A 72089-nucleotide genomic window follows, 5' to 3' on the forward strand; every position below is an offset into this window, starting at 1 on the left:
GGCAATACATGCAGCCATACAAAGTCCATGAGCCTTGCCTCAGAGTCGAACCCAAAACCTCCCATAGTCCAAGCAAAGAGCCTACCACTACATCAACACTGAGGAGTGGTAAACTGACTCTACATTAATTCACATAATCCTTGTGACTGCGCAAACAACATTGCCAAACAAAAGCAAGAGACAGTAGATGGCCTATCAATCCAATGGACACACATAGGTAACACAGTGCATTGGACTAGGCAATTACATGCAGCCATACAAAGTCCATGGGCCTTGCCTCAGAGTCTAACCCACAACCTCGCGTAGCCCAAGCAAAGAGCCTACCACTACACCAACACAGAGAAGTGAGAAACTGACACTACATTAATTCATATAATGCTAGTGACTGCGCACACAAAATGGACAAACACAGTACCTGGCCTATCAATCCAATGGAAACTCATAGGCAACTCAGTCCATTGGACAAGGCAATTACATGCAGCCATACAAAGTCCATGATCGTTACCTCAAAGTCGAACCCACAACCTCTCGCAGCCCAAGCAAAGAGCCTACCACTACACCAACACAGAGAAGAGGGAAACTGCCTCTACATTAATTCACATAATCCTAGTGACTGCGCACACAACATGGCCAACAAAAGCTAAAGACATTACCTGGCAATCTATCCAATGGAAACTCATAGGCAACACAGTCCATTGGACTAGGCAATTACTTGCAGCCATACAATGTCCTTGGGCCTTACCTCATTGTCAAACCCACAACCGCTCGTAGCACAAGCAAAGAGTCTACCACTACACCAACTCAGAGAAGTGGTAAACTGATTCTACATTAATTCACATAATCCTAGTGACTGCGCAAACAACATGGCCAAACAAAAGCAAAAGACAGTACCTGGCCTATCAATCCAATGGAAACTCATAGGCAACACAGTCCATGGGACTAGGCAAATATATGCAGCCATACAAAGTCCATGGGCCTTGCCTCAGAGTCGAACCCACAACCGCTCGTAGCCCAAGCAAAGAGCCTACCACTACACCAACACAGAGGAGTGGAAAACTGACTCTACAATAATTCACATAATCCTAGTGACTGCGCACACAACATGGCCAAACAAAAGGAAATACAGTACCTGGCCTATCAATACATTGGAATCTCAAAGGCAACACAGTCCACTGGACTAGGCAATTACATGCAGCCATACAATGTCCATGGGCCTTGCCTCATAGTCAAACCCACAACCTCTCGTAGCCCAAGCAAAGAGCCTACCACTACAGCAACTCAGAGAAGTGAGGAACTGATTCTACATTAATTCACATAATCCTAGTGATTGCGCACACAACATGGCCAAACAAAAGCAAAATACAGTACCTGGCCTATCAAGCCAATGGACACTCATAGGCAACACAGTCCATTGGACTAGTCAATTACATGCAGCCATGCAAAGTCCATGGGCTTGTCTCAGAGTTGATGCCACAACCTCTCGTAGCCCAAGCAAAGTGCCTACCACTACACCAACACAGAGAGTTGGGAAACTGACTCTACATTAATTCACATAATCCTAGTGACTGCGCACACAACATAGCCAAACAAAAGCAAAAGACGGTACCTGGCCTATCAATCCAATGGAAACTCAGGCAACACAGTCCATTGGACTAGGCAAATACATGCAGCCATACAAAGTCCATGTGCCTTGCCTCAGAGTCGAACCCACAACCTCTCGCAGCCCAAGCAAAGAGCCTACCACTACACCAACACAGAAAAGTGGTAAACTAATTCTACATTAATTCACATAATCCTAATGACTGCGCACACAAACTAGACAAGCACGGTACCTGGCCTATCAATCCAATGGAAACTCATAGGCAACACAGTCCATTGGACAAGGCAATTACACGCAGCCATACAAAGTCCATCGGCCTTGCCTCAGAGTCACACCCACAACCTCCCGCAGACCAAGCAAAGAGCCTACCACTACACCAACACAGAGAAGTGGGAAACTGACTCTACAATAATTCACATAATCCTAGTGACTGCGCACACAAAATGGCCAAACAAAAGGAAAAACAGTACCTGGCCTATCAATCCATTGTAATCTCATAGGCAACACAGTCCATTGGACTTGGCAATTACATGCAGCCATACAATGTCCATGGGCCTTGCCTCAGAGTCGAACCCACAACCTCCCGCAGACCAAGCAAAGAGCCTACCACTGCACCAACATAAAGAAGTGGTAAATTGATTCTACATTAATTCACATAATCCTAATGACTGCGCACACAAAATAGACAAACACGGTACCTGGCCTATCAATCCAATGGAAACTCATAGGCAACACAGTCCATTGGACAAGGCAATTGCACGCAGGCATACAAAGTCCATCGGCTTTGCCTCAGAGTAAAACCCACAACCTCCCGCAGACCAAGCAAAGAGCCTACCACTACACCAACACAGAGAAGTGGGAAACTGATTCTACATTAATTCACATAATCCTAGTGACTGCGCACACAACATGGCCAAACAAAAGCAAAAGACAGTAACTGGCCTATCAATCCAATGGAAACGCACAGGTAACACAGTCCATTGGACTAGGCAATTACATGCAGCCATACAAAGTCCATGGGCCTTGCCTCAGAATCAAACTGTCAACCTCTCGTAGCCCAAGCAAAGAGCCTACCACTACACCAACACAGAAAAATGGGAAACTGACTCTACAATAATTCATGTAATCCTAGTGACTGCGCACACAACATGGCCAAACAAAAGCAAAAGACAGTACCTGGCCTATGAATCCATTGGAAACTCATAGGTAACACAGTCCATTGGACTAGGCAATTACATGCAGCCATACAAAGTCCATGGGCCTTGCCTCAGAGTCGAACCCACAACCTCTCGTAGCCCAAGCAAAGAGCCTACCACTACACTAAAACAGAGAAGGGAGAAACTATTTTACATTAATTCACATAATCCTAGTGACTGCGCACACAACATGGCCAAACAAATGCAAAAAACAGTACCTGGCCTATGAATCCATTGGAAACTCATGGGTAACTCAGTCCATTGGACTAGGCAATAACATGCAGCCATACAACGTCCAAGGGCCTTGCCTCAGAGTCAAACCCACAACCTTTCTTAGCCCAAGCAAAGAGCATACCACTACACCACCACAGAGAAGTAGAAAGCTGACTCTACATTAATTCACATAATCCTAGCGACTGCGCACACAACATGGCCAAACAAGAGCAAAAGATAGTACCTGGCCTATCAATCCAATAGAAACTCATAGGCAACACAGTGCACTGTATAAGCAATTAGATGCAGCCATACAAAGTCCATGGGCCTTGCTTCAGAGTCAAACCCACAACCTCGCCCAGCCAAAGCAAAGAGCCTACCACTACACCAACAGAGAGAAGAGGTAAACTACCTCTACATTAATTCACATAATCCTACTGACTGCGCACACAACATGGCCAAACAAAAGCAAAATACAGTACCTGGCCGATCAATCCAATGGAAACTCATAGGCATCACAGTCCATTGGACTAAGCAATTACACGCAGCCATACAACGTCCAAGGGCCTTGCCTCAGAGTCAAACCCACAACCTCTCTTAGCCCAAGCAAAGAGCCTACCACTACACCAACACAAAGAAGTAGGAACCCATCTCTACAATAATTCCCATAATCCTAGTGACTGCGCAAACAACAGCAAAAGACAGTACCTGGCCAATCAATCCAATGGAAATTCATAGACAACACAGTCCATTGGACTAGGCATTCACATGCAGCCATACAAAGTCCATGGACCTTGCTTCAGAGTCAAATCCACAACCTCTCTCAGCCCAAGCAAAGAGCCTACCACTACACCAACAAAGAGAAGTGGGAAACTGATTCTACATTAATTCACATAATCCTACCGACTGCACACACAACATGGCCAAAAAAAAGCGAAGACAGTACCTGGTCTATCAATCCAATGGAAACTCATAGGCAACACAGTCCATTGGACTAGGCAATTACATGCAGCCATACAAAATCCATGGGCCTTGCCTCAGAGTCCAACCCACAACCTCAAGCAGCCTAAGCAAAGAGCCTACCACTACACCAACACAGAAGATTGGGAAATTGACTCTACATTAATTCAAATAATCCTAGTGACTGCGCACACAACATGGCCAAAAAAAAGCAAAAGACAGTACCTCACCTATCAATCCAATAGATAAACATAGGTAACACAGTTCATTGGACTAGGCAATTACATGCAGCCATACAAAGTCGAACCCACAACCTCTCGCAGCCCAAGCAAAGAGCCTACCACTACACCAACACAGAGAAGTGGTAAACTGACTCTACATTAATTCACATAATCCTGGTGACTGCGCACACAACATGGCCAAACAAAAGCAAAAGACTGTACCTGGTCTATCAATCCAATGAAAACTCATAAGCAACACAGTCCATTGGACTAAGCAATTACATGCAGCCATACAAAGTCCATGGGCCTTGCCTCAGAGGCAAACCCACAACCTCTCGCAGCCCAAGCAAAGAGCCTACCACTACACCAACACAGAGAAGTAGGAAACTGATTCTTCAAAAATTCACATCATCCTAGTGACTGCGCACACAACATGGCCAAACAAAAGCAAAAGACTGTACCTGGTCTATCAATACAATGGCAACTCATAAGCAACACAGTCCTTTGGACTAAGCAATTACATGCAGCCATACAAAGTTCATGGGCCTTGCCTCAGAGTCAAACCCACAACCTCTCTCAACCCAAGTAAAGAGCCTACCACTACACCAACACAGAGAAGTAGGAAACTGATTCTACATTAATTCACATAATCCTAGTGACTGCGCACACAACATGGCAACACAAAAGCAAAAGATAGTACCTGGCCTATTATTCCAATGGAAAATCATAAGAAACACAGTCCATTTGACAAGGCAATTACAAGCAGCCATACAAAGTCCATGGGCCTTGCCTCATTGTCAATCCCACAACCTCTCATAGCTTAAGCAAAGAGCCTACCACTACACCAACACAGAGAAGTGGGAAATTGACTCTACATTAATTCACATAATCCTAGTGACTGCGCACACAACATGGCCAAAGAAAAGCAAAAGACAGTACAGTACCTGGCCTATCAATCCAATGGATCTCATAGGCAACTCAGTCCATTGGACTAAGCAATTACATGCAGTCATACAAAGTCCATGGGCCTTGCCTCAGAGTTGAACCCAAAACCTCCCATAGCCCAAGCAAAGAGCCTACCACTACACCAACACAGAGAAGTGGGAAACTAATTTTACTATAATTCACATAATCCTAGTGACTGCGCACACAACTTGGCCAAACAAAAGCAAAAGACAGTACCTGGCCTATTAATCCAATGGAAACTCATAGGTAACTCAGTCCATTGGACTAGTCAATTACATGCAGCCATACAAAGTCCATGGGCCTTGCCTCAGAGTCAAACCCACAACCTCTCGCACAACAAGCAAAGAGCCTACCACTACACCAATACAGAGAAGTGGGAAACTGATTTAACATTAATTCACATAATCCTAGTGACTGCGCACACAACATGGCCAAACAAAAGCAAAAGACAGTACAGTACCTGGCCTATCAATCCATTGGAAACTCATAGGTAACACAATCTATTAGACTAGGCAATCACATGCAGCCGTACAAAGTCCATGGGTCTTGCCTCAGAGTCGAACCCACAACCTCACGTTGCCCAAGCAAAGAGCCTACCACTACACCAACACAGAGAAGTTGGGAAACGAATCTACATTAATTCACATAATTCTAGTGACTGCGCACACAACATGGCCAAACAAAAGCAAAAGGCAGTACCTGGCCTATCAATCCAATGGAAACTCATAGGTAACACAGTCCATTGAACTAGGTAATTACATGCAGCCATTCAAAGTCCTTGGGCCTTGCCTCAGAGTCAAACCCACAATCTCTCGCAAATAAGCAAAGAGCCTACCACTACACTAACACAAAGAAGTTGGAAGGAGCGGGGCATGGACTAATGATCGACAACACAGGACGTATCTTTTAATTGCTGCTGTATCTCCAACCTCAAAAGCGACGTAGAAGAAGATAAAACTCATCCATTTCTGGTAAAAAAAAAAGTATAAAAGCTTCAGGAAGACATGAGGAGCCTTTAGAGACTAAATTTGACAGATTTCACATCAAAATAGTTGTAACCCAGGTCTCCTTAAGCTGTAAGTGGCGCATGGAGGTGCCTCTGTGACAGGACAATTATTCTACTACTAAACACCAGAGAAGATAATTTCTCACAAAATAATTTAATATTCTTTATTTGCTTTTATCAATAATCTAAATTATCCCACAATTAATGGATAATCTCCTCACACTGCTGAATAACATCCCTCTGAGGAGACAGCAAACTGCCTTTATGTAGTGAGGGAGCCATCTAGTTGTCATGGGGACACCTCAGAAAACATAAGTTACAGCTATTCAGGAAATTTACTTCGACTAAATTTGTCCTCAAAGGAGTAAGAAACATCCCCACCTACAATTTAATATCTTTTTGGCTCAATTCTGACTTGGTACAAGAGAATTATTTAAAGCTGAAATTGACAGTGTTGAATTCCTGTCAGTGCTGCCTATGAACCCTGTTTAACCCCTTCACGACCTTGGACGGATCTATCCGTCCAGGATCGTGTCCCGTTAAGCCCCGCCCCCCTGCCGCGGGCAGGCGGCGTGGATCGGCACACATATCAGCTGTTTTCAACAGCTGACATGTGTGCCTGCTAGTCGCGGGTGGAATCGCTTCCACCCGCGGCCATTAACCCCTTAAATCTTGCTGCCAAAGTCTGGCAGCAAGATTTAAATGCGCGCGGCCATGTTTGTTACTTACCGCTGCCCCCACCGGAAGTCACGTGTGTTATCACGTGACTATCGGTGGTTGCCATCGTAGCACAGGTTTATGTGATGACGTCTGCTGCTACGATGTTTCACTTTCGTTTTCCCTCGGCCGAGAGCAGAGGGAAAACCAAAGTGACTGAATCTGCTGATTACAGCTGTATTGATGTGATCAGCAGATAGCGATCAGCGATCGGATTGCTGATTGCTATAGCCCCCTAGGGGGACTAGTAAAATAAAAAAAAAAAGTAAAAAAAAAAGTTTTAAAAAAATAAAAAAAAAACAAAAAACCTAAAAGTTCAAATCACCCCCCTTTCCCCCCATTGAAAATTAAAGGATTAAAAAATAAATAAATATACACATATTTGGTATCGCCGCGTTCAGAAATGCCCGATCTATCAAAATATAAAATATAAAATCAATTAATCTGATTAGTAAACGGCGTAGTGGCAAAAAAATTCCACTCGCCAAAATTACGTTTTTTGGTCGCCGCAAGTTTTACGCAAAATGCAATAACAGGCGATCAAAACGTAGCATTTGCGCAAAAATGGTACCATTATAAACGTCAGCTCGAGATGCAAAAAATAAGCCATCACTGAGCCATAGATCCTTAAAAATAAGAACGCTACGTGTTTCGGAAAATGGCGCAAAACGTGCGCCACTTTTATTGGACAAACTTGTGAATTTTTTTTAACCCCTTAGATACAAGTAAACCTATACATGTTTGGTGTCTACAAACTCGCACCGACCTGAGGCATCACATAGATACATCAGTTTGATCATATAGTGAACACGGTGAATAAAACATCCCAAAAACTATTGTGCGATGACACTTTTTTTGCAGTTTTTCCACACTTGGAATTTTTTTGCTGTTTTCCAGTACAATATATGGTAAAACCTATGGTTTTATTTAAAAGTACAACTCGTCCCGCAAAAAACAAGCCCTCATATGGCAAGATTGACAGAATAATAAAAAAGTTACGGCTCTCGGAAGAAAAGGAGCAAAAAACAAAAAACGCAAAAACGGAAAGTGCCCGGGGGCTGAAGGGGTTAACTCTGATCTATGACAGGATAACTGCCCTGACAGAAAGCATTCTTGACAGCTTTTTGGAGAAATTGTTCTGATTAAAACGAACTACACTTGATAAGAAGAGACCCTAATAAATATATTAAGACCATAATTGATATCTGCGCAAATTCACAGGACAAATCGGCGGCTGAAATCAGTGGTGCAAACAACTGTAGCCAGCCTGACAGACTTATATGCAGTTTACATATCAGAGATCTTCTATAGCCTCAGTTGTGACACGTCTGACCGTAATACTAAAACCTGGTCTGACTTGTTTTGACACTTGGCAGAAAGAGAGCCCTTTACTGAATGATTCTAGGCATACCCTATGAAAAATTAAGCTGGTACAACGTAATTATTATTATTATTGTTATTATTATTGCCTGTGTAAACTGCATAGGTGAATACCAGTGCAACTTTAATATAAACCCTTGCATGTCAGTCACTTCTGAACATCTGACAGCCTAAACTAAGTGTGGTCCAACTAATCTCAATACTCAAGGGAGAGAGGACTCTCCCCTGCATAATTCCACACATCGTTCAAGAAAAATAAAGCTGGCACAAAAAAGTTATTGAGACTAAAACATTGTGGGATTGCTGACAGTGGTAATGGATAGTAAAGCTCTCTAGACATCAAAGAGATATAATAGATTAGGCAAACTAGTTATACACCAAGTTTAAAAACTATAATTAATCCCTTAAGTGACCTACTATATAATATTAATATTCCTGAAACAAAATGTCTCAAAAAGATAACAGAAAAGGAAAAGAGGAAAATACTTCGACTACATCAACAAACACCAAAGAGGCACCAACTAACACAACAAATATTTCACCTGGGAATCCAAGCTCTGGAGCAATTCCCAAAATAATTAAAGACAAATGCCAAGGGAAGAAAAGAGGCTCAAGACAAAAAGAAAAGGATGCGTCAAAAAACAGAGATGCTGACTGGGATGCTTGGGCCATGGATTCAGATTCAGATTCTGGAAATGAACTTTCTTCTTCACTCAACAGTCCAGATAAACAAAGAGCACGCTTGGATGTCGAAAATAACCCACCTGATACCTCACCGATGGACTTAGGAGCTGTAAAAGAAAATGTTATTTTATCACAAGATATACTCTCACTCCAAAAATTCATTTCGGACTCACTTTCTAATTTCAGAATGTCAATTCAGTCGGACTTAGATCAACGGGTCAACGAAATGAGATCAACTTTCAATTCTATGTCCACAAGAATTAAAAACACAGAAACTGAAGTCGATTCATTGAAAAAAAGATACCAAAGTGGTCGCTATAGAGCAATTGAAAATTAAGGAAGAAATCAGAATTTTGAAACAAAAACTAACTGACCAAGAAGACAGGAATCGCAAGAATAATTTTAAGGTTAGAGGCATTTCTGAAAATGTCATAAATAACGAACTTTTGCAATATATCCAGAAACTACTGAAAACAGCCTTGCCTAACATGTCAGAATTGGATTTGACTGTAGATAGGGTTCATGGGCTACCTAGACCAAAATTTATATCACAAGACACTCCGAGGGATACCATTCTCAGGATATATTTCTATAAAACGAAAGAAAAACTATTTGAATACCTAAGAATTCACAAGAGTCTTCCTTCACCCTACAAGAATTTAAAGATTTTTTTCGGATTTATCTAAAGAAACCATTCTACAGAGGAAAAGTCTCAATAGTATCACTCAACTACTTAGACAGAACAACATATCATATAGATGGGGATTTCCTACAAAGATCCTAATCCATCATCAAGGAAAGACTTTGTCTATCATCTCTGCGAAAGAAGGCGAGAAGATGCTGAAGGATCTTGGACTCGTTATAACTTGATTTATTATTTCTTCTCTAGGCTCATCAATTTAGTTGGACAATATTTATGGTCCACCACCTGGATTTGAAGAACACTTCATTATCACTGGATTTGGATATCCACTCATAAAAGAGGTTGGAGTAAGACATTGGCTGTTGAACTTTACTCCCATCAGGAGTGATTCTTGAAATGGGTTTCATTTCATTTCCATATCAAGATCCTCCAAGAAGACTTTGGGACTTATGTTATACAGTTAAGTTTTTCTTGTTTGTATTACTTGTGTTTAGCCTTTTTCTTTCCATACAGGAACAAAATAATAGTCAAGTTATATGTTTATACGAATCTAATCTTTGGTTACCCCACACAACATTCGGAATAATCACCTTTTTCAATACTATTGCTAATGACACTTAATCTCTTGACATATAATGTCAGGGGACTAATAGTGTGCAAAATCAACAACACAATATATACATTTGTTAATGTATACGCACCAAATAGAGGCCAGATACACTTCCTTAATAAGTTGATGACTATTGTCAGAGAAGTTCAGAAGGGGCTTTGATTCTTTTTGGTGATTTTCATATGGTACCAAATGGCATGCTAGATTCAACATCTAAAACAAGATATCTTTTACCTACATTAGATAATTGGCTTGAAGACGAAGAATTGTTTGATATGTTCAGGTGCTTAAATACGAGTTCAAGAGAGTATACGTATTATTCTGACTCCCATAAGACTTTTTCAAGAATAGACTTGGTTCTAACTACATTATTTACAATAAATAAATTTACATCTGTAAGCATAGGTCAAAGAACCTGGTCTGACCATTCACCTGTAAATTTTCAGATAGGTTCTGGAAAATTAGATAATAGTGATAGAATATGGAGGTGCAATTCGTATTTGCTTAGAAACCCAAAACATACTGCAGTAATTGAAGAAGCCCTTAAAAATTATTTCAAGGAAAATGACACAAACGACATCTCAATTAGCTCTCTTTGGAACGCACATAAAGCGGTCATAAGAGGGATAATGATACAAATTAACAGTAAAGATAAAAAGCAAAAATTGAAGAAATTCAAAGAAATTTCAGACAAAATTAGGGAAGTTGAACACATACAAATAATAAACCCATCAGATGCAAATCACTCCCACATTCTGAATCTGAGAATAGAACTAAATTCTTTACTAACCCAAGAGTACAACAAAGTTGTTACGAACCAGCGCCGCCATAGCCGCAAGCAGCCTGCTGCGGTTCCTGTTGCGCCCAGGCGCCGGCTGCCATTCTTGGCCGTGCCTCGGGTGGTCCAGTTGGCTGTTCCTTCAACCACGTCTAAGTGTGGAGGGCGGCTAGTGCGCATGCGTGCGCCGATTTACCCCAGCCAGAGTTTAAGCCCGGTGTTTTGCCTAGTGAGCATGCTCAGCCTGTTTGTGTTATGTCTGAGACTAAGTCCTCAGTTCAGGCTACTGAGCATGCTCAAACTGATAGTCTGCTTTCTAAGCCTGTGGCTCAGGCTACTGAGCATGCTCAGGCACTTAGTGCATCAGAGGCTAGGTCTGGTAAGGACCTCACTGAGCATGTCCGTGAGGTGGCAGGTCCTGATAGGGCAGAGGGTGTCAGGTGTCCTGATGACGTGGCAACTCCGGACTGGCTCACAGAGGCCCGCCCCTATGATCTGGCACCTCAGTATTGGTCGTCAGACGATGACTGGTGAAGTGTTTGGGGCGTGGCTGCCATGAGGTCATCAATGACGTGGCGGTTCCAGATAGGTCGCATGTGACGTCACTGATGACATGGCACTCTGCTATTGGACCTTGGTGGTTCCACCCTGGGTTTGGGGCGGACCCAGGTTATAAAAGGGGCTGAAGACAACATGGAGGTGCGCAGTCTTCACATTTGCTCAGTCAGAGCACACCTCCATGTTAGAGCCTCATTGCGGCATAAGCCTATGTTGGGAAGCGGTAGTTAGGGTTAGGCGAACGGTGCCTGTCACGCCAAGATTCGTGGCTCGGCACATCAGGGTCAGGCGCCGTGCTTCCCTCCTGCCGTTCCAGTCTTGCTATAGCAGTCCAGTGGCGTTAACGGGGCTGCGGCTGCTGTGCTTCCTGTCCGATTGTGCCCCCTACGCACACGGACAACGCACCTGCTGCGCCACCTGTCTGATTGTGCCCCCTATGCACACGGACAACGCACCTGCTGCGCCACCTGTCCGATTGTGCCCCCTACGCACACGGACAACGCACCTGCTGCGCCACCTGTCCGGTTGTGCCCCCTACGCGCACGGACAGCGTACTCCAGGACCCCTGTGGAGTTAACAGGGTGTTCCTTATTTTCCTCGGCTTCCCGGTCAACGCTACTGGTGTACCCATCTGGCCTGACGTGTCCGACACACACGTGGCCAGTCGAGAGGTGGCCAGAAACGCTAATCGGAGGACCGCTCGGCCTGACGTGTCCTACACACGTGGCCGACAGGGCGCTTTCGTGGCGGTCTTCCGGTCAACGCTACCTGGTTACCACCCGGCCTGACGTGTTTCCTGCACACGTGGTTGGTGTAGCGCTAGGTGCACCAAAACGCTAATTGGGTTGTCGTCCGGTCTGACGTGTCCCAACACACGTGACCGGTTCCCAGAGTTCCTGGGTTATCTCAGAGCCATCCAGCTCTATAGTCTCCGCCTAACCCTCAGGTGCCAGCAGCTCCATTGTCATCTGGAGCACGGTGGGCCCCGACTGGCGAATTAGGATATATACCTCCTGGTCCTAATCTGCCGGTCCCCCCGTAACAAAAGTGACATTAATAAACAAAACAAATTTTTACCATTCTAATAATAGACCCACAAAATTAATGATGAAAAGAATTAGGCAACAAAGAGTTAAAAGTAGAATACCAGCAATTAAAAATAAAGACAGTATCCTTTGTAAACATCCTAACGATATTGCAAATTCCTTCGCCAGATACTACCACGATTTATATAACTTGAAAGATAACGATAACCTAATACAACCCACTGAAAAATCAATAAAGGATTTTCTAGATAAAATTGACCTTCCCAAGATTTCAAATAATGATTTAAAATCTTTAAATAAGCGATATACAAAAGAAGAAGTTTTATTAGTCATCAAACAGCTTAAATTAGAGAAATCACCAGGTCCCGACGGGCTAAATAATGAATATTATTAAACATTTGGAGATATATTATCCCCATATCTGACCAGATTAATTAACTACTTATCTACAGAAGGACATATGCCAAAAGAGATGCTTACAGCTAATATTACTATTATCGCAAAAAATAAAGGTGATCCTCTAGACATGTCAAATTATAGGCCGATATCCTTGATTGACACAGATATGAAGTTAATCTCTAAGCTTATTGCAAACCGGCTTCAGAAAATTCTCCCTAATTTGATCCACTTGGATCAGGTGGGGTTTATTAAAGACAGGCAGTCATCTGATGTGACGCGTAAAATTTTGAACCTTGTGGATCTGGTTGAGAAAAATCAGGAGCCTTCTCTGCTCCTTTCATTGGATGCAGAGAAGGCTTTCGATAGGATCCATTGGGGTTACATGATAGCAACCTTGAAAAATTTTGGATTTAATGGTCAGATATTAAAATTAATATTAGAAATTTATTCCCAACCCACTGCAAAAATCTACGTCAATAACTTCCTCTCTAGTAATTTTTCTATAAGCAATGGAACCAGACAGGGCTGCCCACTCTCTCCTTTATTATTTGCCTTAATGATGGAACCCCTAGCTGAAAAAATTAGAGTAAGAAAAAATATAAAAGGTATTTTCACAAATCACAAACAGTATAAAATCACACTATATGCTGACGATGTAATTCTTAGTATAACCGACCCACTAGAGTCACTTAGAAATACAATTAATATTCTGGATGATTTCTCAGCCGTATCATATTATAAAATCAATTATTCTAACTCCCAAATTTTGGGTTATAACATAGACCCTGATTTAAAAGATTGTATTCAGAAGGAATTTGCCTTCAAGTGGGAAACTGAAAAATTGAAATATTTAGGGATATACATTACAAACCCAACCAAAAAAATTGTATCTATGAACATAACCCCATTATTAAAAAACATCCAAAATGAATTGAAAAATTTAAAGATGACTGAAGTTTCATGGATGGGAAAGGTCATATCATATAAATCTATTATTTTGCCGAAAACTCTATACCTATTCCGATGTTTAACAACAACAATTCCTAAGCACTGGATCCAGAAACTACAATTTCAGTTATCACTATTCATCTGGCAAAATAAGAAACCTAGAATTTCCCAAAACATTTTATGTAAACATAAGAGGAATGGAGGCCTAGGTTTACCGAATATTTACGCTTGTTATTTAACTAGTCTCATTAAACAGACCCAAAATAGTCTAATAACCGAATTTAAAAATAGTTGGGTACATATAGAAAAACATTATAATCGAAACATTCCCAAATCAGATATCATTTTGGCCCAACTTTTAAACACACAAAAAACATTAACTAAATTTCAAACAAGTAAAGCAGATATATGGGCATGGAAATCCCTATTAAAAACATTGATGAAAGATAATGTACCTTTGGAGGATATTAAATGTTGCCCAATTGAAACAATACAAATTCTGACTCCCAAAATGAACATAATAAAATGGAAACAATACAACATAAACAATTTTCTCGACCTAATAGAAAATAACAAAATCTTGCCCTTCAAAAACATACAAAGTAAATTCAACATCCCAAATAAAGAGAAAAAAATTTGGTACCGTATAGAAAATTTTCTTACAAATAAAAAACCTAGATTTCAGCTTCCTAAACCCCTAATAAATTTATTGAATAATCCATTAAACCAAATTATTTGGAAAACCAGTAATATATATTCCTTGCTAAATGAAGATTATGAATTTGAGAAAAAGCTAAACCTAAATAATTGGGAGAAAGATTTGAACAAGGAATTCCCTATAAGTACATGGAAACAAGCTCTGGAAACAACTTATGCAACTGCAACCTGTGCTTCTCTTCAGGAGACATATTATAAAGTGTATTCCAGATGGTACTATACCCCACTAAAGTTGTGCAAGTTTTCTGCTGAAAACTCACCACTATGTTGGAGAGGTTGCGGGAAAAATGGATCCTTTATCCACATTTTCTGGGGATGTCCTTTACTTAAGCCCTTATGGAAGAAAGTCAGAGACCTCTTAAAGCAATTGACTACAAAAGATATAAATCTTACTCCAGAATTGGTTATTCCTTCCATAGGGTTAGAAGAATATGAGAAAAAGTATAGATACATTGTCTGTCACATTTTCTTAGTTATTAAGAATTTATTAGGAGCCAACTGGAGAGAAGAAAGAATCCCATCTATTTCAGAAGTTACGGACATGGTTTCAGCTCATAATTTATATGAGTATAATATTGCGTTAAAAGAAAAAAACTATCAAAGATATAAAATAAGATGGTCTCTTTGGTCCCAAAAATACATGCCAAACCTTGTTTTGAAATAGTTCCTTGACATTACCTAAATAATAAAAATGCAATATGTTATTTCCGAATGTGTTTATATACTGTGCTAAATGAATATGAGTTTATAATCTTGCTTGACTTTGAAACTTAACGAATTACCTCAACGTCTTCCTCCTTCCCTTTCTCCTCCCCCTTTATATTCCCTAACTCCTTCCATTCCCACTCCCCTCCAATACCCCTTCCCATCCACTTTTAGCCTACCCTTTCTTCCCTTCCTCTTCCCCTTCTTTGTTATTTCAACAATATTTTTAAGAATGCATTTTAAATACTTCAATTACCCCCTCCCCTGTAATTGTAAACCCCTTAAAATTTAATAAAGTATACAAAGAAGTGGGAAGCTGAGTCTACATTAATTCACATAATCCTAGTGACTGTGCACACAACATGGCCAAACAAAAGCAAAAGACAGTACCTGGCCTATCAATCCAATGGAAACTCATGAGCAACACAGTCCATTGGACTAGGAAATTACATGAAGGCATACAAAGTCCATGGGCCTTGACTCAGAGTCGAACCCACAACGTCTCGCAAAACAAGCAAAGAGCCTACCACTACACCAACACAAAGAAGTGGGAAACTGAGTCTACATTAATTCACATAATCCTAGTGACTGCGCACACAACATGGCCAAACAAAAGCAAAAGACTGTACCTGGCCTATCATTCCAATGGAAACTCATAGGCAACACAGTGCATTGGACTAAGCAATTACATGCAGTCATACAAAGTCCATGGGCTTTGCCTCAGAGTCAAACACACAACCTCTCGCAGCCCAAGCAAAGAGCCTACCACTACACCAACACAGCTAAGTTGGAAATTGACTCTACATTAATTCACATAATCCTAGTGACTGCGCACACAACATGGCCAAACGAAAGCAAAAGACAGTACCTGGCCTATCAATCCAATGGAAACCCATAGGCAACACAGTCCATTAGACTAGGCAATTACATGCAGATATACAAAGTCCATGGGCCTTGCCTCAGAATCAAACTCACAATCTCTTGCAGGCCAAGCAAAGAGCCTACCACTAAACCAACACAGAGAAGAGGGAAACTGATTCTACATTAATTCACATAATCCTAGTGACTGCGCACACAACATGGCCAAACTGAAGCAAAAGACAGTACCTGGCCTATCAATCCAATGTAAACTCATAGGCAACACAGTCCATTAGACTAGGCAATTCCATGCAGCCATAAAAAGTCCATGGGCCTTGTCTCAGAGTTGAACCCACAACCTCTCGTAGCCCAAGCAAAGAGCCTACCACTACACCAACACAGAGAAGTGGGAATCTGACTCTACATTAATTCACATAATCCTAGTGACTGCGCACACAACATGGCCAAACAAAAGCAAAAAACAGTACCTGGCCTATCAATCCAATGGAAACTCATAGGCAACACAGTCCATTCGACTAGGCAATTACATGCAGCCATAGAAAGTCAATGGACTTTGCCTCAGAGTCGAACCCACAACCTCTGGCAGAACAAGCAAAGAGCCTACCACTACACCAACACAGAGAAGTGGGAAACTGACTCTACATTAATTCACATAATCCTAGTGACTGCGCACACAACATGGCAAAATAAAAGCAAAAGACAGTTCCTGGCCTATCAATCCAATGGAAACTCATATGCAACAAAGTCCATTGGACTAGGCAATTACATGCAGACATGCAAAGTCCATGGGCCTTGCCTCAGAGTCGAACCCACAACCTCTCGCAGCCCAAGCAAAGAGCCTATTACCACACCAACACAGAGCAGTGGGAAACTGACTCTACATTATTTCACATAATCCTGGTGACTGCGCACACAACTTGGCCAAACAAAAGCAAAAGACAGTACCTGGCCTATCAATCCAATGGAACCTCATAGGTTCCATAGTCCATTGGACTAGGCAATTACATGCAACCATACAAAGTCCTTGGGCCTTGCCTCAGAGTCGAACCAACAACCTCTCTCAGCCCAAGCAAAGAGCCTACCACTACACCAACACAGAGACGTGGGAAACTGCCTCTACATTAATTCACATAATCCTAGTGACTGCGCACACAGCATGGCCAAACAAAAGCAAAAGACAGTACCCGGCCTATCAATCCAATGGAAACGCATAGGTAACACAATTCATTGAACTAAGCAATTACATGCAGCCATACAAAGTCCATGGGCCTTGCCTTAGAGTCAAACCCACAAGCTCTCACAGCCCAAGCAAAGATCCTGCCACTACACCAACACGGAGAAGTGGGGAACTGACTCTACATTAATTCACATAATCCTAGTGACTGCGCACACAACATGGGCAAACAAAAGCTAAAGATAGTACCTGGCCTATTAATCGAATGGAAACTCATATGTAACAAAGTCCATTGGACTAGGCAACTACACGCAGCCATACAAAGTCCATGGGCCTTGCCTTAGAGTTGAACCCACAAAATCTCGCAGCCCAAGCAAAGAGCCTCCCACCACACCAACACAGAGTAGTGGGAAACTGACTCTACATTAATTCACATAATCCTAGTGACTGCGCACACAACATGGCCAAACAAAAGCAAAAGACAGTACTTGGCCTATCAATCCAATGGAAACTCATAGGCAACACAGTCCATTGGACAAAGAAATTAAATGCAGCCATACAAAGTCCATGGGCCTTCCTCAGAGTCGAACCCACAACCTCTCGCAGTCCAAGCAAAGAGCCTACCACTACACCAACACAGAGAAGTTGGAAACTAACTCTACATTAATTCACACAATCCAAGTGACTGCGCAAACAACATGGCCAAACAATAGCAAAAGACAGTACCTGGCCTTTCAATCCAATGGAAACTCACAGGCAACACAGTAAACTGGACTAGGCAATTACATGCAGCCATACAAAGTCTTTGGGCGTTGCCTCAGAGTCGAACCCACAATCGCTCATAGCCCAACCAAGAGCCTACCACTATACCAACACAAAGAAGTGGGAAGCTGACTCTACATAAATTCACATAATCCTAGTGACTGCGCACACAACATGGCCAAACAAAAGCAAAAGATAGTACCTGGCCTATTAATCGAATGGAAACTCATAGGCAACACAGTCCATTGGACTAGGCAATTACATGCAGCCATACAAAGTCCATGGGCCTTGCCTCAGAGTCGAACCCACAAACTTGCATAGCCCAAGCAAAGAGCCTACCACTACACCATTACAAAGAAGTGGGAAACTGACTCTACATTAATTCAAATAATCCTAGTGACTGCGCACACAACATGGCCAAACAAAAGCAAAATACAGTACCTGGCCTATCAATCCAATGTAAACTCATAGGCAACACAGTCCATTGGACTAGGCAATTACATGCAGCCATACAAAGTCCATGGGCCTTGCCTCAGAGTCGAACCCACAACCTTGCATAGCCCAAGCAAAGAGCCTACCACTACACCATTACAAAGAAGTGAGAAACTGACTCTACAATAATTCCCATAATCCTAGTGACTGCGCAAACAACATGGCCAAACAAAAGCAAAAGACAGTACCTGGCCTATCAATACAATGGAAACTCATAGGTAACACAGTCTATTGGACTAGACAATTGCATGCAGCCATACAAAGCCCATGGGCCTTGCCTCAGAGTCGAATCCACAACCTCATGCAAACCAAGCAAAGAACCTACCACTACACCAACACAGAAAAGTGGGAAACTGATTCTACATTAATTCTCATAATCCTAGTGACTGCGCACACAACATGGCCAATCCAAAGCTAAAGACAGTGTCTGGCCTACCAATCCAATGGAAACTCATAGGTAACACAGTCCAATAGACTAGACAATTGCATGCAGCCATACAAAGTCCATGGGCCTTGCCTCAAAGTCGAACCCACAACTTCAACCTAATCCCTTCACTGGCTTCCCATCATCCAACGACTCCAGTTTAAAACACTAACCATGACATACAAAGCCATGCACAACCTGTCTCCTCCCTACATCTGTGACCTAGTCTCCCGGTACCTACCTGCACGCAACCTCAGATCCTCACAAGATCTCCTTCTCTGCTCCTCCCTTATCTCCTCTTCCCACAATCGCGTACAAGATTTCTCCCGTGCATCCCCCATACTCTGGAACGCTCTACCTCAGCACATCAGACTCTCCCCTACTGTGGAAAGCTTCAAAAGGAACCTCAAGACCCACCTCTTCCAACAAGCCTACAACCTACAATAGCCCTCAGTCCAGTAGACCACTGCGCAACCAGCTCTGATCTCACCTATCGTACCATCACCCATTCCCTGTAGACTGTGAGCCCTCGCGGGCAGGGTCCTCTCTGCTCCTGTATTAGTCTGTTATGTACTGTTAATAATTGTTGTACGTATACCCTTTCACTTGTAAAGCGCCATGGAATAAATGGCGCTATAATAATAAATAATAATAATAATAATAACCTCTCGCAGCCCAAGCAAAGAGCCTACTGTGACGACATGGACTTTCATGGGTTAAAGTTTCTTAAAATTCAGCCAGACAGGATGATAGATTGTTTATAGACGGGGGATAAGTCCCTCATTGTTTTTACAAGACTCTTGTTGACTCATGTAATTGTGTTGGCCACTGAAAGCCAGATGTATTGTTTCTCCAGACTTTTCCAGTAATCATTGTATTTTAGTTGTGTATTGCTAATGTGATTACCTTGGTAGCCATTATCTAGTATGTGCATTCCAGACTACATGTATACCCTCAGTATTTCTGTAGACATCATTGTCCATGCAGCTTGAGATTCATCCAATGGGAGAGGTGATCTTGTCCAACCAATCGATGAGGACGCAGTGTGCCCAGAGGGAGGGCTGTGGCTATAAGAGAGGACTTCTTTAAGCCACCAGATTGATGAAGGTTGTTGATGGATGCTGATGGATCCAGTCTAAGCTCTTAGGAGCTGACTACAAGATCAGGATATCTATGGCTTCAATCTAGGGACTCCGGTTCCGGTTGGAGACCATATCCACAGCCTAGCGATTTCGACTCCGGCTGCCAGGATTGCATCATCATACCAGGACTACCTAAGGAGGACACTCAGGTTGGGACAGTTCAGTCACCTGCTACAGACTTTGCAGACCTCACACAGCTTCCTAAATCTGGCATTATTCCTTTCTCGGTGGGTGCCCGCCAAAAGCGGGGTGCTGCTGGATTGGAGTAAGCGGCCCTGGAAGCTCTGAGGCAAGGACATTCTAATCCCTGGTGAGCCAGCGGAAGGGTGAGACTCTCTTGCCTGTTACATTTGTGTTTTGCTGGTTATGTGCCGTTAATTGTTTGGGAATCCAATAAAGTCTAATTATTGTGGTTCCCTCACCCTGTGTTGTCTGAGTAGTGTTCCGCCCACGGTTAAGGAGGTCGTGCGTTCAGTTGGGATGAGCCCTGAGCCACGCTGTCTTTCTAAAGGCGGCTGGTTCAGTGGACAAGAGCACCCACTGAGCCCCGTGTCTCCACAATTGGTTGCAGCAGTGGGATACTACCCAGCCTGGTTTACCCAGGGAAGCTGCAGCGGACTGGTGTTCGTGGACACTGTCCAGGGCTCAACAACCAGGGAGGTGCATAAGCATACCTATCGGGCCATAAGGGAGGCATTCAGGTTTCGGACGCTGCCATGTCCAACCCCACCAGCTCAGCCATGAGACAAGGACCAGAGAGGAGTTACGACCGCAGCAGTAAATGGATGCTACAGGATCTGTGCCAGAGGCGAAAGATTATCTACTGGAACACTGAGACTCCGTCGGACTTGATCCAGTAATTAGTCCGTTGGGATGCCCAGAATCATGCAGAGGACGATGAGGATCCCGCCGATATTGACCCAGAGGATTTAAACTATGTGCCACATAATGAATCTAGTGACAATCGTGATTCAACTTTGTCCAAAATGGCCCAAGCCACAGCGTTGTTGGATGCATTGGGGCCCAGATCCTCAAGAGAAGAGAGGGCTTGGGTTCTGGGATATGTTTATGGGATTCCAGCTGCCGTACTGCTAGCACCAGCCGCTCGAGAAGGATGGTCCCGCTACCCAGCAGAAGCTGCACCAAAACAAAGGACTAAAACAGGGCCGGTGACTTGCCCAATCTATGGCGCTGGTACACATGTGGGCGCCATGGACATATAGATAAAGATTGTCTCCAAAACCGAGGCCGCATGCTTGGAGCCCATCTGCCAGCTCAGCCGGTCAAGAGCCAGGAACTACGAGACACTGGTTCCTCCATTACCCTGGTAAGCCCAGTTATTGTTTCCCCAGAAGACCCTTTACCAGATTCCCAATTATCTATCTCCCTGGCTGAGGGCCAGCACTCAGACGTCCCTCTGGCATGTGTGCAGTTGGACCTAAGGACCGACCAGGGAAAGGTCGAGGTGGACCTTGTGGATAGCCTCCCCACACCTGGTATTTTTGGGAACTAACCAGGAAGCGATCGATGTGGGACTTGTGAACAGTCTCCCTATACCTGTCATTGTGGAGCCTGACCAGAGCAAGGCTGATGTGGCGTTTATGAACGGCTTCCCCACCCCTGGTATTTTGGGAACTAACCAAGAAGCGATCGATGTGGGACTTGTGAACAGTCTCCCTATACCTGTCCTTGTGGAGACTGACCAGAGCAAGGCTGATGTGGTGCTTATGGACACCGTCCCCACACCAGTTACTTTGGGGTCTGACCAGGAAGAGGTCCATATGGAGTTTATGGACAGCCTCCCCACACCTGTTGTTTCGGGGACTAGCCAGGAGGAAGTTGAAGTGGGGTTCATAGATGGCCCCACCAAGCCTGTTGTTTCGGATACCACTCAGAGGGAAGTGAAAGTGGGGCTTGGGGATTACCTGCTCACACCAGTCATTTTGGAGAATTACCTAGGACAAGGACTATCCAGTCAGTTTGAAGCAGCCATCACCCACTTCCAAGCCAAGCAGGACCCTGATGTGGATCTTTCTAACATCTTTTCCAAGGATAATTCACATTCCCAGTCTCCAGCATCCACTTCTGAGCCAAGAACCGTGAGTAAGCCTAACCAAGATGTGGCTATTGACTGGGGGAAGATTGATAGTAAGAAATATATGCAAGCCCAACCCATCGACCCCACCTTAGTGCTTGTCCACAATATGGCTGCTCAACTTGGGGGAGGTAAACAGGGGAGGTGTATAGATGCAAGCCTCTGTTGCTGACCTCACCATTAAAAAGGACAATGCCGTCAAGAGGAGAAAGATGATCGGAAGCCTATCATGTCTGGCTAATATTAAGAAGGGGGAGGAATGTGACGACATGGACTCTAATGGGTTAAAGTTTCTTAAATTTCAGCCAGACAGGATGATAGATTGTTTATAGACGGGGGATAAGTCCCTCATTGTTTTTACAAGACTCTTGTTGACTCATGTAATTGTGTTGGCCACTGAAAGCCAGACGTATTGTTTCTCCAGACTCTTCCAGTAATCATTGTATTGTAGTTGTGTATTGCTAATGTGATTACCTTAGTAGCCATTATCTAGTATGTGCATTCCAGACTACATGTATACCCTCAGTATTTCTGTAGACATCATGTGGATGAACATTGTCCATGCAGCTTGAGATTCATCCAATGGGAGAGGCGATCTTGTCCAACCAATCGATGAGGACGCAGGGTGCCCAGAGGGAGGGCTGTGGCTATAAGAGAGGACTTCTTTAAGCCACCAGATTGATGAAGGTTGTTGATGGATGCTGATGGATCCAGTCTAAGCTCTTAGGAGCTGACTAGAGGATCAGGATATCTATGGCTTCAATCTAGGGACTCCGCTTCCAGTTGGAGACCATATCCACAGCCTGGGGATTTCGACACCGGCTGCCAGGATTGCATCATCATACCAGGACTACCTAAGAAGGACACTCAGGTTGGGACAGTTCAGTCACCTGCTACAGACTTTGCAGACCTTACATGGCTTCCTAAATCTGGCATTATTCCTTTCTCGGTGGGTGGCCGTCAAAAGCAGGATGCTGCTGGATTGGAGTAAGCGGCCCTGGAAGCTCTGAGGCAAGGACATTCTAATCCCTGGTGAGCCAGCGGAAGGGTGAGACTCTGTTGATTGTTACATTTGTGTTTTGCTGGTTATGTGTTATGTGCCGTTAATTGTTTGGGAATCCAATAAAGTCTAATTATTGTGGTTCCCTCACCCTGTGTTGTCTGAGTAGTGTTCCGCCCACGGTTAAGGAGGTCGTGCGTTTAGTTGGGATGAGCACTGAGCCACGCTGTCTTTCTAAAGGCAGCTGGTTCAGTAGACAAGAGCACCCACTGAGCCCCATGTCTCCACACCTACCACTACACCAAGACAGAGAAGAAGGAAACTGACTCTACATTAATTCACATAATCCTAGTGACTGCGCACACAACATGGCCAAACACAGTACCTGACCTATCAATCCTATGGAAACTCATAGGCAACACAGTCCATTGGACAAGGCAATTATATGCAGCCATACAAAGTCCATGGGCCTTGCCTCAGAGTCGAATCCACAACCTCTCGAAGCCCAAGCAAAGAATCTACCACTACACCTACACAGAGAAGTGGGAAACTGACTCTACATTAATTCACATAATCCTAGTGACTGCGCACACAACATGGCCAAACAAAAGCAAAAGACAGAACATGGCCTATCAATCCAATGGAAACTCATAGGCAACACAGTCCATTGGACTAAGCAATTACATGCAGCCATACAAAGGACATGGGCCTTGCCTCAGATTCAATCCCACAACCACTAGTAGCCAAGCAAAGGGCCTACCACTACACCAACACAGAGCAGTGGGAAACTGATTCTACATTAATTCACATAATCCTAGTGACTGCGCACACAACATGGCCAAACAAAAGCAAAAGATAGTATCAAGCCTATCAATTGAATGGAAACTCATTGGCAGCACATTCCATTGGACTAGAAAAAAACCAAGGAGAAAATTGTAGAAAAAATACCCTGACTATAAATAAATAAATTGCAAGTGCTTGATAAACAGGGTACTTAGTATATACATTTTTGCAAAAAGGTAAGAAGCTGTCTCACCTCGTCACGGTGTACCCATCTGAGACAGTCCCTAACCTACGAAAGTTAAAAACATATTCTGTACCTGACTAGTGTCATGTCAAAACTTCAATATGGATGGTAAAGTGGTTAGCTGGGTCCCAGATTAAATACACAGCAAAAAGTGAGAAGCAGGTAATTGTTCAGCCTCAGTATCAGGAGGGCTGCACCCCCAACTTGCATTAAAGCAAGATAATAGATTCCATTGGACTAGGCATTGGTATGCACCCACAGCCTCTCGCAGCCCAAGCAAAGAGCCTACTACTATACCAACACAAAGAAGTGGGAAAATGATTCTACATTAATTCACATAATCCTAGTGACTGCGCACACAACATGGCCAAACAAAAGCAAAACACAGTACCTGGCCTATGAATCCAATGAAAACTCATAGGCAACAGAGTCCATTGGACTAAGCAATTATATGCAGCCATACAAAGTCCATGGGCCTTGCTTCAGAGTCGCACCCACAACCTCTCGCAGCCCAAGCAAAGAACCTACCACTACACCAACACAAAGAAGTGGGAAACTGTCTCTACATTAATTCACATAATCCTGGTGACTGCGCACACAACATGTCCAAACAAAAGCAAAAGACAGTACCTGGCCTATCAATCCAATGGAAACTCATAAGCAACACAGTCCATAGGACAAAGCAATTATATGCAGCCATACAAAGACCATTGGGCCTTGCTTCAGAGTCGCACCCACAACCTCTCGCAAGCTCAAGCAAAGAACCTACCACTACACCAACACAAAGAAGTGGGAAACTGTCTCAACATTAATTCACATAATCCTAGTGACTGCGCACACAACATGGCCAAACAAAAGCAAAAGACAGTAACTTGCCTATCAATCCAATGGAAACTCATAGGCAACACAGTCTATTGGACTAGGCAATTACATGCAGCCATACAAAGTCCATGGGCCTTGCTTCAGCATCGAACCCACAACCTCTCGCAGTCCAAGCAAAGAGCCTACCACTACACCAACACAAAGAAGTGGGGAACTGTCTCTACATTAATTCACATAATCCTAGTGACTGTGCACACAACATGGCCAAACAAAAGTAAAAGACAGTACCTGGCCTTTCAATCCAAAGGAAACTCATAGGCAACACAGCCCATTGGACTAGGCAATTACATGCAGCCATACAAAGACCATGGGCCTTGCCTCAGAGTCAAACCCACAACCTCTTGCAGCCCAAGCAAAGAGCCTACCACTACACCGACACAGAGAAGTGGGATACTAATTTGACATTAATTCACATAATCCTAGTGACTGCGCACGCAACATGGCCAAACAAAAGCAAAAGACAGTACCTGTTCTATCAATCCAATGGAAACTCATAAGCAACACACTCCATTGGACTAGACAATTGCATGCAGCCATACAAAGTCCATGGGCCTTGCCTCAGAGTCAAACCCTCAACCTCTCGTAGCCCAAGCAAACAGCCTACCACTACACCAACACAGCGAAGTGGAAACCTAACTCTACATTAATTCACATAATCCTAGTGACTGCGCACACAACATGGCGAAACAAAAGCAAAAGACAGTACCTGGCCTATCTATCCAATGGAAACTCATAGGCAACACAGTCCATTGGGCGAGGCAATTACATGCAGTCATGCAAAGTCCATGGGCCTTGCCTCAGAGTCGAAGCCACAATCTTTTGAAACTCAAGCAAAGAACCTACCACTACACCAACACAGAGAAGTGGGATATTGACTCTACTTTAATTCACATAATCCTAGTGACTGCGCACACAACATGGCCAAACAAAAGCAAAAGACAGTACCTGGCCTATCAATCCAATGGACACTCATAGGCAACACAGTCCATTGGACTAGGCAATTACATGCAACCATACAAATTCCATGGGCCTTGCCTCAGAGTCGAACCCACAACCTCTCACAGCCCGAGCAAACAGCCTACCACTACACAAACACAAAGAAGTGGGAAACTGACACTACATTGGTTTCCCACTTCTTTGTGTTGGTGTAGTGGTAGGCTCTTTGATTGGGCTAATAGAGGTTGAGCGTTAACGCTGAGGCAAGGCCCATGGACTTTGTATGGCTGCATGTAATTGCCTAGTCCAATGGACTGCGTTGCCTATGATTTTCCATTGGATTGATAGGCCTGGTACTATCTTTTGCTTTTGTTTGGCCATGTTGTGTGCGCAGTCACTAGGATTATGTGAATTAATGTAGAGGCAGGTTCCCACTTCTCTATGTTGCTATAGTGGTAGGTTCTTTGCTTGGGTTGCGAGAGGTTTTGGTTTCAACTCTGAGGCAAGGCGCATGGACTTTGTATGGCTGCATGTAATTGCCTATTCCAATGGACTGTGTTGCCTATGAGTTTTCATTGGATTGATAAACCAGGTACTATTTTTTAATTTTGTTTGGCCATGTTGTGTGCGCAGTCACTAGGATTATGTGAATTAATGTAGCAGCAGTTTCCCACTTCTCTGTGTTGGTGTAGTGGTAGGCTCTTTGCTTGTTCTGTGAGAGGTTGTGGGTTTGACTCTAAAGCAAGGCCTATGGACTTTGTATGGCTGCATGTAATTGCCTCGTCCAATGGACTGTGCTACATATGAGTTTCCATTGGATTGATAGGCCAGGTACAGTGTTTTGCTTTTGTTTGGCCATGTTGTGTGCGCAGTCACTAGGATTATGTGAATTAATGTAAAGTCAGTTTCCCACTCCTTTGTGTAGGTGTAGTGGTAGGTTCTTTGCTTGGGCTATGACAGGTTGTGGGTTCGACTCTGAGGCAAGGCCCATGGACTTTGTATGGCTGCATGTAATTGCCTAGTCAAATGGACTGTGTTACCCATGAATTTCCATGGGATTGATATGCCAGGTAATGTCTTTTGCTTTTGTTTGGCCATGTTGTGTGCGCAGTCACTAGGATTATGTGAATTAATGTGGAGTCACTTTCCCACTTCTTTGTGTTGGTGTCGTGGTAGGCTCTTTGCTTGGGCTGTGATAGGTTGTGGGTTTGATTCTGAGGCAAGGCCCAATAGTATGTGTATGGCTGCATATAATTGCTTTGTCCAATGACCTGTGTTGCCTATGAGTTTCCATTGGATTGATATGCCAGGTACTGTCTTTTGCTTTTGTTTGGTTATGTTGTGTGCGCAGTCACTAGGATTATGTGAATTAATGTAGAGTCAGTTTCCCACTTCTCTGTGTTGGTGTAGTGTAGGTGTGGAGACACGGGGCTCAGTGGGTGCTCTTGTCCACTGAACCAGCCGCCTTTAGAAAGACAGCCTGGCTCAGGGCTCATCCCAACTGGACGCACAACTTCCTTAACCGTGGGCGGAACACTACTCAGACAACACAGGGTGAGGGAACCACAATAATTAGACTTTATTGGATTCCCAAACAATTAACGGCACATAACACATAACCAGCAAAACACAAATGTAACAGGCAACAGAGTCTCACCCTTCTGCTGGCTCACCAGGGATTAGAATGTCCTTTCCTCAGAGCTTCCAGGGCCGCTTACTCCAATCCAGCAGCACCCCGCTTTTGGCAGGCACCCACCGAGAAAGGAATAATGCCAGATTTAGGAAGCTGTGTGAGGTCTGCAAAGTCTGTAGCAGGTGACTGAACTGTCCCAACCTGAGTGTCCTCCTTAGGTAGTCCTGGTATGATGATGCAATCCTGGCAGCCGGAGTCAAAATCCCTAGGCTGTGGATATGGTCTCCAACCAGAACCGGAGTCCCTAGATTGAAGCCATAGATAGCCTGATCTTCTAGTCAGCTCCTAAGAGCTTAGACTGGATCCATCAACAACCTTCATCAATCTGGTGGCTTAAAGAAGTCCACTCTTATAGCCACAGCCCTCCCTCTGGGCACACTGCGTCCTCATCGATTGGTTGGACAAGATCGCCTCTCCCATTGGATGAATCTCAAGCTGCATGGACAATGTTCATCCACATGATGTCTACAGAAATACTGAGGGTATACATGTAGTCTGGAATGCACATTGTTGTGAATGTTAGTTATGTCTTGGCTGCTGGGAGGCTCCCTCTGGTGGCCAGGAAGGGTTTGGACAGAGACCAGGTGGGTTGTGCAGTGGGTGTTTTTTTTCCTAACTCTCTGCTTATTTAAGTCCTGGTCTGATTGCAGGCTGTTGCCGGATGTCAGTTGTTCTTTGTATCTCCAGCCTGCTTAATCCTGCTCTACATTTCATCCACTCCAGATAAGGTCTTGCTCTTTATTTATTGCCTGGTTCTTTTGCTTATCTGGGTTTGTCATTTGTTGTGGTTGGTTTCAGTTTATTTCCTTCCAGGGATTTTCCCCCTCAGTGGATTGTTGAGGAACTCCCTGCAGTTCTGTGTGGAGTTTAGCTCCTTTGGGTGCATGTGTTTGTGGCTTGTTGAATTTGTTATAATTCTTGTTTTCTGTTCATTGGTATGACAAGGGCACCTGGTATAGGACGGAGTTCAGATCAAGCAATCTGAGGGCCTTTTTGTACTATCAGGAAGGTTGTATTTTGCAGGGTTTTTCTCTGGCTACCATCAGTACCTTTCCTGTCCTTTCCTATTTTAGTCAGTGGGGGCCTCACCTTTTGCTATCCTGTCATCTACCTGTGTATTGTTTTTCCTATATCACCGCAGTCTTTGAATGTGGGGGGCTTGCTATCCTTGTCTATTTTCTGAGGCAGAGAGTTATTCATCTTTCCTACCTTTAGGATAGTTAGTTCTCCGGCTGGGTTCGCGGTGCACAGGATGTTAGTTCACCCCTCGGCTACTTCTAGTTGTGTTGGTTAGTAAGGGGATGGCGGCCAGATTAGTTGCCAAGGCTCTTGTCACCTTTTTGCCAATGATTTGTGGTGATCTTCCATGGTTCCGGATCATAACAGTACATCCGGCCAAACAAATTTAAAGGGTACTCTTAACCCCTTAACGACCTTTGACGTACTGGGTACGTCACGGTGACATGGTGCTAAACGACTCATGACGTACCCATTACGTCATGGCGAAATCGCGGTCCCGGAGCCCTGGGGAGTCCAATTTCTTTGATTAAACGGTAGATTCGGGAAGGAGGGGACCTCTGCCTGACCTCAGGAGGGGTGGTGCGTCCTCCCCAAACCTACAGAGGCTGTGATTGGCTGACAAACGCCGCTCAGCCAATTACAGTCACTGTAATGTTCCAGCCATTGAAAATGGCTGGAACATTTAAATCCAGCCCTGATCAGTGCTGCTGTAGCACTGGCCATTGGCTGGAGCTGGGTGATCGGTGCTTCACCCACCCCCAGCTCTGATTGGAGAGACCGGTCTTGTGACCGATTTCTCCAATCAATGTGGATCTGGGGCCTGTGACCGTCCCTGGAAGCCGAGGAGAGCAGTCTCTGCGGGTGCTCATCGGTAAGTTGCTGCCCCCACCGCCCGCCCCTGTCCCCGATCGCCCTGCCAGCCCCGCCGCTGCTCCCGATCCACCGCTGTCCCCGCCGCCACGCTCGCCAATGTCCCCGCCGCTGCTCCCGATCCACCGCTGTCCCCGCCGCCACGCTCTCCACTGTCCTCGCCGCTGCTCCCGTTCCACCGCTGTCCCCGCCGCTGCTCCCGTTCCACTGCTGTCCCCGCCGCTGCTCCCGTTCCACTGCTGTCCCCACCGCTGCTCCCGATCCACCGCTGTCCCCGCCGCTGCTCCCGATCCACCGCTGTCCCCGCCGCTGCTCCCGATCCACCGCTGTCCCCGCCGCTGCTCCCGATCCACCGCTGTCCCCGCCGCTGCTCCCAATCCACCGCTGTCCCCGCCGCCACGGTCGCTACTGTCCCCGCCGCCATGCTCGCCACTGTCCCCGCCGCCACGCTCGCCACTGTCCCCGCCGCTGCTCCCGATCCACCGCCGCCACGCTCGCCACTGTCCCTGCCGCCACGCTCGCCGCTGTCCCCGCCGCCATGCTCGCCACTGTCCCCGCCGCTGCTCCCGATCCACCGCCGCCACGCTCGCCACTGTCCCCGCCGCCACGCTCGCCACTGTCCCCGCCGCCACGCTCGCCACTGTCCCCGCCGCTGCTCCCGATCCACCGCTGTCCCCGTCGCCACTGTCCCCGTCGCCACGCTCGCCACTGTCCCCGCCGCCGCTCCCGATCCACCGCTGTCCCAGCCGCCACTGTCCCCGCCGCCACGCTCGCCACTGTCCCCGCCGCTGTCCCCGCTGCCATGCTCACCGCTGTCCCCGCCGCCACGCTCGCCACTGTCCCCGCCGCCACGCTCGCCGCTGTCCCCCCCGCCGTCGCACCCACCTTTTTCAGCGGCTGCTGCCCCCGAATCGGCCCACACTGTTCCCGATCGGCGGCCGCCGCCTCCTTCATCGGCTGCCCCTTCTCCATCGCCACTACACCTCCTATCCCTCCATGTGCTGCAAGCCACACTCCCCCCACATGTGGGGGGAGGGTGGCTTGCAGCACGTGTGGGGGGAGGGTGGCTTGCAGCACATGTGGGGTGCTGCAAGCCACCCTCCCCCCACATGTGCTGCAAGCCACCCTCCCCCCTCCATGTTCTGGGAGCCACCCTCCCCCCGGGGCCCCCCCTCCTCCATGTGCCATCTCTCTCTCCCATCAGACTCTGCCCCCCTCCCCGATCTGCTGCCTGCTCTCTCCCATCCTCTTCATCTACTGCCCCCTCTCACCCTCCTCAATCTGTTGCCTCCGTCATCTGCTGCCTCTTCTGTCTGCTGTGATCCTGCTGCCTAGATCCATCCTGTAAGGTAGGTATCCCCATCTCACCTCCCTTCCCCCCCCATCCTGCGCCGCTCCTCCATCCGCTGCGCCATTTCCCATCATCCATCCGCTGCGCCCTTTCCCATCCTCTGCCGCTCCTCCATCCACTGCGCCATTTCCCATCATCCATCCGCTGCGCCCTTTCCCATCTTCTGCCGCTCCTCCATCCGCTGCGCCCTTTCCCATCCTCTGCCGCTCCTTCATTCGCTGCGCCATTTCCCATCATCCATCCGCTGCGCCCTTTCCCATCCTCTGCCGCTCCTCCACCCGCTGCGCCCTTTCCCATCTTCCATCCGCTGCGCCCTTTCTCATCTTCCATCCGCTGCGCCCTTTCTCATCTGCCGCCCCGCCCTCTCGCATCACATTATCCAGCGCAGTTGCTCGCTTCCAGACTGCAGTGGATGATGCGATGCGAGACTCGTGCATTGCTCTCACGTTTGGCACTGGTCTTAGTGGCAGGCGCTCATATTTTTTTTTTTTTTTTATTCTATTTTTTTTTTTTTTACTTATATCTGTATTTTTTATTTTGCCAAACTAATTTTTTTCTATGGGGGGGGTCTAGTTTCCAAAACGGGATCACATGTGGGGGAGCTCCATTGTTTAGGCACCTCAGGGGGTCTCCAAATGCAACATGGCGTCTGCTAATAATTCCAATCAATTTTACTGTGAAATGGCGCTCCTTCTCTTCTGAGCCCCGCCGTACGCCCAAACAATTGATTTCCACCACATATGAGGTACCTGTGTACTCAGGAGAAATTGCACAATACATTTTATGGTGCATTTTTTCCTGATACCCTTGTGAAAAAAAGCTACCTGTTTGAAAAAACAGTTTTGTGGTTAAAAAAAAGAATAAAATATTTTCACGGCTGAACATTACGAACGTTTGTGAAGCCTCCAGGGTTCAAAGTGCTCACTAAACAGCTAGATAAATTCCATGAGGGGTCTAGTTTCCAAAATGGGGTCAATTGTGGGGGAGCTCCATTGTTTAGGCACTTCAGGGGGGTCTCCAAACGCAACATGCCGTCCGCTAATAATTCCAACCAATTTTGCTGTGAAATGGCGCTCCTTGCCTTCCGAGTCCTGCTGTGTGCCCAAACATTTGATTTCCACCACATATGAGGTATCTGCGTACTCAGGAGAAAATGCACAATACATTTTATGGTGCATTTTTTCCTGATACCCTTGTGATAAAAAAGCTACCTGGTTGAAGCAACAGTTTTGTGGTAAAAAAATTTTTTTTCTTTTCACGGCTCAACGTTATAAATTTCTGTGAAGCCCCCAGAGGTTCAAAGTGCACATCAAACATCTAGAAAAAATATTTGAGGGCTCTAGTTTCCAAAATGGGGTCACTTATGGGGGAGCTCCATTGTTTAGGCACCTCAGGGAGTCTTCAAACCCGACATGGCGTCCGCTAATGAGTGCAGCTAATTTTGCACTCAAAAATTCAAATGGCGCTCATTGCCTTCCGAGTCCTGCTGTGTGCCCAAACATTTGATTTCCACCACATATGAGGTATCTGCGTACTCAGGAGAAAATGCACAATACATTTTATGGTGCATTTTTCCTGATACCCTTGTGAAAATACTAATTTTTACGGCTAAAGTAACATTTTGGTGTTAAAAAAGTAAAATTTTCATTTTTTCTTCTACATTGCTTTGGTTGCTGTGAAGCTCCTAAAGGGTAAATAAACTTCTTGGATGTGGTTTTGAGCAGAGTGAGGGGTGCAGATTTTAGAATGGGGTCACTTTTGGGTATTTTCTGTCGCCTAGGTTTCTCAAATCACTCCAAATGTGATGTGGTACTAAAAAAATTTTTTTTTGTAAAATTTGTTGGAAAAATGAGAAATTGCTGATGAACTTTGAACCCTTCTAACTTCCAAACGTAATTTTTTTTTTTAAAAAAAAAATTGCGCTGGTGTAAAGCAGACAAGTGGGAAATGTTATTTAGTAACTATTTTGTGTGACATATCTCTCAGATTTATGGGCATAAAATTTCAAATTTTGAAAATTGCAAAATTTTCGCCAAATTTCCGAAATTTTCACAAATAAACGCAAAACATATCGGCCTAAATTTACCACTGACATGAAGTACAATATGTCACGAAAAAACAATGTCAGAATAGCCAGTATCCGTTGAAGTGTTCCAGAGTTATAACCTGTCAAAGTGACACTGGTCAAAATTGTAAAAAATGGCCGGGTCTTTAAGGTGAAAACAGGCTGGGGGCTGATGGGGTTAAGAAGGAAAAAAAAAAAAAAGCTGCTGAGAAATTTTTTTTTTTTTTAGGGTGTTTTTCCTCTTCTTCTTTGGGTTCTGTGGAAGATTTCTTTTGCCTAGCATGGATGAATTGGGTGAGCGTGTTGCTCATCTTGATGCTAAGGTTCGTCGTATAGAGTCTTATCTTGCACAGACTCCCCTTGCAGAGCCTAAAATTCCCGTTTCTGAATTTTTTTCGGGAGATAGGTCGAGATTTTTGAGCTTCAAAAATAATTGTAAATTACATGGATTTTGTATGGATGGATGTATGTAATAGCCTAGTCCAATGGACTGTGTTACCTATGAGTGTCCATTGGATTGATAGGCCAGCTACTGTCTTTTGCTTTTGTTTGGTGATGTTGTGTGCACAGTCACTAGGATTATGTGAATTATTGTAGAACCAGTTTCCCACTTCTCTGTGTTGGTGTAGTGGTAGGCTCTTTGCTTGGGCTACGAGAGGTTGTGGGTTTGACTCTGAAGCAAGGCCCATGGACTCTATATGGCTGCATGTAATTTCCTAGTCCAATGGACTGTGTTACCTATGAGTTTCCATTGGATTGTTAGGCAAGGTACTGTATTTTTCTTTTGTTTGGCCATGTTGTGTGCGCAGTCACTAGGATTATGTGAATTAATGTACAGTCAGTTTCCTACTTATCTGTGTTGGTGTAGAGTTGGGCTCTTTGCTTGGGCTGCGAGAGGTTGTGGGTTCGACTCTGAGGCAATTCCCATGGACTTTGTATAGCTCCATGTAATTGCCTAGTCCAATGGACTATGTTGTCTATGAGTTTCCATTGGATTGATAGGCCAGGTAATGTTTTTTGCTTTTGTTTGGCCATGTTGTGTGCGCAGTCACTAGGATTATGTGAATTAATGTAGACTCAGCTTCACACTTCTTTGTGTTGGTGTAGTGGTAGGCTCTTTGCTGGTTCTCCCAGAGGTTGTGGGTTTGACTCTGAGGCAAGGCCCATGGACTTTGTATGCTTGCATGTAATTACCTAGTCCAATGGACTATGTTGCCTATGAGTTTCCATTGGATTGATAGGCCAGGTAATGATTTTTGCTTTTGTTTGGCAATGTTGTGTGCGCAGTCACTAGGATTATGTGAATTAATGTAGAGTCAGTTTCCCACTTCTCTGTGTTGGTGTAGTGGTAGGCTCTTTGCTTGGGCTGCGAGAGTTTGTGGGTTTGATTCTGAAGCAAGGCCCATGGACTTTGTATGGCTGCATGTAATTGCTTAGTCCAATGGACTATGTTGCCTATGAGTTTCTATTGGATTGATAGGCCAGATACTGTCTTTTGCTTTTGTTTGGCCATGTTGTGTGCGCAGTCACTAGGATTATGTGAATTAATGTAGAATCCATTTTTACACTTCTTTCTTTTGGTGTTGTGGTAGGCTCTTTGCTTGGGCTACAAGAGGTTGTGGGTTTGATTCTGAGGCAAGGCCAATGGACTTTGTATGGCTGCATGTAATTGCCTAGTCCAATGGACTATGTTGCCTAGGAGTTCCCTTTGGACAGATAGGCCAGGTACTGTCTTTTGCTTTTGTTTGGCCATGTTGTGTGCGCAGTCACTAGGATTATGTGAATTAATGTAAAAACAGTTTCACACTTCTCTGTGTTGGTGTCGTGGTAGGCTCTTTGCTTGGGCTGCGAGAGGTTGTGGGTTCGACTCTGAGGCAAGGCCCATGGACTTTGTATGGCTGCTTGTAATTGCCAAGTCCAATGGACTATGTTGCCTAGGAGTTTCATTTGGATTGATAGGCCAGGTACTGTCTTTTGCTTTTGTTTGGCCATGTTGTGTGCGCAGTCACAGGAGTATGTGAATTAATGTAGAGTCAGTTTCCCACTTCTTTGTGTTGGTGTAGTGGTAGGCTCTTTGCTTGGGCTTCAAGAGGCTGTGGGTTCGACTCTGAGGCAAGGCCCATGGACCTTGTATGGCTGCATGTAATTGCCTAGTCCAATGGACTGTGTTACCTATGAGTTTCTATTAGATTGATAAGCCAGGTACTGTATTTTGTTTTTGTTTGGCCATGTTGTGTGCGCAGTCACTAGGAGTATGTGAATTAATGTAGGGCCAGTTTCCCACTTCTCTGTGTTGGTGTAGTGGTAGGCTCTTTGCTTAGGCTACGAGAGGTTGTGGGTTCGACTCTGAGGTAAAGCCCATGGACTTTGTATGGCTGCTTGTAATTGCCAAGTCCAATGGACTATGTTGCCTAGGAGTTTCCTTTGGATTGATAGGCCAGGTACTGTCTTTTGCTTTTGTTTGGCCATGTTGTGTGCGCAGTCACTAGGATTATGTGAATTAATATAGAATCATTTTCCCACTTCTCTGTGTTAGTGTAGTAGTAGGCTCTTTGCTTGGGCTGCAAGAGGTTGTGGGTTTGTCTTAGAGGCAAGGCCAATGGACTTTGTATGGCTGCATGTAACTTCCTAGTCCAATGGACTATGTTGGCTACAAGTTTCCATTGGATTGATAGGCCAGGTACTGTCTTTTGCTTTCGTTTGGCCATGTTGTGTGCGCAGTCACTAGGAGTATGTGAATTAATGTAGAGTCAGTTTCACCCTTCTCTGTGTTTGTGTAGTAGTAGGCTCTTTGCTTGGGCTACGTAGAAGTTGTCGGTTCAATGCTGAGGCAAGGCCCATGGACTTTGTATGGCTGTATGTAATTGCCTTGTCTAATGGACTGTGTTGCCTTTGAGTTTCCATTGGATTGATAAGTCAGCTACTGTCTTTTGCTTTCGTTTGGCCATGTTGTGTGCGCAGTCACTAGGATTATGTGAATTAATGTAGAGTCAGTTTCACACTTCTCTGTGTTGGTGTAGTGGTAGGCCCTTTGCTTGGGCTACAAAAGGTTGTGGGTTCGACTCTGAGGCAAGGCCCATGGACTTTGTATGGCTGTATGTAATTGCCACTTCTCTGTGTTGGTATAGTGGTAGGCTCTTTGCTTAGGCTACGAGAGGTTGTGAGCTTGATTCTGAGGCATGGCCCATGGACTTTGTTTGGCTGCATGTAATTGCCTAGTCCAATGGACTGTGTTGACTATGAGTTTCCATTGGATTGGTAGGCCAGGTACTGTCTTTTGCTTTTGTTTGGCCATGTTGTGTGCGCAGTCACTAGGATTATGTGAATTAATGTAGAATCAGTTTCCCACTTCTCTGTGTTGGTGTAGTGCTAGGCTCTTTGCTTGGGCTGCGAGAGGTTGTGGCCTCGACTCTGAGGCAAGGCCCATGGACTTTGTATGGCTGCATGTAATTGCCTAGTCCAATGGACTTTGTTACCTATGGATTTCCATTGGATTGATAGGCCAGGTACTGTCTTTTGCTTTTGTTTGGCCATGTTGTGTGCGCAGTCACTAGGATTATGTGAATTAATGTAGACAGTTTCCAACTTCTCTGTGTTGGTGTAGTGGTAGGCTCTTTGCTTGCGCTGCGAGAGGTTGTGGGTTTGATTCTGAGGCAAGGCCTATGGACTTTGTATGGCTGCATGTAATTGCTTAGTCCAATGGACTGTGTTGCCTATGAGTTTCCATTGGATTGATAGGCCAGATACTGTCTTTTGCTTTTGTTTGGCCATGTTGTGTGCGCAGTCACTAGGATAATGTGAATTAATGTAGAATCAATTTCCCTCTTCTTTCTGTTGGTGTAGTGGTAGGCTCTTTGCTTGCTCTGTGAGAGGTTGTGGGTTTCACTCTGAGGCAAGGCTCATGGACTTTATATGGTTGCATGTAATTACCTAGTCCAATGGACTTTGATGCCTATGAGTTTCCATTGGATTGATAGGCCAGGTACTGTCTTTTGCTTTCGCTTGGCCATGTTATGTGCGCAGTCACTAGGATTATGTGAATTAATGTAGAGTCAGTTTTACACTTCTCTGTGTTGGTGTAGTGGTAGGCTCTTTGCTCGTGCTGCGAGAGGTTGTGAGTTCGACTTTGAGGCAAGGCCCATGGACTTTGTATGGCTGCATGTAATTGCCTAGTCTAATGGACTATGTTGCCTATGAGTTTCAATTGGATTGATAGGCCAGGTACTGTCTTTTGCTTTTGTTTGACCATGTTGTGTGCGCAGTCACTAAGATTATGTGACTTAATGTACAGGCAGTTTCCTATTTCTCTGTGTTGATGTAGTGGTAGGCCTTTGCTTGTGCTGCGAGAGTTTGTGGGTTCGACTTTGAGGCAAGGCTAATGGACTTCGTATGGATGCATGTAATTGCGTAGTCCACTGGACTGTGTTGCCTATGAGTTTCCATTGCATTCATAGGCCAGGTACTGTCTTTTGCTTTTGTTTGGCCATGTTGTGTGCGCTGTCACTAGGATTATGTGAATTAATGTAGACTCAGCTTCCCACTTCTTTGTGTTGGTGTAGTGGTAAGCTGGGTTTACACGCTGCAACATCGCAAAGGACATCGCTGTAACGTCACCGGTTTGGTGACGCAATAGCGATCTCCATAAGTCTCTGCTAAGTCTCTGGTGAGCGTTCAACCCGGCAAACCTGGCCAACAACTTACCAGCGATCCGGACCTGCAGAGCGACCTAGCTGGTTGTTGGGGACGTTGATAAGCAGCCTTTTGAAAGGGAAGTTGCTAACAAAGTCGCTGAAAAGGATTCACACACTGAAACTTCATGCTGCACAGCGGGAAACAAAGGACCTAGGAATGGTCCTGAACGACTTGTAGTGATCAGCAACTTCCAGCAACTTCACAGCAGGGGCCAGGTCGCTGATAGGATTCACACACTGCAACATCGCAAACAACATCGCTATTGCGTCACAAAACCGGTGACGTTACAGCGATGTCGTTTGAGATGTTGCAGTGTGTAAACCCAGCTGTAGGCTCTTTGCTTGTTCTGCAAGAGGTTGTGGGTTAGCCTCTGAGATAAGGCCCATGGACTTTGTATGGCTGCTTGTAATTGCCAAGTCTAAAGGACTGTGTTATCTATGAGTTTCCATTGGATTGATAGGCAAAGTACTGTCTTTTGCATTTGTTTGGCCATGTTGTTTATGCAGTCACTAGGATTATGTGAATTAATGTAGAATCAGTTTCCTACTTCTCTTTGTTGGTGTAGTAGTAGGCTATTTGCTTGGGCTGCGAGAGGTTGTGGGTTTGACTCTGAGGCAAGGCCCATGGACTTTTTATGGCTGCATGTAATTGCCTAGTCCAATGGACTGTGTTGCCTATGAGTTTCCATTGGATTGATAGGCCAGGTACTGTCTTTTGCTTTCGTTTGGCCATGTTGTGTGCGCAGTCACTAGGATTATGTGAATTAATGTAGAGCCAATTTCACACTTCTTTGTGTTGGTGTAGTGGTAGGCTCTTTGCTTGGGCTGCGAGAGGTTGTGGGTTTGACTCTGAGGCAAGGCACATGGACTTTGTATGGTTGCAGGTAATTGCCTAGTCTAATGGACCATGTTACCTATGAGTAGAGATGAGCGAACTGGTCCTGATTCGGCTCGAGTTTGGTTCGCCGAATGGAGGTCCCGTTCGAGTTCGGTTCGTTGAATATTCAACTAACTAAACTCAAACTGCATAGGAAACACTGGCAGGCATATAAAAACACCTAGAAAACACCTTTAAAGGTGTCCAAAAGGTGACAAACAATTCACAACACAAACACATGGGAAAGTGACAATGGGACATATACTCATTCGAAAACAAAAGAGCTGGACAAGGAAAAAGAGGAGGACACACAGATATATGAGTATATGCAAGGAAACGTCGATGCCATTACTGTGCAACTTGAGCCCTGCTTATTTTAGGCTTCCAATCTGGATAAATTGCCTGAGCTTGCCGCGTACGCCTTGGGGATCTTGTCGTGTCCTGCAGCCAGCGTTCTCTCGGAACCTGTCTTCAGTGCTGCTGGGGGTCTGCTGGCAGATAAGCACACGTGTCTGTCCACTGACAATGTGGACATGGCTCTCAGAGGACTTTTCTTCCCCTGGGTCAGCCAGGGGAGGCGAAAGGCACGCGTATTTTTGAGAGTGCTTCATGCAAAGCATCTTTTTCATTTTGAAAAGGGGGGTCAAGTGATGCCAGTCAAGTGGGGTGTGTGTGGCCCAATTAGTGGAAACGAGGGAGACTGTGGTTGGAGTCCCCTCGCTTTTGAAAAAAGAAACAAGATGAACAAGTCATGGCTCTCAGAGGACTTTTCTTCCCCTGGGTCATCCAGGGGACGTGAAAGGCACGCGTATTTTTGAGAGTGCTTCATGCAAAGCATCTTTTTCATTTTGAAAAGGGGGATCAAGTGATGCAAGTCAAGTGGTGTGTCTGTGGCCCAATTAGTGGAAACGAGGGAGACTTTGGTTGTAGTCCCCTCGCTTTTGAAAAAAGAACCAAGATGAACAAGTCATGGCTCTCAGAGGACTTTTCTTCCCCTGGGTCATCCAGGGGACGTGAAAGGCACGCGTATTTTTGAGAGTGCTTCATGCAAAGCATCTTTTTCATTTTGAAAAGGGGGGTCAAGTGATGCTAATCAAGTGGGGTGTGTGTGGCCCAATTAGTGGAAACGAGGGAGACTGTGGTTGGAGTCCCCTCGCTTTTGAAAAAAGAACCAAGATGAACAAGTCATGGCTCTCAGAGGACTTTTCTTCCCCTGGGTCATCCAAGGGACGTGAAAGGCACGCGTATTTTTGAGAGTGCTTCATGCAAAGCATCTTTTTCATTTTGAAAAGGGGGATCAAGTGATGCCAGTCAAGTGGGGTGTGTGTGGCCCAATTAGTGGAAACGTTGGAGACTGTGGTTGGAGTCCCCTCGCTTTTGAAAAAAGAACCAAGATGAACAAGTCATGGCTCTCAGAGGACTTTTCTTCCCCTGGGTCATCCAGGGGACGTGAAAGGCACGCGTATTTTTGAGAGTGCTTCATGCAAAGCATCTTTTTCATTTTGAAAAGGGGGATCAAGTGATGCCAGTCAAGTGGGGTGTGTGTGGCCCAATTAGTGGAAACGAGGGAGACTGTGGTTGGAGTCCCCTCGCTTTTGAAAAAAGAACCAAGATGAACAAGTCATGGCTCTCAAAGGACTTTTCTTCCTCTGGGTCATCCAGGGGACGTGAAAGGCACGCGTATTTTTGAGAGTGCTTCATGCAAAGCATCTTTTTCATTTTGAAAAGGGGGATCAAGTGATGCCAGTCAAGTGGGGTGTGTGTGGCCCAATTAGTGGAAACGAGGGAGACTGTGGTTGGAGTCCCCTCGCTTTTGAAAAAAGAACCAAGATGAACAAGTCATGGCTCCCAGAGGACTTGTCTTCCTCTGGGTCATCCAGGGGACGTGAAAGGCACGCGTATTTTTGAGAGTGCTTCATGCAATGCATCTTTTTCATTTTGAAAAGGGGGGTCAAGTGATACCAGTCAAGTGGGGTGTGTGTGGCCCAATTAGTGGAAACGAGGGAGACTGTGGTTGGAGTCCCCTCGCTTTTGAAAAAAGAACCAAGATGAACAAGTCATGGCTCTCAAAGGACTTTTCTTCCTCTGGGTCATCCAGGGGACGTGAAAGGCACGCGTATTTTTGAGAGTGCTTCATGCAAAGCATCTTTTTCATTTTGAAAAGGGGGATCAAGTGATGCCAGTCAAGTGGGGTGTGTGTGGCCCAATTAGTGGAAACGAGGGAGACTGTGGTTGGAGTCCCCTCGCTTTTGAAAAAAGAACCAAGATGAACAAGTCATGGCTCCCAGAGGACTTTTCTTCCTCTGGGTCATCCAGGGGACGTGAAAGGCACGCGTATTTTTGAGAGTGCTTCATGCAATGCATCTTTTTCATTTTGAAAAGGGGGGTCAAGTGATACCAGTCAAGTGGGGTGTGTGTGGCCCAATTAGTGGAAACGAGGGAGACTGTGGTTGGAGTCTCCTCGCTGTGTTTTACATGATTTTCGAAGGGCATGACATGACTAAGAGGTTGAGTTTCATCATCTGCAACTTGTTGGCAACAGAAAGGATGCCTTTACACCCTTTTGAGACCGAGGATTTTCGAGACCTTATGCCCATTGCAGTGCCCCAAGAGCCGATGGCCAGTCGTCACTCCTTCTCCAAGAAAGGCATGCCCGAGCTACCACAGCAGGTTGCACACAACCTCACCGATTCCTTGAGAAACTCTGTGTGTGACAGGGTGCATTTCACCACAGATACATGGACCAGTAAGCTTGGACAGGGGAGTTACATGTTGCTGACTGGGCACTGGGTAACTATGGTGAGAGATGGAGAAGGGTTTGCTGTACAAGTCTTGCCGTCCCCACGACTTGTGTGTCAATCCTTCCTCTGTATGTACAAGTTCCTCCACTGCTTCTGCCTCCTCAACCTCGTGTGGGTCCTCCACCTCGGCCCAAACCCTGTGTGGTCAGTCCACCTTTCCTTGTAACTGTGCCCAAGGAATCCCACACACCTCCTTACTATGCTGGTCCCCTGAGGAAGTCATCACGAAACACGTATTGGGACTTTTTTTCCCCCTTGTGTGACTGCATGTGAGTGCTAGAATTGGTGGAATGTCCACCGGGCTATGTGTTTGGGTAATGTGCCTATGATTATGTACTAAGTGTTATCCTGTCATTACTGTGAACTTGGAAAGGCACTTACATTGGTTTTGCTGGGAATACTTCCCTGTTCACTGGACCATGTGTTTGTGTAATGTGCCTATTGTCATGCACTAAAGTGTTACTCTGTCATTTGCTGTGAACCTGTTTATGATATAGGCACGTACACTGGCCCTGCTGGGAATATATCCCTGTCCATTGGACTAGATGCCTGGGCAGTGTGCCTATGTTCATATACTTAAGTGTTACTCTATCACTCACTGTGAACCTGTTTATTGCAATGGCATTTACACTGACCTTGCTGGGAACATATCCCTGTTCACCGGATGATGTGTGTGAGTAACATGCCTATTGTCATCTATTAAAGTGTTATTCTGTCACTGACTGTGAATTTATCTTTTGTATAGGCACTTACACTGGCTCTGCTGGGAATATATTCCTGTTCATTTATTTGTAATGTGCCTAGAGTTCTTGATTAGGTGAACCTGCGTTTTGTAAAAGGCACTTACACTGGCCCTGCTGGGAGTACACCCTTTTGTGTGCACCTAATTTGATCCATGTAGCCCCACATGGGGTTCTTTATTCGCTCTTATGTGTCATTTAACCTTCTTACTTGTCACAATTTTTATATCCCATGTAATATTTATATGCTTGACCCAACCAATTAAAGTTTTTCTATGTGCAACTTACTTTGGTGTTGGTGGTTCTTGGGCCATGGGATATGATGTAATATAAGGCAAATTTAAAGACTTTTTTTCTGCTGTTTCAATCCTTACTATGCTGGCAGCAGAGCCCAAGGCCATCAGTCGGTCAAATGTTTACTTTGAAATGTAAAGGAAATGTGAGACACCGCTGAGGAATTATGGACGGTTAGCTCTGGAGAGTGAGACCGAGTTTCATCAATGGTTGTCTCCACTCAACCAGCAGCCAGGGAAGGTCGGATGTGACAATGATGCAAACCAGTCTGCGACCCTTCTTCAGGGCAATGTGACACACGTGCCTTGTATGGCTCACGTGTTGAACCTGGTTGTCCAGCAATTTTTAAAACACTATCCCGGCCTACATGGCCTTCTGACCAGGGCACAGTGTAACGCCTGCCTGGATCGACACACTCAGATGGGCTGTAAAGGATAGGCTAGAGGCAAGCCACTCACCAAGCTGGACACCCAGAACCCTGAAACCCTTTAACCCCTATACAGTGATTTGGAATTACACAGGGCCCAAGTTGATCAATACCTGAAGAAGGCTGCAGTTCAAGAGAATAGTAGTCATGCAGGGTCAAAAACATTAATTGAGGAAGAGGAACAGAATGGGATGGCCAGGACTTAATCAGAAAACAAGCAGAGGTGAAATGCGGATCGGCCAACGAGGTACATAAACAGCAAGCAGGAAAAGTAGTCAGGTAACAAGCACACAAAATCATAAAACTGAACTGGGGGTAACAGTAACAAGAGGTTCATAGCTTTGTCTGGCAGTGGTCTGCAGACAGGAGGGGCCTAAAAAAGGGTGTGGTGTCTTCCCATTGGTTGTAGCTGAATGATGGTACTTCATCTGTGAGATACCCACCTACATTCAGCCTGTGGTTCTGTATCTGTCAAGGTAACGCAACCCAGTGGGTGACCATAACCTGCGTCCACCTGCGCCGCTGGCATCGACTCCTTTCCCATCATCAGCACTATGCACGAAAGGAACACGTTGTCACCTGGCAACCGGAGTACAAATTGATTGAGTGGACTACGTTGGTGACTTAACAGCCGTGTGCGGCAATGATGCAAACCTGTCTGCGGCCCTTCGTCAGGGCAATGTGACACACGTGCCTTGTATGGCTCACGTGTTGAATCTGATTCTCCAGCAATTTTTAAAATACCATCCCGGCCTACATGGCCTTGTGCAGCGGGCACGCTGCTATGTGCTCACTTTCATCCTTCGCACCCAGCAGCTCAACAACTTTCATCGCTCCTGAAGTCTTAGGGTCTGGCGGTTAAACGCCGGAAATGCGATGTTCCGACACGCAGGAATTGGAATCTGCACATGTTGCAGCGTGGTGTATTGTACAAGACTACTCCTCCTATTATACTCCTCTCCCCCCAGGACTACTCCTCCTATTATACTCCTCTCCCCTTAGGACTACTCCTCCTATTATACTCCTCTCTCCCAGGACTACTCCTCCTATTATACTCCTCTCCCCCCAGGACTACTCCTCCTATTATACTCCTCTCCCCTTAGGACTCCTCCTCCTATTATACTCCTCTCCCCAGGACTACTCCTCCTATTATACTCCTCACCTCCAGGACTACTCCTCCTATTAACCCACGGTCCCTTGTCTCTTGTCCAATTACTTTTGGTCCCTTGAAAAAGAGGAGGCTATGCATTACAGAGCTATGATTCCTAAACCCTTTCTCCGATTTGGATGTGAAAACTTTCATATTGCAGCTGGGAGTGTGCACTTTCAGCCCATATTATATATATAATTGTATTTCTGAACATGTTTTTGTAAACAGCTAAAATAACAAAACTTGTGTCACTGTCCAAATATTTCTGGACCTAACTGTACATACATACACACACACATACACTCAGCTTTATATATTAGATATATATGTATATGTTACAATTTGGCACCGCCATTGCCGCAAGCAGCCTGCTGCGGTTCCTGTCATGCCCAGGCACTGGCCTCCGTTTTTTGCCGTACCCCGGGTCGTCCAGCTGGCTGCTCATTCCTCCATGCCTGAGTGTGAAGAGGCAGTTAGTGCGCATGCATGTGCCAATTTACCCCAGTCTGAGTCTAAGTCCAGTATTTCGCCTACTGAGCATGCTCAGCCTGTTAGCCCTATTCCTGACGCTAAGTCTTTAGTTCAGGCTACTGAGCATGCTCACACACTTGCGAAAAGCCTCATTGCCCTTGCACAGGTGCTTGACTCTCGTTCTGAGTCTAAGTACTGTGTTTTGCCTACTGAGCATGCTGCTCAGCCTGTTAGTTGCATTTCTGAATCTGCCTTCACTTCAGGTTACTGAACATGCTCAGACATTTAGTGCATTATCTGGGGCTAAAGGGCCATTTACACGCTGCGACATTGCTAAAGATATATCGTCGGGGTCACTGTGTTTGTGACGCGTTAGTGACATCGCAGCGTGTAACACGTATGAGCGACCTTAAATGATCGCAAAATAGGCAAAAATCGTTGGTATGTGAGAGGTCGTTCACTTACCAAAAATCGTTGTCTATTCAGTAGCGAGGCTGTTCATCGTTCCTGCGGCAGCACACATCGCTATGTGTGACACCGCAGGAACGAGCAACAACCTCGTACCTGCGGCCGGCCGCAATGAGGAAGGAAGGAGGTGGGCGGGATGTTCGTCCCGCTCATCTTCACCCCTCTGCTTCTATTGGATGGCTGCTGTGTGACGTCGCTGTGATGCAGTACGTACTGCCCCCTTAGAAAGGAGGCGGTTCGCCAGCCATAGCGACGTTGCAGGGAAGGTAAGTCTGTGTGATGGGTGTTAGCGATGTTGTGCGCCATGGGCAGCGATTTGCCCGTGACGCACAACCGACGGGAGCGGGTAAGCTCGCTAGCGATATCGATACCGATATAGCAGCGTGTAAAGTATCCTTTAGTCCGGTAAGGAGTTCACTGGACATGTCCTTGATATGGCAGGACCTGATAGTCTGATCAGCGTCAGATGTTCTGATGATGTGGCCACTCCGGACTGGCTCGCAGAAGCCCACCCCTATGACCTTGCAGCAGTGATGTAACTAGAGTGAGATGGGCCCCAGTGTGAAATTTGGACCTGGGCCCCCCCCGGACGTTGGTCAGATATATGGTCGCCTATAGAGTTCTAAATTATATATCTATATATATATAATTGCCTTATTCTGTCGGTCTGTCTGTCTGTCTTGCTCCAAAATTGTGTCGTTACAGTGACAGTGTCGTTACAGTGACAACCGTCGGATTGGCCGCTGGGCTCGGCCTGGCCCCGCCCCCCCACGGATTGGCCGCTCGCCTCCGCCTGGCCCCGCCCCCCGCATGGATTGGCCGCTCTGCCAGGCCCCGCCCCCTGCATGCATTGGCCCCTAGGCCAGGCCCCGCCCCCTCACGCATTGGACGCTCAGCCTGGCCCCGCACCCGCGTGCATTCCCCGAACTGACACGGAGCCCCGCCGACAACCCCAGCAATGTGAGGATATGTGTTGGCTGGCCCCGACTCCCAGGTGACTGCTGCACCCCCAAGAGCCCACACCAGCGTACGCCGGCAACCCCAGCAACGCGAGGGTATGTGTCGGCTGGGTTGCCGGTATGCTGGTAACCATGGTACACATCGGGTAATATTGTGTAGCATGGTTACCAGCGTATGCCAGCTCCCTGCCCATTCAGATCGTTGGTCTCCTGCTGTCACACGCCGATGCGTGCTGCACAGCAGGAGACCAACAAACAAAAAGTAAACCAGCACTGTCGCTTTCAATGGTTACATGATGTATACCATGCTTACTAGATTACCCCGGCTCCCGGCACACGTGTCCCGGAGCCGGCGTAAGCTGGTAGCCATGATACACATCGGGTAACTATGGAAACCGCTTTGCATAGTTGCCCGCTCGGCCACGCCCCCACACACTCTGCCCGCTTGCCCATGCCCCACACGCGCTCTGCCCGCACGGCCACGCGCTCTGCCCACACGGTAACGCCCCCACACGCTCTGCCCGCTTGGCCACGCCCCCCACGTGCTCTGCTCGCTCGGCCACGCGCCGGCGTAAGCTGGTAGCCATGATACACATCGGGTAACTATGGAAACCGCTTTGCATAGTTGCCCGCTCGGCCACGCCCCCCACACACTCTGCCCGCTCGGCCACGCCCCACACGCGCTCTGCCCGCTTGGCCACGCCCCCCACGTGCTCTGCTCGCTCGGCCACGCGCTCTGCCCGCTTGGCCACGCCCCCCACACGCTCTGCCTGCTCGGCCACACCCCCACGTGCGCTGCCTGCTCGGCCACGCCCCCCACGTGTTCTGCCCGCTCGGCCACGCCCCCCTCACACTCTGGCCGCTCGGCAATGCCTCCCACACACTCTGGCAGCTCGGCAATGCCCCCCACACACTCTGGCTGCTTGGCAACGCCCCCCACACACTCTGGCCGCTCGACAACGCCCCCCACACACTCTGGCCCCTCGGCCACGCCCCACACACACTCTGGCCGCTCGGCCACGCCCCCCACACATTCTGCCCTCTCGCCCACGCACCCCGTACACATTGGGCACCTATACACCTCACCCCAGGACTACTCCACCTATTATACTCCTCTCCCCCTAGGACTATTGCTCCTATTATACTCCTCCCCCCAGGACTACTCCTCCTATTATACTCCTCTCCTCCCAGGACTACTCCTCCTATTATACTCCTCTCCCCCCAGGACTACTCCTCCTATTATACTCCTCCACCCCCCCAGGACTACTCCTCTTATTATCCTCCTCTCCCCCCAGGATGACTCCTCCTATTATACTCCTCTTTCCCCAGGACTACTCCTATTATACTCCTCACCTCCAGGACTACTCCTCCTATTATACTCCTCATCTCCAGGACTACTCCTCCTATTATAATCCTCTCTCCCCAGGACTACTCCTCCTATTATACTCCTCTCTCCCCAGGACTACTCCTATTATACTCCTCTCCCCCCAGGACTACTCCTCCTACTATACTCCTCTCGCCCCAGGACTACTCCTTCTATTATAATCCTCTCACCCCAGGAATACTCCTCCTATTATCCTCCTCTCTCCCCAGGACTACTCATCCTATTATAATCCTCTCTCCCCAGGACTACTCCTCCTATTATCCTCCTGTCTCCCCAGGACTACTCCTCCTATTATACTCCTCACCTCCAGGACTACTATTATCCTCCTCTCTCCCCAGGACTACTCCTCCTATTATAATCCTCTCTCCCCAGGACTCCTCCTCCTATTATCCTCCTCTCTCCCCAGGACTACTCCTCCTATTATACTCCTCACCCCAAGGACAACTCCTCCTATTATCCTCCTGTCTCCCCAGGACTACTCCTCCTATTATCCTCCTCACCTCCAGGACTACTCCTCCTATTATCCTCCTCTCTCCCCAGGACTACTCCTTCTATTATAATCCTCTCTCCCCAGGACTCCTCCTCCTATTATCCTCCTCTCTCCCCTGGACTACTCCTCCTATTATCCTCCTCTCTCCCCAGGACTACTCCTCCTATTATACTCCTCTCTCCCCAGGACTACTCCTCCCATTATACTCCTCACCTCCAGGACTACTACTCCTATTATACTCCTCCCCCCCAAGACTACTCCTCCTATTATACTCCTCTCCTCCCAGGACTACTCCTCCTATTATACTCCTCTCCTCCCAGGACAACTCCTCCTATTATCCTCCTGTCTCCCCAGGACTACTCCTCCTATTATCCTCCTCACCTCCAGGACTACTCCTCCTATTATCCTCCTCTCTCCCCAGGACTACTCCTTCTATTATAATCCTCTCTCCCCAGGACTCCTCCTCCTATTATCCTCCTCTCTCCCCAGGACTACTCCTCCTATTATACTCCTCTCTCCCCAGGACTACTCCTCCCATTATACTCCTCACCTCCAGGACTACTCCTCCTATTATACTCCTCCCCCCCAAGACTACTCCTCCTATTATACTCCTCTCCTCCCAGGACTACTCCTCCTATTATACTCCTCTACCCCCAGGACTACTCCTCCTATTATACTCCTCTCTCCCCAGGACTACTCCTCCTATTATACTCCTCACCCCCCAGGACTACTCCTCTTATTATACTCCTCTCCCCCCAGGACTACTCCTCCTATTATACTCCTCTCCCCCAGGACTACTCCTCCTATTATACTCCTCTCTCCCCAGGACTGCTCCTGCTATTATACTCCTCTCCCCCCAGGACTACTCCTCCAACACACACACACACACACACACACACACACACACTGCACAAAACATACCTCCCCCCAAAACACACACACCTACACAAACCGCACAACACACACACCACACACACACACACACACACACACACACAACGCTACAGACACACAGCGCTCCACAAACAACGCAACACACACAACGCAACACACAAACAACACCGCTCTCACTCCCCCCCACACCCACACAATACCCAGAACATTTACAGCGCCCTATACAAACTCTTGGCAACTACACACAACAACAGCTATATATATATAACAAAAATCATACATCAACTACGCAATAAATTCTAGAATACCCGATGCGTTAGAATTGGGCCACCTTCTAATATATATATATATGTGGCGCCCCTGAGGCTTCCGTCGTCACAGGACATTGCACCCCATCCAGCGGTGTGATGCCCCATTCTGGGTGAGGAAAGGAGTGAACACCGGTCCCCTGGTAAATCTACACAACACCCATTGTTAGGTACATACTGGGACCAGGGACAGTGGCAGTTACCCTCCCATGCTGCATGCTGGGAGGGGCCGTAAGGCCCATCCCTGCTCCTATAGGGTACAGCTTAGCAACTGGGGAGGTGGGAGGAGCCACCAGAGAGCAGACAGAGAAAGGAAGGTCAAGTGAGTTTCAGTTTACCTCAGAGAGTGAGAGAGTGAGGAGACAGCATGTAGCTGTGAAAGAGAAAGGAGCTCTGTGAGCTCAGAGTGTCCGCACAGGGAAAGCAACAGAAGTCTGAGATAGAGTGCGGAAGGAGGAGGAGGTCTGCAGGAGGCAGGCAAGGAGGAGAGAAGGAAAGAGAGCTCCAAGTCAGTCAGGAGCTGAGAAGAAGAAAGAGACGCTTCCTGGTAAAGATCCTGGGACTCAGAGGGTCCAGGTGACACCAAGCAGAGAGAAGAAGGGATTCCAGGGCCACGGATAGCTGTAGAGCTGTGGTGGCCTGTTCCACAGGAACATCGGTGGAGGGATCAAGCTGCAACAGGGGACGGTCCCTAGAAACCGGAGGAGTGCAAAATCATCTCCAAACAGTAAAAACCGAGGCCCAGGGAAAGTTGTAAACTCCCCGGGCCACAGCCCACAGCAGAACCTCTAGAAAATGGAGAATCATCCGACAGGTGACTCCCCAGCCTGGAGGCTGTAGTGGAGGCCGAGCAGGTTCATCCTAAAAGAGCTAGGCTTAGGAAGACAGCTGAAGACAGAGACACCTTAGAGAGAAGGGTACCGGTTTTTACTCCAAGAATCACCCAGAAACGGCGGAGGTCCCTGACAGTGGGTTCCAGTCGTCTGAGAGCACCAGTGTGCGCATACCAGGACGTGTGAGTAAAGAACTTGAAACTGCACCCTTGGAGTTGCCTCTGTTATTCCATCTGCTTAGACTTTCACTACACCATAGACTCTCACAAGCACCAACTGTGCCCCGGGGCACCGCTCCACCTGTGGGGAGCAGTACCACCATTGCTGCCACTTCATCACCCCGGAGGCCTTACACAGCAGTGGCGGCTTAATAGCCGCAAACCACAGGTGGCGTCACGAACACAAACTTTATTCATCACCAAGTCATCAGCCATATTTAAACTGACACCCACCAGGGCCACGGAGCCGGGCCCCGCCACCACTGACGACCCCCGGCACCGGGTGTCCCATAGCCCTGGGGTGGGCGAGTCATATATATATATATATATATGTATATATATAAAAGACGTATGAATTGCAACCCCCCCACCCTTCATTATGCAGTAATATCCTCAATCCTGGTACATATCCTGGTACATATGTCCCCCATCCTGACATCCACGTATACAGTCCTCAGCACATACAAGTACAGATGGTGACTTACAGCTGTTGTTCTTGCGGATGAAATCGTTCACTTTTCACGTCTTTTCCATCTGGCCCAGACCGACATCATACCTTCTTCCAGACACAATTCGTCTGCAGAGATGACAAAAAAGACACATTTGAGTTCTCACATTTCCGACACCATCCCATCTATATTCCCGACCTGCAAAAACTCTTCATCCTGCTGTCACCCCAATAATGAGCCACTGCTGCCCTATTACTGTACCTGCTGTGCAGTAGAAAAACGTTGCTCCACTTACTGCCTCACATAGTAATGCCACCACTGTTCCCCCACATGGTAATAATGCCTCCTTTGTGCCCTCTAGATGGTAAAAAATATTAATGGTAGAAAATATTAATGCCCTGTGTAAGTGCCCTAGAAAAGTGTAAACATTTTGCTCCTAGAAAGTAATAATAGTGCCCTCTGTGCTCCTCTGATGGTCACAATACCCTGAGTGCCCCTATAACAGTAATGGTTCTTAAGTGCCTTCTTAACATTTACCAACGTATCCTAAGACTCCTCTTGTACACACTGTATAATGGCCAACACAGTAGCCGACAAACTGATTGTCCCAACATTATCTAATGGCTTCAATAGTAGCCCCTACACCAGACCTGGGCAAGGGGCGGCCCGCGGGCCACATCCGGCCCAACTGCTCTCTGTGACCGGCCCGCCCGTCTTCAGCCGGTGCAGTGGAGCCGGGCTGCAGCGTGCCGAGCAGGGAGAGATCCTGTGCAGGTCCGCACAGTCAGTGCAGGCAGCAGAACGCAGGAGTCTTTCCTCTGTTCCCTGCCGGCACTAATTGTCAGTGACACACGAGCGCGCTCTGACGTTGTCAGTACTGCGCTGCGTGTGTCATTTCAAAAGTTCCCGCCTGGCAGGAGAAGGAGCAGCACAGCAGACGGAATAATTAATCTTGCAGGACCTGCGATGATGTCACGCCCATGTGACTGTGTGGGAGGAGACACAGGATGCCGGGCAGAAAGCAAAGATACTGAATCCTGAAGGAGATGTGGACACATGATGACTGGTAATGAGAAAAGAGGGGACATGAGGGGGAGGGGGGCTGCAGGGTGAGTGCATATGAGGGAAGATGGAGTTGCAGGGTGAGTGGCATATGAGGGAAGATGGAGTTGCAGGGTGAGTGCATATGAGGGAAGATGGAGTTGCAGGGTGAGTGCATATGAGGGAAGATGGAGCTGCAGGGTGAGTGGCATATGAGGGAAGATGGAGTTGCAGGGTGAGTGCATATGAGGGAAGATGGAGTTGCAGGGTGAGTGGTATATGAAGGAAGATGGAGTTGCAGGGTGAGTGGTATATGAGGGAAGATAGAGTTGCAGGGTGAGTGGCATATGTGGGAAGATGGAGTTGCAGGGTGAGTGGCATATGTGGGAAGATGGAGTTGCAGGGTGAGTGGCATATGAGGGAAGATGGAGTTGTAGGGTGAGTGGCATATGAGGGAAGATGGAGTTGTAGGGTGAGTGGCATATGAGGGAAGATGGAGTTGCAGGGTGAGTGGCATATGTGGGAAGATGGAGTTGCAGGGTGAGTGGTATATGAGGGAAGATGGAGTTGTAGGGTGAGTGGCATATGAGGGAAGATGGAGTTGTAGGGTGAGTGGCATATGAGGGAAGATGGAGTTGCAGGGTGAGTGCATATGAGGGAAGATGGAGATGCAGGGTGAGTGCATATGAGGGAAGATGGAGTTGCAGGGTGAGTGCATATGAGGGAAGATGGAGTTGCAGGGTGAGTGCATATGAGGGAACATGGAGTTGCAGGGTGAGTGCATATGAGGGAACATGGAGTTGCAGGGTGAGTGCATATGAGGGAAGATGGAGTTGCAGGGTGAGTGCATATGAGGGAAGATGGAGTTGCAGGGTGAGTGCATATGAGGAAAGATGGAGTTGCAGGGTGAGTGCATATGAGGGAAGATGGAGTTGCAGGGTGAGTGCTTATGAGGGAACATGGAGTTGCAGGGTGAGTGCATATGAGGGAAGATGGAGTTGCAGGGTGAGTGCATATGAGGGAAGATGGAGCTGCAGGGTGAGTGCATATGAGGGAAGATGGAGTTGTAGGGTGAGTGGCATATGAGGGAAGATGGAGCTGCAGGGTGAGTGGCATATGTGGGAAGATGGAGTTGCAGGGTGAGTGGCATATGTGGGAAGATGGAGTTGCAGGGTGAGTGGCATATGAGGGAAGATGGAGTTGTAGGGTGAGTGGCATATGAGGGAAGATGGAGTTGCAGGGTGAGTGCATATGAGGGAAGATGGAGTTGCAGGGTGAGTGCATATGAGGGAAGATGGAGTTGCAGGGTGAGTGCATATGAGGGAAGATGGAGTTGCAGGGTGAGTGCATATGAGGGAAGATGGAGTTGCAGGGTGAGTGCTTATGAGGGAACATGGAGTTGCAGGGTGAGTGCATATGAGGGAAGATGGAGTTGCAGGGTGAGTGCATATGAGGGAAGATGGAGCTGCAGGGTGAGTGCATATGAGGGAAGATGGAGTTGTAGGGTGAGTGGCATATGAGGGAAGATAGAGTTGCAGGGTGAGTGGCATATGAGGGAAGATGGAGTTGCAGGGTGAGTGCATATGAGGGAAGATGGAGTTGCAGGGTGAGTGCATATGAGGGAAGATGGAGCTGCAGGGTGAGTGAATATGAGGGAAGATGGAGTTGCAGGGTGAGTGGTATATGAGGAAAGATGGAGTTGCAGGGTGAGTGGCATATGAGGGAAGATGGAGTTGCAGGGTGAGTGCATATGAGGGAAGATGGAGTAGCAGGGTGAGTGCATATGAGGGAAGATGGAGCTGCAGGGTGAGTGCATATGAGGGAAGATGGAGTTGCAGGGTGAGTGGTATATGAGGGAAAATGGAGTTGCAGGGTGAGTGGTATATGAGGGAAAATGGAGTTGCAGGGTGAGTGGTATATGAGGGAAGATGGAGTTGCCGGGTGAGTGGCATATGAGGGAAGATGGAGTTGTAGGGTGAGTGGCATATGAGGGAAGATGGAGCTGCAGGGTGAGTGGCATATGTGGGAAGATGGAGTTGCAGGGTGAGTGGCATATGTGGGAAGATGGAGCTGCAGGGTGAGTGGCATATGTGCATATGTGGGAAGATGGAGTTGCAGGGTGAGTGGTATATGAGGGAAGATGGAGTTGCAGGGTGAGTGGTATATGAGGGAAGATGGAGTTGTAGGGTGAGTGGCATATGAGGGAAGATGGAGTTGCAGTGTGAGTGGCATATGAGGGAAGATGGAGTTGCAGGGTGAGTGCATATGAGGGAAGATGGAGTTGCAGGGTGAGTGCATATGAGGGAAGATGGAGTTGCAGGGTGAGTGCATATGAGGGAAGATGGAGTTGCAGGGTGAGTGCATATGAGGGAAGATGGAGTTGCAGGGTGAGTGCATATGAGGGAAGATGGAGCTGCAGGGTGAGTGCATATGAGGGAAGATGGAGTTGTAGGGTGAGTGGCATATGAGGGGAGATAGAGTTGCAGGGTGAGTGGCATATGAGGGAAGATGGAGTTGTAGGGTGAGTGGCATATGAGGGAAGATGGAATTGCAGGGTGACTGCATATGAGGGAAGATGGAGTTGCAGGGTGAGTGCATATGAGGGAAGATGGAGTTGTAGGGTGAGTGCATATGAGGGAAGATGGAGTTGCAGGGTGAGTGCATATGAGGGAAGATGGAGTTGCAGGGTGAGTGCATATGAGGGAAGATGGAGTTGCAGGGTGAGTGGTATATGAGGAAAGATGGAGTTGCAGGGTGAGTGGCATATGAGGGAAGATGGAGTTGCAGGGTGAGTGCATATGAGGGAAGATGGAGCTGCAGGGTGAGTGCATATGAGGGAAGATGGAGTTGCAGGGTGAGTGGTATATGAGGGAAAATGGAGTTGCAGGGTGAGTGGTATATGAGGGAAAATGGAGTTGCAGGGTGAGTGGTATATGAGGGAAGATGGAGTTGCCGGGTGAGTGGCATATGAGGGAAGATGGAGTTGTAGGGTGAGTGGCATATGAGGGAAGATGGAGCTGCAGGGTGAGTGGCATATGTGGGAAGATGGAGTTGCAGGGTGAGTGGCATATGTGGGAAGATGGAGCTGCAGGGTGAGTGGCATATGAGGGAAGATGGAGTTGCAGGGTGAGTGCATATGAGGGAAGATGGAGTTGCAGGGTGAGTGCATATGAGGGAAGATGGAGTTGCAGGGTGAGTGCATATGAGGGAAGATGGAGTTGCAGGGTGAGTGCATATGAGGGAAGATGGAGCTGCAGGGTGAGTGGCATATGAGGGAAGATGGAGTTGCAGGGTGAGTGCATATGAGGGAAGATGGAGTTGCAGGGTGAGTGGTATATGAAGGAAGATGGAGTTGCAGGGTGAGTGGTATATGAGGGAAGATAGAGTTGCAGGGTGAGTGGCATATGTGGGAAGATGGAGTTGCAGGGTGAGTGGCATATGTGGGAAGATGGAGTTGCAGGGTGAGTGGCATATGAGGGAAGATGGAGTTGTAGGGTGAGTGGCATATGAGGGAAGATGGAGTTGTAGGGTGAGTGGCATATGAGGGAAGATGGAGTTGCAGGGTGAGTGGCATATGTGGGAAGATGGAGTTGCAGGGTGAGTGGTATATGAGGGAAGATGGAGTTGTAGGGTGAGTGGCATATGAGGGAAGATGGAGTTGTAGGGTGAGTGGCATATGAGGGAAGATGGAGTTGCAGGGTGAGTGCATATGAGGGAAGATGGAGATGCAGGGTGAGTGCATATGAGGGAAGATGGAGTTGCAGGGTGAGTGCATATGAGGGAAGATGGAGTTGCAGGGTGAGTGCATATGAGGGAACATGGAGTTGCAGGGTGAGTGCATATGAGGGAACATGGAGTTGCAGGGTGAGTGCATATGAGGGAAGATGGAGTTGCAGGGTGAGTGCATATGAGGGAAGATGGAGTTGCAGGGTGAGTGCATATGAGGAAAGATGGAGTTGCAGGGTGAGTGCATATGAGGGAAGATGGAGTTGCAGGGTGAGTGCTTATGAGGGAACATGGAGTTGCAGGGTGAGTGCATATGAGGGAAGATGGAGTTGCAGGGTGAGTGCATATGAGGGAAGATGGAGCTGCAGGGTGAGTGCATATGAGGGAAGATGGAGTTGTAGGGTGAGTGGCATATGAGGGAAGATGGAGCTGCAGGGTGAGTGGCATATGTGGGAAGATGGAGTTGCAGGGTGAGTGGCATATGTGGGAAGATGGAGTTGCAGGGTGAGTGGCATATGAGGGAAGATGGAGTTGTAGGGTGAGTGGCATATGAGGGAAGATGGAGTTGCAGGGTGAGTGCATATGAGGGAAGATGGAGTTGCAGGGTGAGTGCATATGAGGGAAGATGGAGTTGCAGGGTGAGTGCATATGAGGGAAGATGGAGTTGCAGGGTGAGTGCATATGAGGGAAGATGGAGTTGCAGGGTGAGTGCTTATGAGGGAACATGGAGTTGCAGGGTGAGTGCATATGAGGGAAGATGGAGTTGCAGGGTGAGTGCATATGAGGGAAGATGGAGCTGCAGGGTGAGTGCATATGAGGGAAGATGGAGTTGTAGGGTGAGTGGCATATGAGGGAAGATAGAGTTGCAGGGTGAGTGGCATATGAGGGAAGATGGAGTTGCAGGGTGAGTGCATATGAGGGAAGATGGAGTTGCAGGGTGAGTGCATATGAGGGAAGATGGAGCTGCAGGGTGAGTGAATATGAGGGAAGATGGAGTTGCAGGGTGAGTGGTATATGAGGAAAGATGGAGTTGCAGGGTGAGTGGCATATGAGGGAAGATGGAGTTGCAGGGTGAGTGCATATGAGGGAAGATGGAGTAGCAGGGTGAGTGCATATGAGGGAAGATGGAGCTGCAGGGTGAGTGCATATGAGGGAAGATGGAGTTGCAGGGTGAGTGGTATATGAGGGAAAATGGAGTTGCAGGGTGAGTGGTATATGAGGGAAAATGGAGTTGCAGGGTGAGTGGTATATGAGGGAAGATGGAGTTGCCGGGTGAGTGGCATATGAGGGAAGATGGAGTTGTAGGGTGAGTGGCATATGAGGGAAGATGGAGCTGCAGGGTGAGTGGCATATGTGGGAAGATGGAGTTGCAGGGTGAGTGGCATATGTGGGAAGATGGAGCTGCAGGGTGAGTGGCATATGTGCATATGTGGGAAGATGGAGTTGCAGGGTGAGTGGTATATGAGGGAAGATGGAGTTGCAGGGTGAGTGGTATATGAGGGAAGATGGAGTTGTAGGGTGAGTGGCATATGAGGGAAGATGGAGTTGCAGTGTGAGTGGCATATGAGGGAAGATGGAGTTGCAGGGTGAGTGCATATGAGGGAAGATGGAGTTGCAGGGTGAGTGCATATGAGGGAAGATGGAGTTGCAGGGTGAGTGCATATGAGGGAAGATGGAGTTGCAGGGTGAGTGCATATGAGGGAAGATGGAGTTGCAGGGTGAGTGCATATGAGGGAAGATGGAGCTGCAGGGTGAGTGCATATGAGGGAAGATGGAGTTGTAGGGTGAGTGGCATATGAGGGGAGATAGAGTTGCAGGGTGAGTGGCATATGAGGGAAGATGGAGTTGTAGGGTGAGTGGCATATGAGGGAAGATGGAATTGCAGGGTGACTGCATATGAGGGAAGATGGAGTTGCAGGGTGAGTGCATATGAGGGAAGATGGAGTTGTAGGGTGAGTGCATATGAGGGAAGATGGAGTTGCAGGGTGAGTGCATATGAGGGAAGATGGAGTTGCAGGGTGAGTGCATATGAGGGAAGATGGAGTTGCAGGGTGAGTGGTATATGAGGAAAGATGGAGTTGCAGGGTGAGTGGCATATGAGGGAAGATGGAGTTGCAGGGTGAGTGCATATGAGGGAAGATGGAGCTGCAGGGTGAGTGCATATGAGGGAAGATGGAGTTGCAGGGTGAGTGGTATATGAGGGAAAATGGAGTTGCAGGGTGAGTGGTATATGAGGGAAAATGGAGTTGCAGGGTGAGTGGTATATGAGGGAAGATGGAGTTGCCGGGTGAGTGGCATATGAGGGAAGATGGAGTTGTAGGGTGAGTGGCATATGAGGGAAGATGGAGCTGCAGGGTGAGTGGCATATGTGGGAAGATGGAGTTGCAGGGTGAGTGGCATATGTGGGAAGATGGAGCTGCAGGGTGAGTGGCATATGTGCATATGTGGGAAGATGGAGTTGCAGGGTGAGTGGTATATGAGGGAAGATGGAGTTGTAGGGTGAGTGGCATATGAGGGAAGATGGAGTTGCAGGGTGAGTGGCATATGAGGGAAGATGGAGTTGCAGGGTGAGTGCATATGAGGGAAGATGGAGTTGCAGGGTGAGTGCATATGAGGGAAGATGGAGTTGCAGGGTGAGTGCATATGAGGGAAGATGGAGTTGCAGGGTGAGTGCATATGAGGGAAGATGGAGTTGCAGGGTGAGTGCATATGAGGGAAGATGGAGCTGCAGGGTGAGTGCATATGAGGGAAGATGGAGTTGTAGGGTGAGTGGCATATGAGGGGAGATAGAGTTGCAGGGTGAGTGGCATATGAGGGAAGATGGAGTTGTAGGGTGAGTGGCATATGAGGGAAGATGGAATTGCAGGGTGAGTGCATATGAGGGAAGATGGAGTTGCAGGGTGACTGCATATGAGGGAAGATGGAGTTGTAGGGTGAGTGGCATATGAGGGAAGATGGAATTGCAGGGTGAGTGCATATGAGGGAAGATGGAGTTGCAGGGTGAGTGCATATGAGGGAAGATGGAGTTGCAGGGTGAGTGCATATGAGGGAAGATGGAGTTGCAGGGTGAGTGCATATGAGGGAAGATGGAGTTGCAGGGTGAGTGCATATGAGGGAAGATGGAGCTGTAGGGTGAGTGCATATGAGGGAAGATGGAGTTGCAGGGTGAGTGGCATATGAGGGAAGATGGAGTTGCAGGGTGAGTGGCATATGAGGGAAGATGGAGTTGCAGGGTGAGTGCATATGAGGGAAGATGGAGTAGCAGGGTGAGTGCATATGAGGGAAGATGGAGCTGCAGGGTGAGTGCATATGAGGGAAGATGGAGTTGCAGGGTGAGTGGTATATGAGGGAAAATGGAGTTGCAGGGTGAGTGGTATATGAGGGAAAATGGAGTTGCAGGGTGAGTGGTATATGAGGGAAGATGGAGTTGCCGGGTGAGTGGCATATGAGGGAAGATGGAGTTGTAGGGTGAGTGGCATATGAGGGAAGATGGAGCTGCAGGGTGAGTGGCATATGTGGGAAGATGGAGTTGCAGGGTGAGTGGCATATGTGGGAAGATGGAGCTGCAGGGTGAGTGGCATATGTGCATATGTGGGAAGATGGAGTTGCAGGGTGAGTGGTATATGAGGGAAGATGGAGTTGTAGGGTGAGTGGCATATGAGGGAAGATGGAGTTGCAGGGTGAGTGGCATATGAGGGAAGATGGAGTTGCAGGGTGAGTGCATATGAGGGAAGATGGAGTTGCAGGGTGAGTGCATATGAGGGAAGATGGAGTTGCAGGGTGAGTGCATATGAGGGAAGATGGAGTTGCAGGGTGAGTGCATATGAGGGAAGATGGAGTTGCAGGGTGAGTGCATATGAGGGAAGATGGAGCTGCAGGGTGAGTGCATATGAGGGAAGATGGAGTTGTAGGGTGAGTGGCATATGAGGGGAGATAGAGTTGCAGGGTGAGTGGCATATGAGGGAAGATGGAGTTGTAGGGTGAGTGGCATATGAGGGAAGATGGAATTGCAGGGTGAGTGCATATGAGGGAAGATGGAGTTGCAGGGTGAGTGCATATGAGGGAAGATGGAGTTGTAGGGTGAATGGCATATGAGGGAAGATGGAATTGCAGGGTGAGTGCATATAAGGGAAGATGGAGTTGCAGGGTGAGTGCATATGAGGGAAGATGGAGTTGCAGGGTGAGTGCATATGAGGGAAGATGGAGTTGCAGGGTGAGTGCATATGAGGGAAGATGGAGTTGCAGGGTGAGTGCATATGAGGGAAGATGGAGTTGCAGGGTGAGTGCATATGAGGGAAGATGGAGCTGTAGGGTGAGTGCATATGAGGGAAGATGGAGTTGCAGGGTGAGTGGCATATGAGGGAAGATTGAGTTGTAGGGTGAGTGGCATATGTGGGAAGATGGAGTTGCAGGGTGAGTGGCATATGAGGGAAGATGGAGTTGCAGGGTGAGTGGCATATGAGGGAAGGTGGAGTTGCAGGGTGAGTGGCATATGAGGGAAGATGGAGTTGTAGGGTGAGTGGCATATGAGGGAAGATGGAGTTGCAGGGTGAGTGCATATGAGGGAAGATGGAGTTGCAGGGTGAGTGCATATGAGGGAAGATGGAGTTGCAGGGTGAGTACATATGAGGGAAGATGGAGTTGCAGGGTGAGTGCATATGAGGGAAGATGGAGCTGCAGGGTGAGTGCATATGAGGGAAGATGGAGTTGCAGGGTGAGTGCATATGAGGGAAGATGGAGTTGTAGGGTGAGTGGCATATGAGGGAAGATGGAATTGCAGGGTGAGTGCATATGAGGGAAGATGGAGTTGCAGGGTGAGTGCATATGAGGGAAGATGGAGTTGCAGGGTGAGTGCATATGAGGGAAGATGGAGTTGCAGGGTGAGTGGTATATGAGGAAAGATGGAGTTGCAGGGTGAGTGGCATATGAGGGAAGATGGAGTTGCAGGGTGAGTGCATATGAGGGAAGATGGAGCTGCAGGGTGAGTGCATATGAGGGAAGATGGAGTTGCAGGGTGAGTGGTATATGAGGGAAAATGGAGTTGCAGGGTGAGTGGTATATGAGGGAAAATGGAGTTGCAGGGTGAGTGGTATATGAGGGAAGATGGAGTTGCCGGGTGAGTGGCATATGAGGGAAGATGGAGTTGTAGGGTGAGTGGCATATGAGGGAAGATGGAGCTGCAGGGTGAGTGGCATATGTGGGAAGATGGAGTTGCAGGGTGAGTGGCATATGTGGGAAGATGGAGCTGCAGGGTGAGTGGCATATGTGCATATGTGGGAAGATGGAGTTGCAGGGTGAGTGGTATATGAGGGAAGATGGAGTTGTAGGGTGAGTGGCATATGAGGGAAGATGGAGTTGCAGGGTGAGTGGCATATGAGGGAAGATGGAGTTGCAGGGTGAGTGCATATGAGGGAAGATGGAGTTGCAGGGTGAGTGCATATGAGGGAAGATGGAGTTGCAGGGTGAGTGCATATGAGGGAAGATGGAGTTGCAGGGTGAGTGCATATGAGGGAAGATGGAGTTGCAGGGTGAGTGCATATGAGGGAAGATGGAGCTGCAGGGTGAGTGCATATGAGGGAAGATGGAGTTGTAGGGTGAGTGGCATATGAGGGGAGATAGAGTTGCAGGGTGAGTGGCATATGAGGGAAGATGGAGTTGTAGGGTGAGTGGCATATGAGGGAAGATGGAATTGCAGGGTGAGTGCATATGAGGGAAGATGGAGTTGCAGGGTGAGTGCATATGAGGGAAGATGGAGTTGTAGGGTGAGTGGCATATGAGGGAAGATGGAATTGCAGGGTGAGTGCATATGAGGGAAGATGGAGTTGCAGGGTGAGTGCATATGAGGGAAGATGGAGTTGCAGGGTGAGTGCATATGAGGGAAGATGGAGTTGCAGGGTGAGTGCATATGAGGGAAGATGGAGTTGCAGGGTGAGTGCATATGAGGGAAGATGGAGCTGTAGGGTGAGTGCATATGAGGGAAGATGGAGTTGCAGGGTGAGTGGCATATGAGGGAAGATGGAGTTGCAGGGTGAGTGGCATATGAGGGAAGATGGAGTTGCAGGGTGAGTGCATATGAGGGAAGATGGAGTAGCAGGGTGAGTGCATATGAGGGAAGATGGAGCTCCAGGGTGAGTGCATATGAGGGAAGATGGAGTTGCAGGGTGAGTGGTATATGAGGGAAAATGGAGTTGCAGGGTGAGTGGTATATGAGGGAAAATGGAGTTGCAGGGTGAGTGGTATATGAGGGAAGATGGAGTTGCCGGGTGAGTGGCATATGAGGGAAGATGGAGTTGTAGGGTGAGTGGCATATGAGGGAAGATGGAGCTGCAGGGTGAGTGGCATATGTGGGAAGATGGAGTTGCAGGGTGAGTGGCATATGTGGGAAGATGGAGCTGCAGGGTGAGTGGCATATGTGCATATGTGGGAAGATGGAGTTGCAGGGTGAGTGGTATATGAGGGAAGATGGAGTTGTAGGGTGAGTGGCATATGAGGGAAGATGGAGTTGCAGGGTGAGTGGCATATGAGGGAAGATGGAGTTGCAGGGTGAGTGCATATGAGGGAAGATGGAGTTGCAGGGTGAGTGCATATGAGGGAAGATGGAGTTGCAGGGTGAGTGCATATGAGGGAAGATGGAGTTGCAGGGTGAGTGCATATGAGGGAAGATGGAGTTGCAGGGTGAGTGCATATGAGGGAAGATGGAGCTGCAGGGTGAGTGCATATGAGGGAAGATGGAGTTGTAGGGTGAGTGGCATATGAGGGGAGATAGAGTTGCAGGGTGAGTGGCATATGAGGGAAGATGGAGTTGTAGGGTGAGTGGCATATGAGGGAAGATGGAATTGCAGGGTGAGTGCATATGAGGGAAGATGGAGTTGCAGGGTGAGTGCATATGAGGGAAGATGGAGTTGTAGGGTGAGTGGCATATGAGGGAAGATGGAATTGCAGGGTGAGTGCATATAAGGGAAGATGGAGTTGCAGGGTGAGTGCATATGAGGGAAGATGGAGTTGCAGGGTGAGTGCATATGAGGGAAGATGGAGTTGCAGGGTGAGTGCATATGAGGGAAGATGGAGTTGCAGGGTGAGTGCATATGAGGGAAGATGGAGTTGCAGGGTGAGTGCATATGAGGGAAGATGGAGCTGTAGGGTGAGTGCATATGAGGGAAGATGGAGTTGCAGGGTGAGTGGCATATGAGGGAAGATTGAGTTGTAGGGTGAGTGGCATATGTGGGAAGATGGAGTTGCAGGGTGAGTGGCATATGAGGGAAGATGGAGTTGCAGGGTGAGTGGCATATGAGGGAAGGTGGAGTTGCAGGGTGAGTGGCATATGAGGGAAGATGGAGTTGTAGGGTGAGTGGCATATGAGGGAAGATGGAGTTGCAGGGTGAGTGCATATGAGGGAAGATGGAGTTGCAGGGTGAGTGCATATGAGGGAAGATGGAGTTGCAGGGTGAGTGCATATGAGGGAAGATGGAGTTGCAGGGTGAGTGCATATGAGGGAAGATGGAGCTGCAGGGTGAGTGCATATGAGGGAAGATGGAGTTGCAGGGTGAGTGGCATATGAGGGAAGATGGAGTTGTAGGGTGAGTGGCATATGTGGGAAGATGGAGTTGCAGGGTGAGTGGCATATGAGGGAAGATGGAGTTGCAGGGTGAGTGCATATGAGGGAAGATGGAGTTGCAGGGTGAGTGGCATATGTGGGAAGATGGAGTTGCAGGGTGAGTGGCTTATGAGGAAAGATGGAGTTGCAGGGTGAGTGGCATGTGTGGGAAGATGGAGTTGCACGGTGAGTGGCACATGAGGGCTGCAGACTGACAGAAGGATGTGAAGGGGTGCAGAGTGTTTGAGAGGGGTAAGTTGTTGTACAGGCAGGGTGAGATATGTGGGCAGGGTGTGTGACATATGGGGGTGTGGTGTGTGTGATATGGGGGTGCAGGCTGTATGGGGAGCAGGGTGTGTGACATATGGGGGTGTAGTATATTACAGGTGTGCTATATGGAGGTGTAGTATATTACAGGTGTGCTATATGGAGGTGTATATAGTGGTGTAGTATATGGGGGTATAGTGATGTAGTATATTACAGGTGTGCTATATGGAGGTGTAGTATATTACAGATGTGCTATATGGAGGTGTATATAGTGGTGTAGTATATGGGGGTATAGTGATGTAGTATATTACAGGTGTGCTATATGGAGGTGTAGTATATTACAGGTGTGCTATATGGAGGTGTATATTACAGGTGTGCTATATGGAGGTGTAGTATATTACAGGTGTGCTATATGGAGGTGTAGTATATTACAGGTGTGCTATATGGAGGTGTAGTATATTACAGGTGTGCTATATAGGGGTGTAGTGATGTAGTATATTACAAGTGTGCTATATGGAGGTGTAGTATATTACAGGTGTGCTATATGGAGGTACAAAACAGGAGGAAACGAGTAAATTGCTTCAAAAATATATGTATTTTTTTATTTTTATTTCATATGCTCATTTTTAGTAATATTATTTTTTTGTGAAATAGGCACAATACACATATATTAGTATATAAATATTAATTACAAAAATTGGACGGCCAAGAGGAGGGATGTTAAAAAGGGCACAAATTTATCCTGCCAAGCCCAAAATACATGGTACTTATCAGTGACAGAGTCAAATATGAAAATAATTCACATGAAAGTAACCACACATTCCCACATGAATGAATTGGTTGTTATACCAAAAAAAGGGGTAGTAGTAGTTTCTCTCAACGAGGGTTATGCATAATGCTCAAACCGCATATTACAAACACTGCTAACCACATTGATCAGTCATAATTATAATTTCATAGACAACATGTAAATCCGATATACGGTATAAAGATCGATCAGTGGAGCAGTGCAACCATATGCAGCAAGAGAGCCCACGCATACCTCTTTAGGGGGATCCCATCACTGGTAATCTATGTAAAAAGTGACCAGATCATATTATTGCACCAACAGGGATTAATTCAATATGTGCAAACAGACGCAAAAGTATTGCATCAAAGAGGATTATGCATGATGCTCAAATCACATATCGCAGACACTGCTGACCATATTAATTGAACACATGAGAGGGCATAAATTGTAATAAACAAGCCTCGGTACAGCTGTGTGAGCATATATCCCAAAAAGAGCCTCCGCACACCTCATTAGAAAAATCCCAACACTGGAGCTATTTCATAAAGCCATATATCAGTAAAGGCAGTCATGCAGGGGTCCCATCCGCATAATGCCAAAATGCTGCAACGATAGTCACAATGATAATCATAAGAGCAAGGACATCAATATGCTGTAACATTAATATGTCTAAGACTGCATCATAACAGCAAATAGGCATATGCAAGAAGAGAGCCAACTACATACCGCAATGTACTGTTATCTCGTGGGAGGAAAACCGGAAGGCAGGAAAATCAGGTAAGGAGGGGGTTAAAACCCAAGGATAGACTCCAACGTATGTTTCACAAGGAATATGTACTCATGCTTCATCAGGGAGTAGTTAGTCCCAGTAACCGGCAGGTTTAAATAGCCGGAAACAGCCCGTGACAGCTGTATTCAGTCAATGAATCATTACGGCGCATGCGCGCGCGGCGCTCCCAGATCCCAGAAGCCCTCACAAGCCGTCATGGCGCCAGCGCATGCGCGGGATCGGGGACGCGTCACCATAGCTCCCGAGCATGCGCCGACGCCAACCAGAGACGGCCAGGAGGAGGACGGGCCAGAGGCACAGCACGCGCATGCGCACCATCCACGACAGATATGAAAACATCCGGTATTTGTGCTGCAAAGCGCGCATAGATACTAAGTTAGATGTAACCCATCAATATGGACACTACCAATGATAAATACAATACAGTAAACAGAAAGTGCAGAAATGCAATATAACATCATCTGTATTAGATCCGATTCTTCGGTCCATTTCAATGGTAGGTACATCAGAAATTAATTCCAATATGTCCAATATGTCGTGTTTTAGCCAGTTCAGACGGAAAACAAACGGATCCAAGCTGCTTTAAAAGGACATGTGAAGGAAGGAAAAAAGACAAATAAATATGATAAAAAAACAAACAATTGACATTAAAAACATTAATCCCTCAAACACTTAAGAGGGAGATAACCCAAAAGGGGGGATGTCAGAGGAAAGAGGCAAAACTTAAAGCCTCATTAAGGCCCGAGGGGGTGACTGTACCCAATGTCACCATCCATCTCGTCTCACGCTGGGCAAGCCTTTTCTTAACATTGCCTCCTCTGATACCACCACGAACCACCTCAATTCCACGTACAGATAAGGATTTCGAATCACATCCGTGGTGGATCTTGAAGTGGCGTGGAATGGTCTTCAGAGAGGCAATATCATCCACAGTCCGGGCCGCAGCAATGTCCCTTACGTGTTCGCGGACGCGGATACGCAACTCGCGCGAGGTCAGGCCAATGTAAATCAGTGGACACCCACAAACGGCATAATATATGACGTTTGAGGTGCCACATGACACATAATCCCTGATCTGAAACTCGCGCGTTCCGTCCGCTGATGAAAATACTGAGCTCCGCAAAACATTACTGCAGGCCAGGCAGTGGCCACATGGAAAGCAGCCAACACGAGGATTCCTCAGGCCCAAAAAGCCAGATACTGGTGGAACGTAATGACTCTTAACAAGCACATCACGAAGATTGGCCGATCTTCTGGCCGTCATCATAGGATAGTCTGAGAGGGAACCCTTCAGAAGTGGGTCAGTATTCAGTATGGGCCAGTGTCGGTTCAAGATGGCTCTAATGTTTTGCCATTCATGATTAAAGATGGTAATGAACCTGACCATTGAGCCATCTGATTTATCTTTCTGTCTTGCCAGGAGGAGTTGGGATCTTGGAGTATTTTTAGCCCTAAGGTAGCCCTTCTTGATACTGCGATTGCTATACCCCCTTTCCCGGAAACGTGACATGAGGTCGGCGGCCTGTTCCTCAAACTTTTGATCCGAAGAACAAATTCTTCTCACTCTCAGAAACTGTCCGGTAGGGACAGCGCGAATGGTAGACATATTGTGGGCAGACGAGGCATGAAGTAAGGCATTGACAGATGTTGATTTCCGAAAAACATCAGTTTGGATGAAATTATCCTCATCCACCGTGATAAGTATGTCCAGAAAGTCAATGCATTTGTTATGGTATTTAAATGTCAATTTGATGTTAAATGGATTCATGCCAAGTCTACCCACAAAGGTCTCAAGCTGCTCCGCTGCACCCTGCCAAAAAATCAACAAATCATCTATATACCTCAACCAGCACTGCACATGGGATGCGGCCTGGTCGCCCCCGTCGCCAAAAACAGATCTCTCCCAGAACCCTAGGAAGAGATTGGCGTACGAGGGCGCGCAAGCCGCACCCATCGCAGTGCCGCGTTGTTGCAGGTAAAAAGAATCCTTAAACGTAAAACAGTTATGGGTAAGGATAAAGCGGAGCAGCTGGAGAATCAAGTCACACATCGCGCTGTCCCGCCCGGAGGTCCCAAGAAAAAATTGAACAGCCGCCAAACCATCGTCATGGCGGATGCAGGTGTACAGGGACTCTACATCCGCCGTGACGATCAACATGTCAGGCTCCATGTAGATGCCATTGACCCTATTGAGCACGTCCGTCGTGTCTTTTATGTAGGAGGGAAGTGCTTCGACCAGAGGTTTCAGATAAAAATCAATAAACTTACACACTGGATCGCACAATCCCTCCAATCCAGACACGATCGGACGGCGATGGAGGTGTAGTATATTACAGGTGTAGTATATGGGGTGTAGTGATGTAGTATATTACAGGTGTATATAGGGGTGTAGTGATGTAGTATATTAAAGGTGTACTATATGGAGTTGTAGTATATTACAGGTGTGCTATATGGAGGTGTAGTATATTACAGGTGTACTATATGGAGGTGTAGTATATTACAGGTGTGCTATATGGAGGTGTAGTATATTACAGGTGTACTATATGGAGGTGTACTATATTACAGGTGTAGTATATGGGGTGTAGTGATGTAGTATATTACAGGTGTAGTATATAGGGGTGTAATGATGTAGTATATCGGAGGTGTATTATATAGTGGTGTAGTATAATACAGGTGTATATGGGGGTGTAGTATATTACAGGTATATGGAGGGAGTGTAGTATAATACAGGTGTAGTATATAGGGGTGTAGTGGTGTAGTTTATTACAGGTGTAGTATATGGAGGGGGTGTAGTGATGTAGTATATTGGGTAGAACTGAGGTAATTATATTAGTCCGGCCCTCTAAACCAATCCCAATTTCTCATGCGGCCCCATGGGAAAATTAATTGCCCACCCCTGCCCTACACTGTATGAGAAACCCCAAAGTAGTTCCCACAGTATAAGACAGCCCCCCACATTAGCTCCTATACTCCCCATAAGCTCCCACACTGTATAAGTGCCCCCCACACCAGTGGTATAACTATAGTCCGGTGCACCCTGGTGCAAGAGTTGGATCTGCCCCCCCCATTCCCACCCCCCTGCATGTTAATGTCAGATGCATGGTCCGTTGTAGCTTTCTAAATCCTATAAAGACATACGTGTTGCTCCCGCTTTATTATGTAGTAATGTCCCGCCTCCTAGTATACAGTATATGTCGCCATCCTGGTATATACAGTATATGCTCCCTAGCCTGGGCTCATCCTGGTATATATATATATATATATATATATATATATATATATAAGAAGGTGGCCCGATTCTAACGCATCGGGTGTTCTAGAATGTATTGTGTAGTTAATGTATGATTTTTGTTACATATATAGATATTGTTGTGTGTAGTTGCCAAATGTTTGTGTAGGGGCTGTAAATGTTCTGGGTGTTGTCTGGGTGTGTGAGAGTGGTGTTGTTTGTGTGTTGCGTTGTGTGTGTTGCGTTGTTTGTGGAGCGCTGTGTGTCTGTAGCGTTGTGTGTGTTGCGTGGTTTGTGTGGGTGTGTGTGTTTTGGGGGGAGGTATGTTTTGTGCAGTGTGTGTGTGTGTGTGTGTGTGTGTTGGAGGAGTAGTCCTGTGGGGAGAGGAGTATAATAGGAGGAGTAGTCCTGGGGAGAGGGGTATAATAGGAGGAGTAGTCGTGGGGAGAGGAGTATAATAGGAGGAGTAGTCCTAAGGGGAGAGGAGTATAATAGGAGGAGTAGTCCTGGGGGGAGAGGAGTATAATAGGAGGAGTAGTCTTGGGGGGAGAGGAGTATAATAGGAGGAGGAGTCCTGGGGGGAGAGGAGTATAATAGGAGGAGTAGTCCTGGGGAGAGAGGAGTATAATAGGAGGAGTAGTCCTGGAGGTGAGGAGTATAATAAGAGGAGTAGTCCTGGAGGTGAGGAGTATAATAGGAGGAGTAGTCCTGGAGGTGAGGAGTATAATAGGAGGAGTAGTCCTGGGGTGAGAGGAGTATAATAGGAGGAGTAGTCCTGGGGAGAGAGGAGTATAATAGGAGGAGGGTATGGAGGAGGATGGTATATATGTTTTGTGCCTACTTCGGTAGATTTGATGTTCCTTGTGCCTGTTTTGTCCTGAGGAAGGGAGCAGAGACTCCTGAAACTCGTAGACCTGGAGTAAAGTGACATTAATCTCACAACGTTCATCAGTGGTCATTGGCGCGGTATGAAAAGCCCGTCTCTATCTTTCTCTGTTATCTATTGATGGTACGCCACGGCCTGTACGTCAACAATCAATTTAAAGGGGTTCAGGCTTGTTGTTGCAATACATGGTTAGCTCAAAGTCCATAGAGCTTCTAATATGTAACTTAAGATTTTTTTCGGGCTGGCAGTCTGGGTAAGAAAGAGAAGGAATAAGAATTGCTAAGGATATGAAAACCTAAGTACATAAGAGGAAACAAAAGTGAGGTATAGTTAGCAAAGCGATATAAGAGCATACCTGATGCAAACTGCAGGTGTATAGTGATATGATGGAAAAGACCTCAAAGGGGTATGGTACTGAAAAGAAAATGGGGATAATGAAATAATAAAGGGGAAGGGGAGAGTAGAACAGAGGATCACTGCACCGCCTCTCCAGGGTACCTACCAATTCCTGTGTGTGTGAGCGCCGGCCGTGTGCGTCTCGCAGTGGACATGTGTAGCCACGGTGAAGGTTTTAAACTGGCTTTTGATGGAGTCATTTCCGGTATTGTGAATCAGGAAGTGGACAGGTGGAACGCAATGTGACGTCTGCGTTCCATCTTTCACATGACACCCGACGTCGCTCTGAATCTCGGAGCGGAACATCACTTCACGTTAAAGAAACCAGCAAATAATACTGGAGACATAAATGATAAAGGTGAATAGAGCGCTGGCACAAGGGGCATTACAAACATATGGTGTAAGTGAACTAATAAAGGTGAAGGGCTGTTCACCTGTTGATTATGGTGCAATGTACTTTAATGACCACCAGATGGCACTTTACATCTTTGTATTGCTCTGCCATGATATTATTGATGGTGTAATGTTCTTTACTGACCATCAGATGGCACTATAATTCTATGCAATCTTCTGACATGATTTAAATTATGGTGTATTATTCCATTCTGACCACCAAATAGCACTATATTTCTTGGCAATGTTATGACACTGTTAATTGTGGTGGAATGTACTTTAAGGACCACCAGATGGCACTAGAATTCTATTCAATGTTCTATTATAATATATACTAATGCGTAATGTTCTTTACTGACCACCAGATGGCACTGTAATTTTTGCAATATTGTGCCATGATATTATTGATGGTGTAATGTTCTTTACGGACCACCAGATGGCACCAGAACTCTATGCAATGTTCTGACATGATATTAATTATTGTGTAATGATCTTTACTGACCACTAGATCGTACTGTAATTCTTTGTAATATTCTGACATGTGAAGATGGTGTAATATTCTTTACTGACCACCAGATGGTGCTAGACCTTTATGCAATGTTTTGCCATAATATTAACTGTGGTGTAAAAGTTCTTTACTGACCACCGGATGGCACTAAAATTCCATGCAATGTTCTGACACTATGGTAAATATGGTGTAATAGTCAGCACTATATTTCTTGGCAATGTTATGACACTGTTTAGTATGGTATAATGTTCTTTACTGACCACCAGATGGCACTAGAATTCTATGCAATGTTCTCTCATGAAGTTAATTAGGTGTAATGTTCTTTACTGACCACCAGATGGCACTAGAATTCTATGCAATGTTCTCTCATGAAGTTAATTAGGTGTAATGTTCTTTACTGACCACCAGATGGCACTAGAATTCTATGCAATGTTCTCTCATGAAGTTAATTAGGTGTAATGTTCTTTACTGGCCACCAGATGGTACTAGAATTCTATGCAATGTTCTGCGATATTATTAATTAAGGTGTAATGTTCTTTACTGGCCACCAGATGGTACTAGAATTCTATGCAATGTTCTGCGATATTATTAATTAAGGTGTAATGTTATTTACTGGCCACCAGATGGTACTAGCATTCTATGCAATGTTCTGCGATATTATTAAGTAAGGTGTAATGTTCTTTACTGGCCACCAGATGGTACTAGAATTCTATGCAATGTTCTGCGATATTATTAATTAAGGTGTAATGTTATTTACTGGCCACCAGATGGCAGTAGAATTCTATGCAATGTTCTGCAATATTATTAATTAAGGTGTAATGTTATTTACTGGCCACCAGATGGTACTAGAATTCTATGCAATGTTCTGCGATATTATTAATTAAGGTGTAATGTTCTTTACTGTGGCCACCAGATGGCACTAGAATTCTATGCAATGTTCTGCGATATTATTAATTAAGGTGTAATGTTATTTACTGGCCACCAGATGGTACTAGCATTCTATGCAATGTTCTGCGATATTATTAATTAAGGTGTAATGTTCTTTACTGGCCACCAGATGATACTAGAATTCTATGCAATGTTCTGTGATATTATTAATTAAGGTGTAATGTTCTTTACTGGCCACTAGATGGCACTAGAATTCTATGCAATGTTCTGCGATATTATTAATTAACCCCTTCACGACCTTGGACGGATCTATCCATCCAGGATCGTGTCCCGTTAAGCCCCGACCCCTGCCGCGGGCAGGCGGCGTGGATCGGCACACATATCAGCTGTTTTCAACAGCTGACATGTGTGCCTGCTAGCCGCGGGTGGAATCGCCTCCACCCGCGGCCAATAACCCCTTAAATCTTGCTGCCAAAGTCTGGCAGCAAGATTTAAATGCGCGCGGCCATGTTTGTTACTTACCACCGCCCCCACCGGAAGTCACGTGTGTTATCACGTGACTATCGGTGGTTGCCATCGTAGCACAGGGTCATGTGATGACGCCTGCTGCTACGATGTTTCACTTTCATTTTCCCTCGGCCGAGAGCAGAGGGAAAACCAAAGTGACTGAATCTGCTGATTACAGCTGTGATCAGCAGATAGCGATCAGCGATCGGATTGCTGATTGCTATAGCCCCCTAGGGGGACTAGTAAAATAAAAAAAAAAAGTAAGAAAAAAAGTTTTAAAAAAATAAAAAAAAAACAAAAAACCTAAAAGTTCAAATCACCCCCCTTTCCCCCCATTGAAAATTAAAGGGTTAAAAAATAAATAAATATACACATATTTGGTATCGCCGCGTTCAGAAATGCCCGATCTATCAAAATATAAAATCAATTAATCTGATTGGTAAACGGCGTAGTGGCAAAAA

This window comes from Anomaloglossus baeobatrachus, chromosome 3 (assembly GCF_048569485.1).
Source record: "Anomaloglossus baeobatrachus isolate aAnoBae1 chromosome 3, aAnoBae1.hap1, whole genome shotgun sequence".
Lineage (NCBI taxonomy): Eukaryota > Metazoa > Chordata > Amphibia > Anura > Aromobatidae > Anomaloglossus > Anomaloglossus baeobatrachus.